The sequence below is a fragment of the Oncorhynchus mykiss genome, chromosome 15 (assembly GCF_013265735.2).
Source record: "Oncorhynchus mykiss isolate Arlee chromosome 15, USDA_OmykA_1.1, whole genome shotgun sequence".
NCBI classification, from domain to species: domain Eukaryota; kingdom Metazoa; phylum Chordata; class Actinopteri; order Salmoniformes; family Salmonidae; genus Oncorhynchus; species Oncorhynchus mykiss.
This window is the reverse complement of record NC_048579.1, coordinates 11520573-11582565: the sequence shown is the minus strand read 5'-3', so window position 1 is coordinate 11582565 and position 61993 is coordinate 11520573. Positions and strand designations below refer to the sequence as shown.

Here is a 61993-nt window from a genome sequence, read left to right as displayed (position 1 = left end):
CACAGACCTACCATGAAGCCTTTGATGGTACAGTAGTACACAGACCTACCATGAAGCCTTTGATGGTACAGTAGTACACAGACCTACCATGAAGCTGTTGATGGTGCGGTAGTACACAAACCTACCATGAAGCCTTTGATGGTACAGTAGTACACAGACCTACCATGAAGCCGTTGATGGTGCGGTAGTAGGGGTCCATGAGCAGAGCTCCCAGAGAGCAGACCTGGGCTGTCCGATCCCAGCCGTCTGAACAGTGGACCAACACACTGGCTCCTTCTACTGTTACTGCCTATGGAGGGAGGAGGGGAGAGAGAGGAGGAAAAGAGAGGTTTGTGACCTGTTACCACAAGAAAAGGGCAACCAGTGAAGAAGAAACACCACTGTAAATACAACACATATTAAGTTTATTTATTTTCCCTTTTGCACATTGTTACAACACTGTATACAGACATACTATGGAAGTGTGTTTAAATGCTAAATTGTAATTACTTCGCCACCATGGCCTATTTATTGCCTTTACCTCCCTTATCTTACCTCATTTGCACACACTGTATATAGATTTGTATGTTTTGTTTATTCCATGTGTAACTCTGTGTTGTTGGTTGTGTCGCACTGCTTTGCTTTATCTTGGCCAGGTCTCAATTGTAAATGAGAACTTGTTCTCAACTGGCCTACCTGGTTAAATAAAGGTGTTCTCAACTGGCCTACCTGGTTAAATAAAGGTGTTCTCAACTGGCCTACCTGGTTAAATAAAGGTGTTCTCAACTGGCCTACCTGGTTAAATAAAGGTGAAATAAATAAAAACATATTACATTTGGAATGTCTATTCCTTTAACTTTTGTGAGGGTAATAATTACTGTTATTTTTGTAATTATCTATTTCACTTGCTATGGCAATGTTAACATATGTTTCCCAGGCCTATAAAGCCCCTTGAACTGAATTGTGAGAGTGAAAGGTTAATCACTTCCCTTGTCATTATCAAAACATGGAACAGATGTTGGATGCAGTCCAGGGAAGACATTCCAACATCAGTGGGACTAACTAGAGCAGAAGGGGGCGGGACTAACTAGAGCAGAAGGGGCGGGACTAACTAGAGCAGAAGGGGGCGGGACTAACTAGAGCAGAAGGGGGCGGGACTAACTAGAGCAGAAGGGGGCAGGACTAACTACAGCCGAAGGGGGCGGGACTAACTAGAGCCGAAGGGGGCCTTACCTTGGTGAGGAAGATGGCTGCGTCTAACACAGCTTTGACGTGTCGTAGCCAACCAGAGCTCTCCAAGCCCAGCAGGTAGTCATTCACTGACAGAGAACGAGTTCCCACCACTAAGAGAGAGAGAGAGAGAGAGAAGTAGAGGGAGTCTGAGTGTGAGTGAGTGAGTGAGTGAGTGAGTGAGTGAGTGAGTGAGTGTGTGAGTGAGTGAGTGTCTGTCTCTGTGAGTGTCTGTCTGTGTGAGTGAGTGTCTGTGTGAGTGAGTGTCTGTGTGAGTGAGTGTCTGTGTGAGTGAGTGAGTGTCTGTGTGAGTGAGTGAGTGTCTGTGTGAGTGAGTGAGTGTCTGTGTGAGTGAGTGAGTGACTGTGTGAGTGTCTGTGTCTGTGTCAGTGTCTGTGTCTGTGTCAGTGTCTGTGTCTGTGTCTGTGTCTGTGTCTGTGTCTGTGTCTGTGTCTGTGTCTGTGTCAGTGTCAGTGTCAGTGTCTGTGTCAGTGTCAGTGTCAGTGTCTGTGTCAGTGTCTGTGTGAGTGTCTGTGTGAGTGTCTGTGTGAGTGTCTGTGTGAGTGTCTGTGTGAGTGTCTGTGTGTCTGTGTGTCTGTGTGTCTGTCTGTCTGTCTGTCTGTCTGTCTGTCTGTCTGTCTGTCTGTCTGTCTGTCTGTCTGTCTGTCTGTCTGTCTGTCTGTCTGTCTGTCTGTCTGTCTGTCTGTCTGTCTGTCTGAGTGAGTGAGTGAGTGAGTGAGTTTGAGCGTAACCAACCTTCCAGTAGTTTCTGTAGGCTGGTCCTCATCACGTGGATGTTCTCGATCCCCACAAACTGAAAGCGGATGTTGGAGTAGTTATCTTCATTCTCATAGCCTTTACCAGCTGCTCTGTTGGCCATGGCATTCAACTGCAGAGAGGGAGGAAGATTAACACACACAGAGGGACTGAGAATGTCCACATACTTCTGTGGGAGGAGATAGCTAGCCATGTCGAGATTGGGTACCTTGGGCCTGGTATCCATGACGTAGACAAATCGGCTGTTGTGATTGGCTTTGCTGATGGCCTGCAGCATGCTCTCATCCTCCAGGCATCGAGCGCTAAACCCAGAGAGAGGCTGGCTGCACCGACACACCGCTGCCTGCAGGGGGCAGAGACGAGCATGCAGAATAGGCCACACATACCTGATGATGTTTTAGGGATTATGTCACAGGAGGTTGGTGGCACCTTAATTGGGGAGGACAGGCTTGTGGTAATGACTGGAGCGGAATCAGTGGAATGATATTAAATGCATCAAACACATGGTCTCCAGAAGTTTGGTGCCATTCCATTTGCTCCGTTCTAGACATTATTATGAGCCGTCCTCCCATCAGCAGCCTCCACTGGGTTATATGTAGGTTTGGGATGTAGCTAAGATGTTAGGAGGACACTGGGTAAGGGTTAGGAGGACGCTGGGTAAGGGTTAGGAGGACGCTGGGTAAGGTAAGGGTTAGGAGGACGCTGGGTAAGGTAAGGGTTAGGAGGACGCTGGGTAAGGTAAGGGTTAGGAGGACGCTGGGTAAGGGTTAGGAGGACGCTGGGTAAGGTAAGGGTTAGGAGGACGCTGGGTAAGGGTTAGGAGGACGCTGGGTAAGGTAAGGGTTAGGAGGATGCTGGGTAAGGTAAGGGTTAGGAGGACGCTGGGTAAGGTAAGGGTTAGGAGGACGCTGGGTAAGGTAAGGGTTAGGAGGACGCTGGTTAAGGTAAGGGTTAGGAGGACGCTGGGTAAGGTAAGGGTTAGGAGGACGCTGGGTAAGGTAAGGGTTAGGAGGACGCTGGGTAAGGTAAGGGTTAGGAGGACGCTGGGTAAGGTAAGGGTTAGGAGGACGCTGGGTAAGGTAAGGGTTAGGAGGACGCTGGGTAAGGTAAGGGTTAGGAGGACGCTGGGTAAGGTAAGGGTTAGGAGGACGCTGGGTAAGGTAAGGGTTAGGAGGACGCTGAGTAAGGTAAGGGTTAGGAGGACGCTGAGTAAGGTAAGGGTTAGGAGGACGCTGAGTAAGGTAAGGGTTAGGAGGACGCTGAGTAAGGTAAGGGTTAGGAGGACGCTGGGTAAGGTAAGGGTTAGGAGGACGCTGGGTAAGGGTTAGGAGGACGCTGGGTAAGGTAAGGGTTAGGAGGACGCTGGGTAAGGTAAGGGTTAGGAGGACGCTGAGTAAGGTAAGGGTTAGGAGGACGCTGGGTAAGGGTTAGGAGGACGCTGGGTAAGGTAAGGGTTAGGAGGACGCTGGGTAAGGTAAGGGTTAGGAGGACGCTGGGTAAGGTAAGGGATAGGAGGACGCTGGGTAAGGGTTAGGAGGACGCTGGGTAAGGTAAGGGATAGGAGGACGCTGGGTAAGGGTTAGGAGGACGCTGGGTAAGGAGGACGCTGTGTAAGGAGGACGCTGGGTAAGGAGGACGCTGGGTAAGGGTTAGGAGGACGCTGGGTAAGGGTTAGGAGGACGCTGGGTAAGGGTTAGGAGGACGCTGGGTAAGGGTTAGGAGGACGCTGGGTAAGGTAAAGATTAGGAGGACGCTGGGTAAGGTAAGGGTTAGCAGGACGCTGGGTAAGGGTTAGGAGGACGCTGGGTAAGGTAAGGGTTAGGAGGACGCTGGGTAAGGTAAAGATTAGGAGGACGCTGGGTAAGGTAAGGGTTAGGAGGACGCTGGGTAAGGTAACGGTTAGGAGGACGCTGGGTAAGGTAAAGATTAGGAGGACGCTGGGTAAGGTAAGGGTTAGGAGGACGCTGGGTAAGGGTTAGGAGGACGCTGGGTAAGGTAAGGGTTAGCAGGACGCTGGGTAAGGGTTAGGAGGACGCTGGGTAAGGGTTAGGAGGACGCTGGGTAAGGGTTAGGAGGACGCTGGGTAAGGGTTAGGAGGACGCTGAGTAAGGAGGACGCTGGGTAAGGGTTAGGAGGACGCTGGGTAAGGTAAGGGTTAGCAGGACGCTGGGTAAGGTAAGAGTTAGGATGATGCTGGGTAAGGTAAGAGTTAGGAGGACGCTGGGTAAGGTAAGGGTTAGGAGGACGCTGGGTAAGGGTTAGGAGGACGCTGGGTAAGGTAAGGGTTAGGAGGACGCTGGGTAAGGTAAGGGTTAGGAGGACGCTGGGTAAGGTAAGGGATAGGAGGACGCTGGGTAAGGGTTAGGAGGACGCTGGGTAAGGTAAGGGATAGGAGGACGCTGGGTAAGGGTTAGGAGGACGCTGGGTAAGGAGGACGCTGTGTAAGGAGGACGCTGGGTAAGGAGGACGCTGGGTAAGGGTTAGGAGGACGCTGGGTAAGGGTTAGGAGGACGCTGGGTAAGGGTTAGGAGGACGCTGGGTAAGGTAAAGATTAGGAGGACGCTGGGTAAGGTAAGGGTTAGCAGGACGCTGGGTAAGGGTTAGGAGGACGCTGGGTAAGGTAAGGGTTAGGAGGACGCTGGGTAAGGTAAAGATTAGGAGGACGCTGGGTAAGGTAAGGGTTAGGAGGACGCTGGGTAAGGTAACGGTTAGGAGGACGCTGGGTAAGGTAAAGATTAGGAGGACGCTGGGTAAGGTAAGGGTTAGGAGGACGCTGGGTAAGGGTTAGGAGGACGCTGGGTAAGGTAAGGGTTAGCAGGACGCTGGGTAAGGGTTAGGAGGACGCTGGGTAAGGGTTAGGAGGACGCTGGGTAAGGGTTAGGAGGACGCTGGGTAAGGGTTAGGAGGACGCTGAGTAAGGAGGACGCTGGGTAAGGGTTAGGAGGACGCTGGGTAAGGTAAGGGTTAGCAGGACGCTGGGTAAGGTAAGAGTTAGGATGATGCTGGGTAAGGTAAGAGTTAGGAGGACGCTGGGTAAGGTAAGGGTTAGGAGGACGCTGGGTAAGGTAAGAGTTAGGATGACGCTGGGTAAGGGTTAGGAGGACGCTGGGTAAGGGTTAGGAGGACGCTGGGTAAGGTAAGGGTTGGGAGGACGCTGGGTAAGGTAAGGGTTGGGAGGACGCTGGGTAAGGGTTAGGAGGACGCTGGGTAAGGGTTAGGAGGACGCTGGGTAAGGGTTAGGAGGACGCTGGGTAAGGTAAGGGAGGACGCTGGGTAGGGTAAGGGAGGACGCTGGGTAAGGGTTAGGAGGACGCTGGGTAAGGGATAGGAGGACGCTGGGTAAGGGTTAGGAGGACGCTGGGTAAGGGATAGGAGGACGCTGGATAAGGTAAGGGTTAGGAGGATGCTGGATAAGGTAAGGGTTAGGAGGATGCTGGGTAAGGTAAGGGTTAGGAGGATGCTGGGTAAGGGTTAGGAAGAAGCTGGGTAAGGGTTAGGAGGATGCTGAGTAAGGTAAGGGTTAGGAGGACGCTGGGTAAGGTAAGGGTTAGGAGGACGCTGGGTAAGGGTTAGGAGGATGCTGGGTAAGGTAAGGGTTAGGAGGATGCTGGATAAGGTAAGAGTTAGGAGGATGCTGGGTAAGGTAAGGGTTAGGAGGATGCTGGGTAAGGGTTAGGAGGATGCTGAGTAAGGTAAGGGTTAGGAGGACGCTGGGTAAGGGTTAGGAGGACGCTGGGTAAGGTAAGGGTTAGGAGGACGCTGGGTAAGGTAAGGGTTAGGAGGACGCTGGGTAAGGTAAGGGTTAGGAGGACGCTGGGTAAGGTAAGGGTTAGGAGGACGCTGGGTAAGGTAAGGGTTAGGAGGACGCTGGGTAAGGTAAGGGTTAGGAGGACGCTGGGTAAGGTAAGGGTTAGGAGGACGCTGGGTAAGGTAAGGGTTAGGATGATGCTGGGTAAGGTAAGAGTTAGGAGGACGCTGGGTAAGGTAAGGGTTAGGAGGACGCTGGGTAAGGTAAGAGTTAGGATGACGCTGGGTAAGGGTTAGGAGGATGCTGGGTAAGGGTTAGGAGGACGCTGGGTAAGGTAAGGGTTGGGAGGACGCTGGGTAAGGGTTAGGAGGACGCTGGGTAAGGGTTAGGAGGACGCTGGGTAAGGGTTAGGAGGACGCTGGGTAAGGTAAGGGAGGACGCTGGGTAGGGTAAGGGAGGACGCTGGGTAAGGGTTAGGAGGACGCTGGGTAAGGGATAGGAGGACGCTGGGTAAGGGTTAGGAGGACGCTGGGTAAGGGATAGGAGGACGCTGGATAAGGTAAGGGTTAGGAGGATGCTGGATAAGGTAAGGGTTAGGAGGATGCTGGGTAAGGTAAGGGTTAGGAGGATGCTGGGTAAGGGTTAGGAAGAAGCTGGGTAAGGGTTAGGAGGATGCTGAGTAAGGTAAGGGTTAGGAGGACGCTGGGTAAGGTAAGGGTTAGGAGGACGCTGGGTAAGGGTTAGGAGGATGCTGGGTAAGGTAAGGGTTAGGAGGATGCTGGATAAGGTAAGAGTTAGGAGGATGCTGGGTAAGGTAAGGGTTAGGAGGATGCTGGGTAAGGGTTAGGAGGATGCTGAGTAAGGTAAGGGTTAGGAGGACGCTGGGTAAGGGTTAGGAGGACGCTGGGTAAGGTAAGGGTTAGGAGGACGCTGGGTAAGGTAAGGGTTAGGAGGACGCTGGGTAAGGTAAGGGTTAGGAGGACGCTGGGTAAGGTAAGGGTTAGGAGGACGCTGGGTAAGGTAAGGGTTAGGAGGACGCTGGGTAAGGTAAGGGTTAGGAGGACGCTGGGTAAGGTAAGGGTTAGGAGGACGCTGGGTAAGGTAAGGGTTAGGAGGACGCTGGGTAAGGTAAGGGTTAGGAGGACGCTGGGTAAGGTAAGGGTTAGGAGGATGCTGGGTAAGGTAAGGGTTAAGAGGATGCTGGGTAAGGGTTAAGAAGAAGCTGGGTAAGGGTCAGGAGGATGCTGGGTAAGGTAAGGGTTAGGAGGATGCTGGGTAAGGTAAGGGTTAGGAGGATGCTGGGTAAGGGTTAGGAGGATGCTGAGTAAGGTAAGGGTTAGGAGGACGCTGGGTAAGGGTTAGGAGGATGCTGAGTAAGGTAAGGGTTAGGAGGACGCTGGGTAAGGGTTAGGAGGACGCTGGGTAAGGTAAGGGATAGAAGGACACTGGGTAAGTGTTAGGAGGACGCTGGGTAAGGTAAGGGATAGAAGGACGCTGGGTAAGGGTTAGGTGTTACCTTCTTCTCCTGGTAGAAGTATGTGAGGACAGGGAAGCGTCCTTTGCTCCTGAACTTGGAGCTGCCGACGATGATGGGCTTACTGGCTGTGATGGGCACATACAGGTCCCTGGGATATGTCTCACATATCTACAACACAACGAGAGGGAATATTACATAGGACAGGTTGTAAAACATCCAATCAATACTATTCCATTAGATCTGCAGACACCAAAGGTTTGTTTCTGGACAGGGTCAACGCCTAACATTTACTATTGATAGACCCCCCCACCTTGTAGTTCCTGTTGACATCAGTGAGCTGCCATTGGTCGCAGGGGACGCCCATCCTCTCAAACTCTGCCCCCAGGTCAATGAGCTGCCAGCCCTCCTCTCTCTGCTGCTCGTTCTGCTTGGGGTTGTAGGAGAACGCATAGAGCTCCTCATAGGATACTAGGAAGGGAGAGAGAGTTGGAGAAGAGAGGAGGAGGCAGAGAGGAGAGATGGAGAAGGGGGAGGGGAGAGAGGAGGGAAGGAGGGTGGGAGAGAAGAGGGAAGAGGAAAGAGAGGGAGGGAGATGGAGAAAGGGGAGAGAAGAGGAGGAGAGAGGGAGGGAAGGAGAAGAGGGAGAGGAGAAGGGAAAGAGAGAGAAAATGTGAACATTCTTTTGAAACTTCACTTGACTCAAGCATCCTGCACACACTCAAAGACAGAGACCCAGACACACATTAGGTACCTGGTCGTAGCAGTCTGAGCAGTGAGCTGTAGATGTCGTGACAGTCTCTCTCTCTCTGGACCACAAAGTGGACCACTCTGAAGTTACGACACTGGATGACCAGGGGACAACCGCTGGTGGTCAACGACAGCTTCTCCACTGACCCGATGTGGTGGTGCAGGATCTGGAGGGGAACACAAAGCAGACATGACACCTGATAGACTGATCATGACACATGGCCTATATACTGGACATGTTCAGTCTGATGTCATTTATACAGGTGGTAAATACTTCATTTTATTCTCTCGCTCTACTGAACATTTCACACACACACAAACTCATCGCAATCAGCATAGATCATCATATATATATATCTTTCTGTATGCCAGCAGTGTGTGAATGCATATTAGATAACCCACAACTCTATTGGGACTTTAATCCTGGGAAGTTATTCAAACGTGCATTCATCAGCATAGTCAATCACTAGCAGAACATTCCAGCACAGACGGAGGTGTGTGTGAGACGAGTGAGTGAAAGTGGTGTTGGGGGGGAAAAACATACAACATTATAAAATTAATGTACACAAACCACAAATGTGCCGTTATTATGTGAAAAACAAAAACAGATTTCCTCAGTGCTGGGGGGGGGGGGGGGGGGGTTAACACTTAACTACGAATTGACAAGGGCACTAGAACAGTCTGCAGCACCCGGCCTCACCCTACTAGACTCCCCTCTCAGTAACATATCCAGACAGAACGTAAACGTTCCCCTCTCAGTAACATATCCAGACAGAACGTAAACGTTCCCCTCTCAGTAACATATCCAGACAGAACGTAAACGTTCCCCTCTCAGTAACATATCCAGACAGAACGTAAACGTTCCCCTCTCAGTAACATATCCAGACAGAACGTAAACGTTCCCCTCTCAGTAACATATCCAGACAGAACGTAAACGTTCCCCTCTCAGTAACATATCCAGACAGAACGTTATACGTTCCCCTCTCAGTAACATGAATAAGTATATTTCATATTTTCTGACAGAATACCTGACCATTGTGACTGACCCAAACTTAAGGAAAGCTTTGACTATGTACAGACTCAGTGAGCATAGCCTTGCTATTGAGAAAGGTCACCTTAGGCTGTCTTCTCTTCAGAGCCAGGTCTGCCTATGTGCACACTGCCCACAAAATGAGGTGGAAACTGAGCTGCACTTCCTAACCTCCTGCCCAATGTATGACCATATTAGAGACACATATTTCCCTCAGATTACACAGATCCACAAATAATTGTAAAACAAATCCAAGCTTGATAAACTCCCATATCTGTTAAGTGAAATACCACAGTGTGACATCACAGCAGCAAGATGTGTGACCTGTTGCCACAAGAAAAGGCCAACCAGTGAAGAACAAACACCACTGTAAATACAAAACTACATTAATCTGTTTATTTATTTTCCCTTTCATACTTCAACTATTTGCACATTTTTATAACACTGTAACCGATAATATAATATTTGAAATGTACATTATTTTAAAACTTGTGTGAATGTAATGTTTACTGTTCATTTCCGATTGTTTATTTCCCTTTGGTTTATCCATTTCACTTGCTTTGGCAATGTAAACATGTGTCCCATGCCAATAAAGCCCCATGGGGAGAGAGGAGAGACTTAAAATGCTGATAGCTAGCTACCAAATTAACTCCTACACACATACCTTCCCTGTGCTCAACAGTAGAAGAGGAAGGAATTGTGTAGGAACTTTGGCAGCAGTTTCTCTGCTGAAATCAGACTAACTTCATAGACCAGAGATGTGACTGAAAGCCCTGAAGTACCACAGGGTTTACCGACTTGTGTTCCAGGCTCCAGCCCAGCACCAACTAACACCTGATTCAGCTGCTCAACCTAGGCCATTCCTACTTCCTCTCCTTGATCTCTCCCTCCTTCCCTTTCCACCTAGCCCTGTCAACAGGTTACTAAGGCGACGGGAGACAAGGCTGGGCCGGCAGGTTATTGTAGCAACAGTTGTCACGTGAGGAAGGCTGAACCCGGTTCCCACGGTGTCTCAACAGTAATTCTCTTTCACCGCTAGACAGACAACAATACACCCCCACAATCAAACACCCATGTATCAAAGTACACTGTAGATGTGTGTGTCAAGCAGGAGTTAAAGGAAGTCCTACATTCTGAACTCAGAGCTCTGTGTGAGATAAGGTGTGTTCTGAATGCCGGTCCTTCTTACCCAGATCTCCTGGGCGGCGTCGGCATTGCTCTCCACGAAGATGAGGTGTGTAGCCGTCAGGTGCAGCGTCCCGCTGGCCGACTTGTTACTGAAACGGTCCAACAGACGCACCTGCTCCACCTGCACAAGTACACACACAGGTAAACAACGGTTAGAAGCCAGGTAAACAATGAACCCCACCCACACACAGGTAAACAATGACCCCTACCCACCCACACACACAGGTAAACAACAGTTAGAACCTAGGTAAACAATGACCCCTACCCAAACACACAGGTAAACAACAGTTAGAACCCAGGTAAACAACGACCCCCACCCAAACACACAGGTAAACAACAGTTAGAACCCAGGTAAACAATGACCCCCACCCAAACACAGGTAAACAACAGTTAGAACCCAGGTAAACAATGACCCCTACCCACACACACACACCCAGGTAAACAATGACCCCTACCCACACACCCACCCATGTAATCAATGACCCCTACCCACACACACACCCAGGTAAACAATGACCCCTACCCACACACACACCCAGGTAAACAATGACCCCTACCCACACACACACCCAGGTAAACAATGATCCCTACCCACACACACACCCAGGTAAACAATGACCCCTACCCACACACACACACAGGTAAACAATGACCCCTACCCACACACACACACAGAAATGAAATAGGATACGCAGCTGTCAATCTATATAGATGTGTCAGACACAGTACTTGTTGTCAGTTATACAACAAGCAGAGCATTAGCCACTTAGCCAGAAAGAAAGGCTGGCAATTATAATTACAGCTGTGTGTGTGTATGTATGTATGCATGCATGTATGCATGCATGCATGTATGTATGTATGTATGTATGTATGTATGTATGTATGTATGTATGTATGTATGTATGTATGTATGTATGTATGTATGTATGTATGTATGTATGTATGTATGTATGTATGTATGTATATATATAAGAGCTCTGGAGTGGCTGTGACTTGCATGTCATTTGTTACTGGAATTTCAATAAACTTCCCTCAGCTCATCTCAGCTCCCACACATGACCGCACTGTTAATCTCGACCTCTCCTCCTCTCCTCCTCTCGACCTCTCCTCCTCTCGACCTCTCCTCCTCTCGACCTCTCCTCCTCTCGACCTCTCCTCCTCTCGACCTCTCCTCCTCTCGACCTCTCTCCCTCAAACATATAGATCCAAGAAAAAAATAAAACTGTCCCTATTTTTCATTTATTTCACTAGGCAAGTCAATTAAGAACACATTCTTATTTACAATGACGGCAAAAGGGCCCCCCCTGTGGGGACGGGGAATGAGATAACGAAATAATAATGTTAAGTAAGACAAAACGGACAACACAGACCGAAGATACTGGCAACAGCACAAACACAACAGCAAACAGTGGCTGTGTGTGTGTGGTGTGTGTGTGTGGTGTGTGTGTGTCTGTGTGGTGTGTGTCTGTGCAGGCGTGTGTGTGTGGTGTGTGGTGTGTGTGTGGTGTGTGGTGTGTGTGGTGTGTGTGTGTGGTGTGTGGTGTGTGTGGTGTGTGTGTGTGGTGTGTGGTGTGTGTGGTGTGTGTGTATGTGGTGTGTGTGTGGTGTGTGTGTGGTGTGGTGTGTGGTGTGTGGTGTGTGGTGTGTGTGTGGTGTGTGTGGTGTGGTGTGGTGTGGTGTGTGTGTGTGTGTGGTGTGGTGTGTGTGTGGTGTGTGGTGTGTGTGGTGTGTGGTGTGTGTGGTGTGTGGTGTGTGTGTGGTGTGTGTGTGGTGTGTGTGTGGTGTGTGTGTGGTGTGTGTGTGTGGTGTGTGTGTGTGGTGTGTGGTGTGTGTGTGGTGTGTGGTGTGTGGTGTGTGGTGTGTGGTGTGTGGTGTGTGGTGTGTGTGGTGTGTGGTGTGTGGTGTGTGGTGTGTGTGTGGTGTGTGTGTGTGGTGTGTGTGTGTGATGTGTGTGTGTGGTGTGTGTGTGTGGTGTAAAACATGCTTCCTTACGTAAGACAACGCAAACTAGTGACATCAGGTGACAACTACATGTCTCAACAACCTGTTCCTCTATTGGTCCTTTGACCTCCTCCAGGGACACCAGGACCTGTAGGTTGGCTGGGAGGGAATTCCAGACCAGGGGGCTGAGTAATGAAAGGACCTGTAGTTGTAGGTTGGCTGGGAGGGAATTCCAGACCAGGGGGCTGAGTAATGAAAGGACCTGTAGTTGTAGGTTGGCTGGGAGGGAGGGAATTCCAGACCAGGGGGCTGGGTAATGAAAGGACCTGTAGTTGTAGGTTGGCTGGGAGGGAATTCCAGACCAGGGGGCTGAGTATTGAAAGGACCTGTAGTTGTAGGTTGGCTGGGAGGGAATTCCAGACCAGGGGGCCGAATAATGAAAGGACCTGTAGTTGTAGGTTGGCTGGGAGAGAATTCCAGACTGAGTAATGAAAGGACCTGTAGTTGTAGGTTGGCTGGGAGGGAATTCCAGACCAGGGGGCTGAGTAAGGAAAGGACCTGTAGTTGTAGGTTGGCTGGGAGGGAATTCCAGACCAGGGGGCTGAGTAATGAAAGGACCTGTAGTTGTAGGTTGGCTGGGAGGGAATTCCAGACTGAGTAATGAAAGGACCTGTAGTTGTAGGTTGGCTGGGAGGGAATTCCAGACTGAGTAATGAAAGGACCTGTAGTTGTAGGTTGGCTGGGAGGGAATTCCAGACTGAGTAATGAAAGGACCTGTCTCCATGCTCCGGTAACATTTTCGGGACAGTTAGCATGAGATCTGAGCTTGTATGGCTTTTCATTTCGAGCGAGAAGAGAGAATAGATACAATGGCAGTTTTAAAAAATAAGAATGTAGCAGTGTTTGAGCTTGCGTGATGCTAGTGATGTCCACCCGACAGTACTGCAGAGATCACAGCTGTGAGTTTGACGTCTGACTGGTGACAAACGAAGGGCTACACGATACACAGAGTCAAGAGCCTGCAGCGTAGAGCTGGAGACTTAAGACTATGGTGATACTATTCATGTACAACACAGAGAGAAAAGTACAACGAATCAACTCCTTTCAAGCAGTAAAGGGAAAAAACAAGGCTTGTGCTAGTAATAAAACCCAATACACAGCTTGTTCCTGACAAGGTTCACTACATGGCTGGTGAAGCTCAATTTCTCATCCGCCTAAACTCAGATTGTTGAATGGTTTTGACTTGCTCTATGGAATGTCCTTCCAATGTAGTAATTTCATGGTTTTAGTATTGGAAAATACCGCATTAGTATTGGAAAATACCTACTACCAGGTATTCAGTCACAGTACTACCGTCCTCGTTAACACTGCCACAGCTTTAACATCAGCAGAACACTGAGTCAGTGGGACCAGGGTAGAACACTGACAGCCTGGTTATTCATCTTGTAACCAGTCAAACTTAACTCTGTACCCTTTTCTCTTCACACCCTGTAGGTTATGTCTCACCTTAATGACATCATTTAGAACCCTTGACTGAATATAGACAAATAGCCTATTCTCTCTCTTTGAAAAGGTCTCTCTCTGTCTCCCAGCAACCAGCGTGGCGCTAGGCAACTCCACAGGATGGCAATCAGTCAACTCAGTCAAGGACTGGCAGAAAACAGAAGAACAGGAAGTGTGTGTGTGTGTGTGTGTGTATAGGCTAAAGGAGATGGAAAAAAGAGGATGAGGGAAGAAATGGCCTGAAGTCAAGCTGATGACTCGGTCTGTTCTGTATACCATTTATCCTAAGTGCATTGCCGTCCCAATGTAATACATTGTATTTCCTCGCTCCGGTCCGGATATTTGCATGATCTACTTTAGTGCAACCATGAACCAAATATCAGGGGTTGACTGTCTGTGTGCTTTAAGAGATCAAACAGGGTTCTGGGGGCAGAGTCCAAAATACCGCAGATGGGAAACACACCTGCAGGCAACCCCTCCCACCCTTTCACCTGAACAAAACAACCACACCCTAGGAGTGTCAGTTCTGACAGACATACTTTGTTTTGTTCAGGTGAAAGGGTGGGCGTGGTTGTTTTGTTCAGGTGAAAGGGTGGGCGTGGTTTCCTGCAGGTGTCCCCTGTCTGCAGTCTTTTGGCGACTGCCCCCAGGATCATGTTGTACAGAGTATTCCCTACAACACTTTTACTGCAGCACCCAGAATAGTTTTTGCTATTGAATCACATTGGGGACATAAATTTGACCTTGGAACATGTTTAAAAACCCAAATGTAATGCAAATGTCACTTAAATATGAATCACCTCCCTCTGGAAATGGATCATGGACTTCCTGAAGGGCCGCTCGCAGGTGGTAAGGGTAGGTAACAACATAGCCGCCAAGCTGATCCTCAACAAGGGGGCCCCTCAGTAGTCCGTGCTCAGTCCCCTCCTGTACTCCCTGTTCACTCATGACTGCAGGGCCAGGCACGACTTCAACACCATCATTAAGTTTGCTGATGACAACAGTGATCACCGACAACGATGAGACAGCCTATAGGGAGGTCAGATACCTGACCGTGTGGTGCAAGGACAACATCCTCTCCCTCAACGTGATCAAGACAAAGGAGATGATTGTGGACCACTGGAAAAAGAGGACCGAGCACGCCCCCATTCCCCATCAACGGGGCTGTAGTGGAGCAGGTTGAGAGCTTCAAGTTCCTTGGCGTCCACATCACCAACAAACTAACATGGTGCAAGCTAGAGGTCGATTATGATTTTTCAACGCCGATACCGATTATTGGAGGAACAAAAAAGCCGATACCGATTAATCGGGCGATTTTTTACATTTTTATTTGAAATAATGACAATTACAACAATACCGAATGAACACTTATTTTAACTTAATATAATACATCAATAAAATCCATTTAGCCTCAAATAAATAATGAAGCATGTTCAATTTGGTTTAAATAATGCAAAAACAAAGTGTTGGAGAAGAAAGTCAAAGTGCAATATATGCCATGTAAGAAAGCTAATGTTTAAGTTCCTTGCTCAGAACATGAGAACATATGAAAGCTGGTGGTTCCTTTTAACATGAGTCTTCAATATTCCCAGGTAAGAAGTTTTAGGTTGTAGTTATTATAGGACTCTCTCTCTATACCATTTGTATTTCATTGACTATTGGATGTTCTTACAGGCACTTTAGTATTGCCAGTGTAACAGTATAGCTTCTGTCCCTCTCCTTACCCCTACCTGGGCTCAAACCAGGAACACATCGACAGCAGCCACCCTCAAAGCATCGTTACTCATCGCTCCACAAAATCCACGGCCCTTGCAGAGCAAGGGGAACAACTACTCCAAGTCTCAGAGCGAGTGACGTTTGAAACGCTATTAGCGCGCACCCCACTAACTAGCTAGCCATTTCACATCGGTTACCCCAGCCTAATCTCGGGAGTTGATAGGCTTGAAGTCAGCGCAATGGAAGAGCTGCTGGTAAAACGCACTAAAGTGCTGTTTGAATGAATGCTTACGAGCCTGCTGGTGCCCACCATCACTCAGTCAGACTGCTCTATCAAATCATAAGACTTAATTATAACATAATAACACAGAAATACAAGCCTTAGGTCATTAATATGGTCGAATCCGGAAACTATCATCTCGAAAACAACATTTATTATTTCAGTGAAATACGGAACCGTTCCGTATGTTATCTAACAGGTGGCATCCCTAAGTCTAAATATTCCTGTTACATTGCACAACCTTCAATGTTATGTCATAATTACGTAAAATTCTGGCAAATTAGTTCCTAACGAGCCAGGCGGCCCAAACTGAAACTGTTACATATACCCTGACTCTGCGTGCAATGAACGCAAGACAAGTGACACAATTTCACCTGGTTAATATTGCCTGCTAACCTGGATTTCTTTTAGCTAAATATGCAGGTTTAAAAATATGTACTTCTGTGTATTGATTTTAAGAAAGGCATTGATGTTTATGGTTAGGTACAGTCGTGCAACGATTGTGCTTTTTTCACAAATGCGCTTTTGTTAAATCATCCCCTGATTGGCAAAGTTGGCTGTCTTTGTTAGGAAGAAATAATCTTCACACAGTTTGCAACGAGCCAGATGGCCCAAACTGCTGCATATAACGTTACCCTCTGTTGAAAGACAAGTGACACAATTTCCCTAGTTAAAAGAAATTCATGTTAGCAGGCAATATTAACTAAATATGCAGGTTTAAAAATATATACTTGTGTATTGATTTTAAGAAAGGCATCGATGTTTATGGTTAGGTACACGTTTGAGCAACGACAGTTATTTTTCGCAAATGCGCACCGCATCTATTATATGCAATGCAGGACACGCTAGATAAACTAGTAATATCATCAACCATGTGTAGTTAACTAGTGATTATGATTAATTGATTGATTGTTTTTTATAAGATAAGTGTAATGCTAGCTAGCAACTTACTGCATTCGCGTAACAGGCAGGCTCCTCGTGGAGTGCAATGTAAGGCAGGTGGTTAGAGTGTTGGACTAGTTAACCGTAAGGTTGCAAGATTGAATCCCCAAGCCATAAGACTCCTGAACAGTTTATCAAATGGCTTACGCAGACTATTTGCATTGTGCTCCCCCCTTCTACTCTCTGTCATTATCTATGCATAGTCACTTTAATAACTCTACCTTCATGTACATATTACCTCAGTTACCTTGACACCGGTGCCCCACCGGTGATCATGGTTGGAGATACGTGAACATGCAAGTTATAGCTAGCTAATAGAGAGCTACGTTAAGAAATATCCTGTAGTATTGCATTTTATTATTTTGTGCAAAACAATACATCATTGACAACAGATTACTATAATTTGTTTTCTTCCGCAAACATCCTTTATGAATTTAAAAGTAATCCTCTAGCTTTATAAAAGTATTTGTAATCCGATTACAATATCTTGCTGGTAACGTAACTGATTCGTTTATAAGAAAATGTAATCCCTTACATGTACCGGATTACATTACTCCCCAACCCTGAACACACATTAGAAAGCTGGCTGGCTAACTAGCCACCCCTGCAATATTATCCTATATCTATTTGGACACCACTGTCAACGCACCATTCGTTATTGCATAGCAAGTCATTATTGTTAGCTTGCTAACTACATAGCATGCATTTTAAATGTTTTTGCTGGGTGGTAGAAAAATTGTTACGCAAGTTAGTTAACGTTAGCTTTCTTACCTTTGGCGTTCGGATATGCTCCATTTCGCTGACAGCTGTCAGTGCAAGCAACGATATAAACAGTTGACCGGCGATATGACTCGCACATCGACTATCAAGGTGCGGCAAGCTGATGTTATTTGATTGCTTTTTTTAAAACTTGCTACCGGCATTCGTTGAGCGTTCACGATTGTGTATGTTTTCAGTAGATGTTAGCTATCGGCTCTTCACAGCACTTCCTGCTTGGGCGTACTTCTCCGCTACGGACTACAAACACAGCAGGCATTATGGGACATAACGTTTCTAACCAGTAATTAGTAATGCCGATTTCAAAACAACTGAGAACTCGGAAAACTCCGACTTCAGACATCAGTAAATTCAAAAGGGCAACTCGGGAAAAAAAACTAGTTCCGACTTCCGGTCATCCAACACGTAATTCCAATTTTTTTTTCTTTTTTTTTTTTTCTTAACAACAAATCAAATACATAAAGCACATGAGTGACCACAAGCATACATAGATTACAAACAATGGACAATCGAGCTAGGGGCGGGGCTGGGGGCGGAGCTAGGGGGTACAATATCACATTACAATTACACAAGGACCTTAAGGGACATACATATACTTAGAATTCTAACAGCTTTTTTGTTAGTAGAGCATTTAACCGTCTTAAAATACAGTTCAATTTATTTTTGTAGGGTACGAAAATGTGGTTTTCTGTTTGTAAATGTACATTTGTGTATATGAAATTTGGCCAAAAGAAGAATGAAATGAATTACATAAAAAATTTTCAGCTTATTTCTATTGTATGTAAAGAATCCAAACAGTACATCTCTCCACAATAGTGTAAAATCTACATAAATGTGTTCAATTATAAACCTACCACAGTTTTCTTACATGCATACAATGCCAAAAAAGATGCAACACTGTTTCTGGGTGGTCATTACAAAAGGAGCAAATTTAGTTGATGTTTTCCTTAAACTTCTTCATATAGTGGTTGGCAGGATAATATTTATGAATCATTTTAAAGGAAACTTCCTTAATTTTGTTAACATGTAGGTATGTGTGTGGCAACATCCAAACTTTTTTCCAACAGATATTATCAATAAATCCATTCCAATAAGGCATAGATACAACATCCTGCTGAAACAAGGTTCGTATCGCTCTGTTGTTGAATGGACCAAAAGAGAAACAAATCTTTCCTACTGATGAGTCAACAGGGTCAACAGAAGGTAGGCTCTGAGGGTCAGGTCTTTCCTACTGATGAGTCAACAGGGTCAACAGAAGGTAGGCTCTGAGGGTCAGGTCTTGACACGTTCCTGAATAATAGAGCAACACCTGAGGGAATGGCATCTAAAACAATTGCAAAATCTTTAGGTGTTACAGGGACCTTGTAAAGTGATAATAATTCTTTATAACTGAGTAAAAGACCCTCTGCATTTGGCTCACCAATAGGATATTATTTTGGAACCAATATTCTAAAAACAAAGAAGTATTTTTATACAATATATCCTTATTATTCCATAAATAATATCTTTGTGGAGAAAAATTGTGTTTATAAATTAAGGACCATGACATGAAAACCTGACGATGAAAAGCAGAAAGTTTCACTGGAACTCAGTGTCAATATTATAATTGCAAAACAACATGAAGTTAAGGCCACCAAAAGTAAAGAAGACATGATGAGGAATAAAATTCCAGATAGAAGTGAGTCTTCTTAGGAATTGTTTCATCCAATTGATCTTAAACGTATTATTTAAAGTAGTAAAGTCCAGAAAATTCAGTCCACCATTCTCATAAGTGTTCATTACAACAGTTTTCCGAATGTAATGGGTATGGTTTTTCCACAGAAAGTTGAAAAGCATCTAGTCTATCTCCTTGCTTATTTTACTGTCAAGATATAAAGATATAGCGTCATATGTTAGTCTAGAGATACCTTCAGCCTTGGTTATTAGGACTCTACCTTTTAAAGATAAGTCCCTCTGTAGCCATTGATTTAGTTTCTTCTGGGTTTTTAATAAGAGGGTTAAAATTTAGTAAGCCTCTAGACTTCTGATCCTTGGTAATGGTTATGCCTAAATATATAAGTTCTTCTTTTACTGGAATACCATAATATGAAGGTGTCACATAATATTTGACAGCTATGAGTTCACATTTATTAATGTTAAGATATAGACCAGACACTTTGGAAAAGGATTGTATCACATTGATCGATATGGGAATTTGGTTAGCGTCTTTCAGAAAAAGTGTAGTATCGTCAGCCAGCTGGCTTATAATAATTTCTTTACCAGCTATGGAAATACCTTGTACAGGACTATTATTTAAAGAATTTGCAAGAAGTTGGGTGATTAATAAAAACAGGTAAGGAGAGATAGGACAACCATGCCTAATTCCTCTCTTTTACTCAAATCTAGGTGAGCTGCCATATTTCAATTTGATATACCATTTGCAGAGAGAGTCTTAATAGACTTACAGACAAAATTCCCAAAGCCAAGTCTCTCAAGGGAGTGGAAGAGGAACTGATGCTCTACTGTGTCAAATGCTTTATAAAAATCTAAAAATAATATGAAGCTATCCTCAGTTATTAGGTCTGAGTAGTCAAGTACGTCTAATACTAGTCTGACATTGTTAGAAATATGTCTGTTCCTCCTGAAGCCAGACTGTGTTTCATCAATGATTTAATCCAGGACTTCTTTAATTATTTTTGCAAGTAGTAAGGCTAATATCTTTTTTAGGCTTACAGGTATCAGTGTTATTAACACCTGACTCATTGTAGGAGGGAGAACATTGTTTTTAATACTCTAAAAAAATACTTAAAATAGGAAGGGAGCTACTTGTTCAGAAAATCATTTGTAAAATTCTGATGTAATTCCATCAACACCTGGTGATTTATTGTTCTTTAGATATTTGATAGACTCTAAAATCTATTCAACTTTGATGGGTTCATCACACTGTTTAGATGCTATATCACTGATAGAGTGAACATTATTCAGTGAGTTCAGTGAAAAAACATATCTGTGGATTCATGACAGTACGTAGAGCTATACAATTTTCTGTAAAAATTGCTACAGTATTTAGTGATTCATTTTTGGTCATCTGTAATAACACCGTCAATGTTTAACTTATGGATAGTGTTATTTTTAGAGTGAAATTTCTCAAGTCTAAAGAAATAGGATGAATTCTGTTCTCCCTCCTCAATCCATTTTTTCCTAGATCTAATAAAGGCTCCTTCTGTTTTTAATTTATATATATTATCCAGTTTATTTTGTAACTCAATTAGTTCCATCTTCTCCTTCCCCGAGAGGTCGGCTGGGGACCTCTGAGAAAGGGAAGTTATCTTAATGATTACCTTTTCTTCCTCAGCTCTTCTGGTCTTAGCAAGATTACTAGCATATTTTCTAAGGTATTTGGACACCTCAAATTTAAAGAGCTCCCAGTTCTTGCAATAAGATTTTTCTTCACAAGCCCTTTCCCAAAAGTGTGAGAGCAGATCTTTAACCTCAAACTTAACTATATCATTATTGAATAATGAGCTATTTAGCTTCCAGTAGGATGCTCTACCAAGGTTAGTATCTGTAAATATTTTGATATCAATGTAAATGGCCCTATGGTCTGTGAGGGGAGTAGTACAAATATTTGTAGTAACACACTCACCATCAATACATTTGGATATAAGCCAAAAATCTATTCTGGATTGTCTGGAACCTGTTTTGTTACTCCAAGTGAATGATCTGTCGGCCAGAAACCTCTCTCTCCATATATCAGTAAGATCAAACTTTTCTCTAAAAAGTATTAAACCCAAATGCTGATTGGTTGGCCTACCTGGGGGCCATCTATCAGTTGAATTATCTAACTCATCATTCTCATGTTTGGTGTTGTACCCGTAGAAGTTTACAGTAATGAGCGTAATGTCATTGTAACTCATCATTCTCATGTTTGGTGTTGTACCCGTAGAAGTTTACAGTAATGAGTGTAATGTCATTGTAACTGATCATTCTCATGTTTGGTGTTGTACCCGTAGAAGTTTACAGTAATGAGCGTAATGTCATTGTAACTGATCACAAGAAAAATATAGTGACCAAAGGGGTCACATTCTGAGTGTAGAATATTACCACCAAAGGCATTTTTCATTGTAGTGACACCAGCAGAGCGTTCAGATCCATGGGAAAGCCAAATATCGTTGCCCCACTGTGACCTCAAGAAGTTGGCATCAGCCGAAATTGAGTGAGACTCTTGAAAAAAAGCAAAAATCTGTTCGAAATTGTTTAGCAAATAAAAATAAGGCCTTGCCACTTCACATTGTTTCGTAACCCCCTAGCATTAAGAGAAACTATACACAAAGACAAAACAACAAAGATTATATAAAAGTATAAACTGTAGTAGGATGAGTCAAAGACGTAGGAGCAGTTAACGTAAACGATAAGGAACCGAAATCTGCACCATTTAAGTCAATTTAAAGTGAAAATAGCTTATTCCATAACCTTTGAGCTAGACGTTATCCGGCTTACTACAAGGGTTCTTGTAGTAAGAGAGACTAAAAACCCTCTGTAGTGCAATCAGGAACTATTCTGAGAAAAAAATGTAAAAAAAATGTTTTAAATAAAAGGGTACTTACTATTTTAAGTACATATAAAAACTGATCATAAAATAATAGAATAAAAAATGTTTTACATATAAACGTTCCTAAGACCTTTTTCACTTGGAAATAAGTATTAATAACTAAATAGAACAATAACCGTGTAAAGTCAGAGCAGACCTGTATGCCCTTTAAAACAGTATCTTAGTTACTGTATACATAATAAATAAATACAGCTTTCAATCTTCTTCGGAAGTTTGTAAACAAAATAGGTCTTCCGGTCATGCAAGAACAAACTAATAAATTGAAATACCTGAGTATTCCTGTAAAATAGTCACCTGATGCTTGTTAGGTAAACCACATAAGGAAAATGAGAATACCATGGCTGAAACCATCAGTCTGTTCCTTCTGGTGAGATTTTAGGGAGGAATATGGATTTCTGAACCGTTGATGAAACCTCGTCCTCCGACGACGAAGTAAGCAGCCTTCCCCTCATTTCGTGCTCTCTTGATCGTTGGCCACAACTTGTTCCTTCTTTCTATGTCCTCCGGGCTGAGATGCTCGGCGAAACGCATATCATGGCTCTGAAGGAAGACGTTCTTCCTAGCAGCTTTCCAGACAGCATCCCTGTAGAATCTGGTAGTGAATAGGATGATGATACCCCTGGGTCTTGAATCGTTTTGCTGTTGCTGTTGCTTCTTGCCGAGGCGATGCACAACGTCGATGGTATCACCAACTTTGTTCTTCTCTGCAGGCATAACTTCTTGGCAGATGCAGATAGCCACTCCTCACACATCTTCATTCTCCACCTCTGGCAAGCCGTAGAGTCTCAGGTTCCATTTCCTTGTGTATTGTTCCAGATCAGTGAGACGTCTATGGTAGACATTGTTATTCTTTTCCACCCTTTCCACCCTTTTTTCCAACTTTTGCCACTCTCGTTTTCACATCCTTGATTTCACCACATGCAAACTCCAGTCTTTATCTTTTTAAAAATTTTACCCCCGCTTTTTCTCCCCAATTTCGTAGTATCCAATTATTAGTAGTTACAATCTTGTCTCATCGCTACAACTCCTGTACGGGCTCGGGAGAGACGAAGGTCGAAAGTCATGCGTCCTCCGAAACACAACCCAACCAAGCCGCACTGCTTCTTAACACAGCGCGCATCCAACCCGGAAGCCAGCCGCACCAATGTGTCGGAGGAAACACCGTGCACCTGGCAACCTTGGTTAGCGTGCACTGCGCCCGGCCCACCACAGGAGTCGCTGGTGCGCCATGAGACAAGGATATCCCTACCGGCCAAACCCTCCCTAACCCGGACGACGCTAGGCCAATTTTGCGTCGCCCCACGGACCTCCCAGTCGCGGCCGGCTGCGACAGAAGCTGGGCGCGAACCCAGAGTCTCTGGTGGCAGAGCTAGCGCTGTCCAGTATTTTTCAAGCCTTCGATAACCATGGTGTTCGCGCCTACCATTTTCTCAGTGGCGTCACACCTGGAGTTGATGAGTAAGGAGAGGGTAGCCACGATGTCAGAGTTCATGTTGGGTTTTTTGGAGGGTGGAGGTTTGCACGGAGTAACCGGTGAAAAAGGGGAATTCGTCATCTTTAACAGCATTCGAAAGCATGATATTATCCATAGGCCAAGCGTAGTTATAGCAGTTGTCTATAAGCACGTTTCTCTCTTGTTGATTAGCAATAGAACGGCTAACTTCTTCCTTTCTTTTTTTGTCACGACTGGACTTGCTGAAATAAATGATCCAATTATTATTCCAGTCACAGGAAAGGTCTTATATCTTGAACAAATAAAAAGAGTAATGACTGTAAACTTGTTTTTTTTTCACAATCTTTCTGAAGTTTGGTACGGCGCTCGGTAAAAAAAAAAGCGTCTGTTCAAGTCGCCATCTTGGCACCTCCCACGGAATTCCAACTCGGACTCTGGCCTTTTTATTTTTTTAATTCAAAATACAGATCAACAATTTACATTCTTACATGATACAAAACAGAACGCAGGTATTAACGAGAAAATCCTGAAACAAACAATATATAATATTTTTTAAACAGTTCTAGTACAATTGTAGCCACTCTAAAAAAATCTTATTGTAATGATTGAGGAAAATGTTATTATTGTTATTGTTCACTAGGGTTAATGTTTTAATAAAATAGTTAAATTCATTTAAAAATGTGTAATTTTGGTAAAGAATTTTGGAATTTTTGTTTGTGTATGAAGTATTTGGCAACAAGAATAAAACAACAACAGTGGTCTTGTTATCATTGCAATAGTAACATATATCTTTCATGTCAAAAACATAGGCAGTGTTCATAATGGTAAATAAGTATTTTGCAAGGTTTTCCCAAAATTCTGACACAAATTTACATTCAAAGAACAAGTGAGACAGATTCTCACCTTTTTCACAGAAAACACAGATATCATCAATTGCCACACATGTGGATATCATAGAATTACATGGATATATCTTATGTAAAATTTTCAAGTCCACTTCCTTAACTTTGTTTGGTATACAATATTTGTAAGGCCTTTAACCATGCATTTTTCCAGACAATGTCAGGAATAAGCATGTTCCAGAAAAACTTTCCTCTCGGTGTAAGTTGGTTTTGTGAATTAAGAATTTGTCTTATATATTTATTACAAGATTTCTCAAGTATGCCCACACCTTCCAATCTGAGTTCTGGACAGTGATGCCAATTTAGCAATTTTGTTGCTAGATTTAGCAACTTTTCAGACTACCCTGCCAACTTGTTTTTCAAACAGCACCTAGCAACAAATGTAGCTATTTTAAAACATGTATTTGAAACTTTTAGCAAAGTTTGAAAAGTGACTCAAACGCTAAAATGCATGCATTTTCCCTCTAAATGACACAAAAACGAGGCAGCAGGCCAGCAGCAATTTCAGTAAATCATTGTTGTCTGACTGCAGCAGCAGTAGTATGGGTTGGACGAGCCAAACCCAATGAATATAGTTGCTCACGAATGTTTGATCTTGAACAGAACTTACAACATCAGTCAACATGTCTCAATCAAAATTGTACAGCCAGAAGTACAGTGGGAGTCTGTACCTGAACAAATGTCAAATCATATTTTTTTCCGAGATGGCCAGTCAATTTGAATAACGTTGTGTATTCTACGTAATGACGCAGTTTTACGTTATCACGCAATGACATCACAACGTAATTTAGCAACTTTTTGTGCTTCTAGCCACTTCCCCTGAAAATGAGTTGACAACACTGGTCCTGGATCAACTTTGTGATCATTACCAAAGCTAAGATGAGTTTTCATTAGTGTAGTTAGACCACTGGGAACGGCTTTGATCACATTAATAAACTCCGAAAGGTATTGGAAACTATTTTGTTCATATGTGAGAATATTACCCTTGTTGTCGAAAACATCAAGAACAAAGTCAATATTCCTATCATGCCAGCTGGAGCAGACCAATGACTTATTCTTTGTAAGACGCAGGTCTTTTTTTCTAAAGCTCCGACGTGAAGAGCACTGACCTCAAGTCAGAGTACGTTCTTTGCCATTTTACTGTAATATTTATTAACACAAACATAATTTAAAACCCGTTCTCAAATTAGCAAAGCACTTTTTTCCCCCAACATATTCACACACATGATGAGAAATGTACATTGTGGTCATTACCACTATCAAACGCTAGATGTCCTGACATGACCGTCCAATCTGCTATATCCTCCAGACACCACTGTCCTAGTAGCTCCACTCCGGGTGAAGCGCGGAACGGAAAACAGAACCGGTCGAGAAGGAACGTTAACATTGTAGTGCTGGTTTTGTGCATAAATGACTAAGTTTCCGATCTTTGTCAATTGTTATACGTTACTGAGCGTGTGAGTTGAAATAGCCGAATAGCGGTTATTATTTTAGTTTACCATGATGTCAGACTGGGCCTCCATGCGGGTGAGGGGTTTTTTATTATCCAAAAGCTAGTTGCTAACTAGTGAACAATCGGCTAACAAAAGTTATATCAAGATATTGGCCTGTTGTTATAAAAGAAGATGTCAGGCTTTAATTTCGGGTCTGGATCCACGAACACCGGCGGAGGGTTTTCGTTTGGAGGCACTGCCAGGTAAGAAGTGTTGGCCACGGCTCACGGAAATTAGCTGGTTTATCTCGATTTATTATGTTAATTAACTTACCCAGCATGGATTGTTACCAACTGGCTAACTAGGTAGTTAACTAACGTCAGCTATCCAGTAGTCATCGTAATAAACCCCACTGTTAAAATGGTGACGTTAAGTAGTTCCCTAACTATATTAGATTAAAGAAGCATAACGTTACTACTTAGTCCAAGGACCTTCTTTAGCTACATGCTGTGTGTAAATGCCGAACTGTCTCTGGAGTGGAGGCCAAAACAGCCACATACTCCCAACTAAACGCGAGTCGATTCTCAATTGCGGTACGGTTCTAGAAACATAAATCCCGCTACTTTCACATCACAGCAATAATTTCACAAATGCAAAATACACTGTTTTAACTGTTGCAGCGACAGTTTTTTTTTCAGTGACAACATAATTATGGCACCTGTCTTCCGTTTTACACAGACGTTCAGAAACTCAGATAGCTAATTAGTACAGGTAGTCCAGAGTCTTCCTCATTCACACAGGTCGTCTGTCTTCCGTATGTTTACCGTAAACAAGCGCAGTAACATGGAAATGTGACCATGTGGGAATCCTAACCCTATAAAGATTGTATCACTTTAACCTTTTTTGTTTTTAGAAAAGTATTTCAAGCTGATATGAAAGATAAGGACCTCATGCTTCCAAAACCATGACTCGTATGTATAATATGGAACTGAGAGTCATGATCAACTGCTAACTACCACATGTGCTATGGATGCATCAACTACTTGTGTTTCTCTTCTGAATGTGTGTGTTTGCTAGAGAGAGAGAGGCTGTGTGATTGTTTGTAATCAGTGTGAGTTTTAGACTTGGGGCTTTGCTGTCATCTTTACTGTACCCATTCAACATCAAAACCGATATACATTGTTTGTGACGGTGTCATAAAAACTGTAATATAACAGGTGAGGCATATTTGCATAGTAATGTTTTGTACTTCACACCTCCCTCTCATTCTCACCCCCTCTCTCTAGTACCCCAGCTGCAGCAGTTATGGGTGGCTTTACTCTGGGGGGTACAGCCTCCACCACCACCACCTCTTCTCTGGGCCTGGGGGGGTCCCTGTTCGCTCAGAAACCTACTGGGGGGTTCTCCTTTAACACTCCTGCCTCAGGTAGGTACACACTAGAGGTCGATTATTTAGGGCCGGTTTCAAGTTTTCATAACGATCGGAAATCGGTATTTTTGGACACCGATTTGGCTGATTTAAAATAATAATATTTTTTAATTTACACCTTTATTTAATCTTTATTTAACTAGGCTAGTCAGGTAAGAACACATTCTTATTTTCAATGACGGCCTAGGAACAGTGGGTTAACTGCCTTGTTCAGGGGCAGAACGACAGATTTTTACCTTGTCAGCTCGGGGATTCAATCTTGCAACCTTACAGTTAACTAGTCCAACGCTCTAACCACCTGCCTCACGAGTAGCCCGCCTGTTACAGTAAGAAGCCAAGGTAAGTTGCTAGCTAGCATTAAACATATCTTATAAAAAACAATCAATCTTCACATAATCACTAGTTAACTACACATGGTTGATGATATTACTAGTTTATCTAGCGTGTCCTGCGTTGCATATAATAGATGTGGTGCGCATTCGCGAAAAAGGACTGTCGTTGCTCAAACGTGTACCTAACCATAAACATCGATGCCTTTCTTAAAATCAATACACAAGTATATATTTTTAAACCTGCATATTTAGTTAAATTGCCTGCTAACATGAATTTCTTTTAACTAGGTAAATTGTGTCACTTGTCTTTCAACAGAGGGTAACGTTATATGCAGCAGTTTGGTCCGTCTGGCTCGTTGCAAACTGTGTGAAGATTATTTCTTCCTAACAAAGACAGCCAACTTTGCCAATCGGGGGATGATTTAACAAAAGCGCATTTGCGAAAAAAGCACAATCGTTGCACGACTGTACCTAACCATAAACATCAATGCCTTTCTTAAAATCAATACACAGAAGTATATATTTTTAAACCTGCATATTTAGCTAAAATAAATGCATGTTAGCAGGCAATATTAACCAGGTGAAATTGTCACTTCTCTTGGGTTCATTGCACGCAGAGTCAGTGTATATGGAACAGTTTGGGCCGCCTGGCTCGTTGCAAACTAATTTGCCAGAATTGTACGTAATTATGACATAACATTGAAGGTTGTGCAATGTAACAGCAATATTTAGACTTAGGGATGCCACCCGTTAGATAACATACGGAACGGTTCCGTATTTCATTGAAATAATAAATGTTGTGTTTTCGAAATTATAGTTTCCGGATTAGACCATATTAATGACCTAAGGCTCGCATTTCTGTGTGTTATTATGTTATAATTAAGTCTGATTTGATATTTGATAGAGCAGTCTGACTGAGCGATGGTAGGTAGCAGCAGGCTCGTAAGCATTCATTCAAACAGCACTTTCGTGTGTTTTGCCAGCAGCTCTTCGCAATGCTTCAAGCATTGAGCTGTTTATGACTTCAAGCCTATCAACTCCCGAGAGATTAGGCTGGTGTAACCAATGTGAAATGGTTAGCTAGTTATTGGGGTGTGCGCTAATAGCGTAACAAACGTCACTCGCTCTGAGACTTGGAGTAGTTGTTCCCCTTGCCCTGCAAGGGCCGCGGATTTTGTGGAGCGATGGGTAACGCTGTTTCGAGTTTGGCTGTTGTCGATGTGTTCCTGGTTCGAGCCCAGGTAGGGGCAAGGAGAGGGACGGAAGCTATACTGTTACACTGGCAATACTAAAGTGCCTATAAGAACATCCAATAGCCAAAGGTATATGAAATACAAATGGTATAGAGAGAAATAGTACTATAAATACTATATTAACTACAACCTAAAATCTCTTACCTTGGAATATTGAAGACTCGTTAAAATGAACCACCAGCTTTCATATGTTCTGAGCAAGGAACTTAAACGTTAGCTTTCTTACATGGCATATATTGCACTTTGACTTTCTTCTCCAACACTTTGTTTTTGCATTATTTAAACCAAATTGAACATGTTTCATTATTTATTTGAGGCTAATGCATTATATTAAGTTAAAATAAGTGTTCATTCAGTATTGTTGTAATTGTCATTATTACAAATACATATTTTTTTTAAATCGTCCGATTTAATCGGTATCAGCTTTTTTTTTGGTCCTCCAATAATCGGTACCGGCGTTGAAAAATCATAATCGGTCGACCTCTAGTACACACCACACACACACGTTTTTACGACTGTCTGTCTGTCTGTCTCCCTCTGCAGACCTGCCTCATTGCTTGTTTCTTTCACCCACGCACAAAGAAATGCACAGACATCACATAGGTGATTATTGTAGTTATGGAGTTGTGTTCTTGTTTCACTGCAGGTGTTGCTGCACCCTCTAAAGACCGTACGTTAGGCAAATGTTCTGTCACCGTAGCGACACATCGGTCATGACGTCCTCGTCTACCATTGGCTGATCCCAATTTGAGCCTTAGCTTGACAAACCAATAGTAGCAGTCTCTGCAGATGAATTTGTTCTCGTTGATGTCATACGGTTGAATCTACCTTTTAACCCAGCTCTTTCCTGGTCTCTCCCAGGTGCCCCAGCAGCCTCTACCACGGGCTTTAGTATGGCCTTCAATAAACCATCTGCCTCGGCCCAACCCTTCTCCCTCACTGCTGCCTCCTCGGCCCCCTCAGGGGCAGGACTGACGCTAGGCTCCGTCCTCACCTCCACCGCTCCACAACAAGGAGCCACAGGATTTGCTCTCAACCTAGGGGGTGTGGCCCCATCCACAGGTCTATCGTTGGGTTCCAGTATGTTCTCTAACATGACTTCTACTGGTTAGTTGGTTAGTTAACTACATCTGTCTGTTCTCTAACATGACTCCTACTGGTTAGTTAACTACATCTGTCTGTTCTCTAACATGACTCCTACTGGTTAGTTGGTTAGTTAACTACATCAATCTCTTATCTCTCCTTATTTAGAGGTAGTGTATGATCTGTCAGTTGTTTTCTTTTTGTGTCACCTTTCTGGTGATGTAATAGTCTTAGGTCTGTGTCAGTCCAGTCTGGGAGGACTGGGGTCAGCATTACGCTTGTATGAGACTAACACATGTGCGAGCTTGATTCTGTATGTGTGTTTGTGTCATCGGGTTTATTTGTGTTAACTCTTGTGTGTGTTTCCAGGTTTGGCCCAGACCACTCTTGGTTCAGGGGGTTTGACGTTAGGTTCCCTAGTCTCTACTTCGACGGCGATCTCAACAGCCCCCAGCCTTGGACTTGGCGGAGTTGACTTCAGCACTTCCTCAGAGAAAAAGAGTGACAAATCATTAGGGGCCAGCCCACAGTAAGTACTACTGACTGACACCTGTCTGGACCAGTAATATTCCGCAGTGTGACCAATGACGGATTGCAGTTGCCCCTTATGGTTGTCATAATGAGTTTCTCGCTCTCTCTTTCAGGGACAGTAAAGCGTTGAAAGATGAAAACTTGCCTCCAGTCATCTGTCAGGATGTAGACCATTTCCAGTAAGTGAGGAAGTCGTGCATCGTCATGTGCCTGTGTCTACGCACATCTCTAACACGGTGGTCATGAATATCCATTGTGTTGACGTGTGAGTTTCTACCGTCCTGTAGGAAGTTTGTGAAGGAGCAGAAGCAGGTTCACGAGGAGATCAGCAGGATGTCATCTAAAGCCATGCTGAAGGTTCAGGACGACATCAGGAGTCTCAAACAGCTGCTGTCTGTCAGCGCCTCGGGACTACAGAGAAACGCCCTGGCTATAGGTCACCTGAAGATGGAGGCTGCGCTGGTACACACACTGAAGTCACATTGTCCTTTGAGGAATTCAGGATCAAAACTAAATTGCCCTTAGTGTTGATGGGCTTGATAGTGGGGGTCTCCCTGTGTGTGTGTGTGTGTGTGTGTAGGAGTTGAAGAATGCAGACATAGCTCTACGGACTCAGAAGACACCCCCTGGACTCCAACATGAAAACACAGCTCCCTATGAGTAAGTAGTCCCATCATCTTCACACCCCCCTGAACTTACCTTATCACATTGTCCTTTAGAACCACACAGATTCATCTACTGCATTTTATCCCTAATAAGTTGAATCCTGTCTCTCTCTTCTGTCATTCTCTCTTTCTGTGTCTCTCTCTGTCTCTCTCTCTAGTTATTTCCGGTGTTTAGTGGATCAGTTTGAGGTCCAGCTGCAGCAGTACAGACAGCAGATAGAGGAGCTGGAGAATCACCTCTCTACACAGGGCAGTGGATCACACATCACACCACAGGGTGAGAATCACCTCTACACAGGGCAGTGGATCACACATCACACCACAGGGTGAGAATCACCTCTCTACACAGGGCAGTGGATCACACATCACACCACAGGGTGAGAATCACCTCTCTACACAGGGCAGTGGATCACACATCACACCACAGGGTGAGAATCACCTCTCTACACAGGGCAGTGGATCACACCACAGGGTGAGAATCACCTCTACACAGGGCAGTGGATCACACAACACACATCACACCACAGGGTGAGAATCACCTCTCTACACAGGGCAGTGGATCACACATCACACCACAGGACTCCTGACTTCACACTCTGTGTTTGTTGTGTTTCTCTCTTCATACTGCATGTGTAGATCTGTCTCTGGCCATGCAGAAGTTGTACCAGACGTTTGTTTGTCTGGCTGCGCAGCTCCAGTCAGTACACGAGAACGTCAAGGTAAGTCCTACAGACCGCTAACAACATCACCTTGACCAATCTCCAAGAGCTATAAATAAAGTATTTAGAATGAAGCGATTGAGGTTCTTCCTCTATGGTAGATCCTGAAGCAGCAGTACCTGGGATACCGCCGGGCCTTCCTGGAGGACTCCACTGATGTTTTCGAGTCCAAGCGGGCGGCCAGTAAGAAGTGGAAGAGCGCCCCACGCATCACAATCGGTCCCGCCCCGTTCGGCAGTGTCCCTAACGCGGCAGCGGTCGCCATGGCAGCCACGCTGAGCCAGCAGCAGCCCGGCCCAGGTGTGAACTCTGCCTTCAAGTTCTAGAACCCTGACCCTTCATATTTATTTTCTTTCTCTAGAAAGGGGGAGAGCTGGATGATTAGAGGAAGAAAACATGAAAGGATCATAGCCAGTGCCAAACCCTTTTTAGTCATTTCTTTCTGTGGTTTGGCGCTAAATGTGTCAGAAGTTACCAGAAGTGTCTGTAGCAGGCTGTTTGTTGAAACCGCCTTTCCATAAACCTAGCAACCATTTATTCATCGGGTAGTCTAGTGGTTAGAGCGTTGGGCCTGTAACTGAAAGGTCGCTAGTTGGAATCTGACCCTACTTGATAATGGCATTCCCTGGCTGTGATTTTACTCTGAGGGTGTCTCAGGGAGAGTTGGGATATGCAAAAAAAAAGACATGTCCAATTCTTTGTATGTGTGAAATAGAACAAACCTAAGCATCCACCAAATGATTATTATATTCAGATGGCTATGCTTTTCTTCTCTGTCTCTCTCTCTCTATCGATCTATATCTAAAATAGAAGCACTTAACATGATCTCAGTAAGGCTCTTCCTCTACTGGAAACAAGGAGGGATGGGACCTAAAATGAAGGATGAATAAAGAAGTGTAGAGGGTTCAGATTACTGGACACACTGGGGTGTTCATTCACAGCTCTCAGATCTGTCCCAGACAGACTAGAATCCCTTCAATGACTGAACCTGGAGGCTGAATGTCTTTCGGTTCAGTCTCTATTTGAAGATAGTTTTAATGATGGTGCTTTGTGGTGAAGCTGAATTAGTCTGGTTTTATTGAGAGTAACATATCGCATAGTATGTGGTGCTGCCAAGTGAGTGTTCTGGCACCCTTTAGGAGTCAAATCGCTTTAGTTCCAAAACTGAGCCTCAACTTGTTTTTTGGGGGAGGTTGTACAAACTGGTTTAGATGAGGACCGTGTGTGCGTGTGTATGCCTTGATGCACACTTACAAGTTAGACCGACAGTGTACTGCACGTGTCAGTTTCATTCCACGGAGGGCCGAGTGTCTGCAGGTTTTCTGTTCTGCCTGATAGTTAATTGACCCGGTGTCCCAGGTCTAAATCAGTCCCTGATTAGAGGGCAACAATGAAACAAGGCAGTGGAACTGGCTTCAAGGTCCAGAGTGTAATTTGAGGGGTGGATAGCCTAGTGTTACAAACATAGTGTTACTCACTGCAGTGGACCCCTACTCCGTTCCTTCAGTACCCACCACAGTACGCTTGTGTTGTAGTCCTGGACACCAGATTCTACTGGTCAAGGGCTTGATGATTAGTTGACAGGTAGGATCTGGTGTGCTTTTCTGTCATGTCCCCAGACATATGTACTGTTGGGGTACCAGAGTGGGGGAACACTGACTTACTGTACAGGTCATGCAGAAGAGGTTGTTTTCTGTGTTCATTTCAGTTAAAGATTTGAAGTGTTAATGAAATGAATCCCCTTTTGTTACCATGGCAGCTTCTTAAAGTTACCATGGGAGTTGTCACGGCAATAATAGCAGGCTCTGGTTACCAAAGTGGCCAGGTGTATGTATGTGTCTGTATGACTTTATTTGCATTGTAGATAGAACATTGACTGACTGCCGTAGCTGGTAATGGTCATTGGGTATAACCAGAGTATCCCAACCAGGGTTTCCTAACCAGGGGTACTAGGACTATCCACAAGGGGTACTGGAGAAGACTCATGAGACCATAGGGCATGAGGGGGTACTTCAGGGGTACTAGGACTATCCACAGGGGGTACTGGAGAAGACTCATGAGACCATAGGGTTACTGGTCAAATGCATGAGGGGGTACTTCAGGGGTACTCCGGGCAGAACACAATTCAGTTGGTGGTGAAGTACCCCAAAAAGGTTGGGAACCACTATTCTAAAACACGTGTCAATATTAATTCCATGAAGGGCCGAGTGTCGGTGCTTTCACTCCTCCCTTGTACTTGACTGATGAATTAAGGTCCCTGATTAGTAAGGCACTCCTCTCACAAGGTTGTCTGGGTCTTCATTGAAAGGAAAAAACCAGACACTAGACCCTCCATGGAATGAGTTTGACACCCCTGGTCTAAATACACATTTCTACCTGACAGTCCATCCGACTTTGAATGTATCTCTGTGTGTTCTCCATTAACCTTTTTGATATAATGATTTATCAGTATTTCCTACACACACTCCTTAACACTGGCGGTTGGTCTACCATGCAGGCCTAGCTGGCTCCAGGAAATGGATAGCAGAGGGGCTGATGACCTTCTGTACAGACGGAACCTAGTTTTCTTTAGTTTCATTATCTATTCAATAGAAGGGCTTCAGTATTACATCACTCACTAGTTTATCAAGGGAGAGACCGTGATCTTGCTGCTCGTATCGACTGCTTCGAGAAAGCCAGTGGGAACATTGGTGCCAAGAATCAGTATTTTTCTGTATTCTGAGTGACAATTTGTGCTCTGAGATAATCAACTGCTGCTCTGACCTGTCTGTCCACCCTCTCACGCTAACCTTCCAGAACCACTCTGAAATATTCTAGAATGAGTAGATGTGTAATGAGTAATGTGGAACTGGAACTCTGAATGGTTCTGGAACTCATAGGGCTGCTGCAGATGGCAGACTCCTGTTAGTGTATAACAGTGATGGCTAAACGGACCATGATGAATCTTGGGCCTTTTTGAGGGCTTCAATGAGATCAGAAGACTGGTAGTGGTTGGACTGACTGGCTGAGACAGTCCCTCCACTCAGTGTACGGACTCAGGGCTAGCTACATAGAGCCAGGGAGCTGCTCTGGGGTGTAGTATGTACAACACTGATGTTATTGGCTGGAGAGGTGTAGTTTCCCTATTTGATTACTTTACTAACACAGATGGCCATACTGGGGCCTGTTCTGGATGGTTTGACATATTTTATATATACATACAGTGTAAGTCGGAAGTTTACATACACTTAGGTTGGAGTCATGAAAACTTGTTTTTCAACCACTCCACAAATTTCTTGTTAACAAACTATAGTTTTGGGAAGTCGGTTAGGACATCTACTTTGTGCATGTCACAAGTAATTTTTCCAACAATTGTTCAGACAGATTATTTCACTTATAATTCACTGTATCACAATTCCGGTGGGTCAGAAGTTTACATACACTAAGTTGACTGTGCCTTTAAACAGCTTGGAAAATTCCAGAAAATGATGTCATTGCTTTAGAATCTTCTGATAGGCTAATTGACATAATTTGAGTCTATTGGAGGTGTACCTGTGGATGTATTTCAAGGCCTACCTTCAAACTCAGTTCCTCTGCTTGACATCATGGGAAAATCAAAAGAAACCAGCCAAGACCTCAGAAAAAGAAATTGTAGACCTCCACAAGTCTGGTTCATCCTTGGGAGCAATTTCCAAACGCCTGAAGGTACCACGTTCATCTGTACAAACAATAGTACACAAGTATAAACACCATGGGACCATGCAGCTGTCATACCGCTGAGGAAGGAGACGTGTTCTGTCTCCTAGAGATTAACTTACTTTGTTGTGAAAAGTGCAACTCAATCCCAGAACAACAGCAAAGGACCTTGTGAAGATACTGGAGGAAACAGGTCCAAAAGTATCTAAACGAGTCGTATATCGACACAACCTGAAAGGCCACTGCTCCAAAACCGCCATAGAAATGCCAGACTACAGTTTTCAACTGCACATGGGGACAAAGATTGTACTTTTTGGAAAAATGTCCTCTGGTCTGATGAAACAAAAATACAACTGTTTGGCCACAATGACCATCATTATGTTTGGTGGGAAAAAGGGGGAGGCTTGCAAGCCGAAGAACACCATCCCAACTGTGAAGCACGGGGTGGCAGCATCATGTTGTGGGGGTGCTTTGCTGCAGGAGGGACTGGTGCACTTCACAAAATAGATGGCATCATGAGAGAGGAATATTGTGTGGATATATTGAAGCAACATCTCAAGACATCAGTCAGGAAGTTACAGCTTGGTCACAAATGGGTCTTCCAAATGGACAATGACCCCAAACATACTTCCAAAGTTGTGGTAAAATGGCTTAAGGGCAACAAAGTCAAGGTATTGGAGTGGCCATCACAAAAATTGTGGGCAGAACTGAGAAAGTGTGTGAGAAAGGAGGCCTACAAACCTGACTCAGTTACACCAGCCCTGTCAGGAGGAATGGGCCAAAATTCACCCAACTTATTGTGGGAAGTTTGTGGAAGGCTACTCGAAACGTTTGACCCAAGTTAAACTATTTAAAGGCAATGCTACCAAATACTAATTGAGTGTATGTAAACTTCTGACCCACTGGGAATGTGGTGAAAGAAATACAGGCTGAAATAAATCATTCTCTACTATTATTCTGACATTTCACATTCTTAAAATAAAGTGGTGATCCTAACTGACCTAAAACAGGGAATTTTTACTAGGATTAAATGTGAGGAATTGTGAAAAACTGAGTTTAAAAGTATTTGGCTAAGTTCTTTTGATACACTGCAGATTTTGCAGGTTTTCCTACTTACAAAGCATGTAGAGGTCTGTAATTTTTATCATAGGTACACTTCAACTGTGAGAGACGGAATCTAAAACTAAAATCCAGAAAATCACATTGTATGATTATTAAAATTAGCATTTTATTGCATGACATAAGTATTTGATCACCTTCCAACCAGTAAGAATTCCGGCTCTCACAGACGTGTTAGTTTTTCTTTAAGAAGCCCTCCTGTTCTCCACTCATTACCTGTATAAAAGACACCTGTCCACACACTCAATCAAACAGACCCCAACCTCTCCACAATGGCCAAGACCAGAGAGGGTGTAAGGACATCAGGGATAAAATTGTAGACCTGCACAAGGCTGGGATGGGCTACAGGACAATAGGCAAGCAGCTTGGTGAGAAGGCAACAACTGTTGGCGCAATTATTAGAAAATGGAAGAAGTTCAAGATGACGGTCAATCACCCTCGGTCTGGGGCTCCATGCAAGATCTCACCTCGTGGGGCATCAGTGATCATGAGGAAGGTGAGGGATCAGCCCAGAACTACACGGCAGGACCTGGTCAATGACCTGAAGAGAGCTGGGACCAAAGTCTCAAAGAAAACCATTAGTAACACACTACGCCGTCATGGATTAAAATCCTGCAGCGCACGCAAGGTCCCCCTGCTCAAGCCAGCGCATGTCCAGGCCCGTCTGAAGTTTGCCAATGACCATCTGGATGATCCAGAGGACGAATGGGAGAAGGTCATGTGGTCTGATGAGACAAAAATAGAGCTTTTTGGTCTAAACTCCACTCGCTGTGTTTGGAGGAAGAAGAGTACAACACCATCCCAACCGTGAAGCATGGAGGTGGAAACGACATTCTTCGGGGATGCTTTTCTGCAAAGTGGACAGGACGACTGCACCGTATTGAGGGGAGGCTGGATGGGGCCATGTATCGCGAGATCTTGACTAACAACGTCCTTCCCTCAGTAAGAGCATTGAAGATGGGTCGTGGCTGGGTCTTCCAGCATGACAACGACCCGAAACACACAGCCAGGGCAACTAAGGGGTGGCTCCGTAAGCAACATCTCAAGGTCCTGGAGTGGCCTAGCCAGTCTCCAGACCTGAACCCAATAGAAAATCTTTGGAGGTAGCTGAAAGTCCGTATTGCCCAGCGACAGCCCCGAAACCTGAAGGATCTGGAGGAGGTCTGTATGGAGGAGTGGGCCAAAATTCCTGCTGCAGTGTGTGCAAACCTGGTCAAGAACTACAGGAAACGTATGATCTCTGTAATTGCAAACAAAGGTTTCTGTACCAAATATTAAGTTCTGCTTTACTGATGTATCAAATACTTATGTCATGCAATAAAATGCAAATGAATTACTTAAAAATCATACAATGTGATTTTCTGGATTTTTGTTTTAGATTCCGTCTCTCACTGTTGAAGTGTACCTTTGATAAAAATTACAGACCTCTACATGCGTTGTAAGTAGGAAAACCTGCAAAATCGGCAGTGTATCAAATACTTGTTCTCCCCCCTGTATATATATGCGCATGCAATAAGGCCCGAGGGGGTGTGGTATATGGCCAATGTACTACGACTTAAACACGACGCAACCTGGAGTGCATGGACACAGCCCTTAGCCGTGGTATATTGGCCATGTACCACAAACCCCCGAGGTGCCTTATTGCTATTCTAAACTGGTTACCAATGTAATTAGAGCAGTGTTGTCATACCCGTGGTATATGGTCTGATTCACCACGGCTGTCAGCCAATCAGCATTCAATGCACGAACCACCCAGTTTATATTTATATATTAAACCAGTGCTTGTTGTTGTTGATGCATATATATATATGACACTAAATAATATTGTGTGCCTTTTGAAACTTGACATATGAATAATTGTTTGCGCTGCATTTTTCTCTGGCACATGCTAGTTCCTTCACTCGTGGAATCTTGAACCATTTTGGAGAACTTATCAAATACAACCATAGCAGCTAGGAATTAACAGTCGGTTGTGTCCTTGAACTGTTTGTCTCGTTTATGTAAGTGGAATTGCTTTCATTTGACAATAAATTAGTTTTTAAAGGAGCGACCTTGTCTTTGTTTCTTTTTGACTGGTAAATCATTTTAGAAATCCAATTGGATTTAAGAGAATTAACTAATACTATAGCGGAGCCTGAAACTCTAAAATCCAATTTGAGAACTGCTAAAAAGAAACAAGACTGGTGCCCTGAGATTGAGTGATGGTTCTAACTGCCATGTTTCTATCACATCTACTTTAAGGAAATTCCATTGTAAGGGTGATGCTGAGACTGATTTTTCCAAAATGGATGTCAAACAAAAACCAGTGATTGCAAAGTTAATCAAACCATACAACTCTATGCACAAGGACGACTTAACAACTTCCACCATCTACACTGTTCTTCAAGTACAGGGCATTCTGAAAGTTATCAGACCCCTTGACTTTTTCCACATTTTGTTACGTTACAGCCCTGTTCTAAAAATGTATTACATTGTTTTTCCCCCTCATTAATCTGTACACAATACCCCACAATGACAGAGAAAAAAACAGATTTAAATAAAAATGTTTGAAATTTTTATTTAAAAAAATACAAAACTGAAATATCACATTTACATAAGTATTCAGACCATTAACTCAGTACTTTTTACTTAGTATCTCCCATTCTTCTCTGCAGATCCTCTCAAGCTCTGTCGGGTTGGATGGGGAGCGTCGCTGCACAGCTATTTTCAGATCTCTCCAGAGATGTTCGATTGGGTTCAAGTCCGGCCTCTGTCTGGGCCACTCAAAGACATGTCCCGAAGCCACCCCTGCATTCTCTTGTCTGTGTGCTCAGGGTCATTGTCCTGTTGGAAGGTGAACCTTCACCCCAGTCATAGGTCTTGAGCGTTCTGGATAAGGTTTTCATCAAGGATCTCTCAGTACTTTTCTCCGTTCATCTTTGCCTCGATCCTGACTAGTCTCCCCGTCCCTGCCGCTGAAAAACATCCCCAAAGCATGATGCTGCCACCACCATGCTTCACCGTAGGGATGGTGCCAGGTTCTCCAGATTTGAAGGTTTGTATTTAGGCCAAAGAGTTCAATCTTGATTTTATCAGACCAGAGAATCTTGTTTCAAGTGGGCTGTCATGTGTCTTTTACTGAAGAGTGACTTCCCTCTGACCACTCTACCATACAGGCCTGATTGGTGGAGTGCTGCAGAGATGGTTGTCTTTCTGGAAGGTTCTCCCATCTCCACAGAGGAACTCTGGAGCTCTGTCAGAGTGACCATCGGGTTCTTGGTCACCTCCCTGACCAAGGCTCTTCTCCCACGATTGCTCAGTTTGGTTGGGCGGCCAGCTCTGGGAAGAGTCTTGGTGGTTCCAAACTTTTTCCATTTAAAAAAAAATTGAGGCCACTGTTTTCTTGGGGACCTTCAATGCTGCAGAAATGTTTGGTACCCTTCACCAGATCTGTGCCTCGACACAATCCTGTCTCGGAGCTCTTTAGACAATTCCTTTGACCTTGGCTTGGTTTTTGCTCAGACATGCACTGTCAACTGTGGGACCTTATATAGACAGGTATGTGTGCTTTTCCAAATCATTAAAAATCATCTCAGTTTTGAGCCTTGTAGCAAAGGGTCTGAATACTTATGTAAATAAGGTATTTATTTGTTTTTATTTGAATACATTTGCAAACATGTCTGAACCTGTTTTCACTTTGTCATTATGGGGTAATGTGTGTAGATTGAGGGTAGAAAAACATTATTGAATCCATTTTAGAATAAGGCTATAACAATATGGAAAAAGGGAAGGGGTCTGAATACTTTCCAAATGCACCGTCAATGCGTTTTTGTGAAATGTTTAGTGGAAGAAAAAAAAAAGTTGTCCTTGTGCGAAGAGTTGTATTGTTTTTAGTTTTGAAATCCATTTATAAAAATCTGAGTCTCAGCATCACTCCGTTTACCGGGGAATTGCCATTTACCACGTGATCTGTGAAAATCAACCCACAGTCTCATAGTTCCATTATCACTAATAAGCAGCCTATCAGTAGTCATTAGGTATATCAAGGGGAACAACTTAGATGTGGCCATAAGGTTAGTGTTGGGATGGGAGTCTGAGAAGACTACTGGAGTCTAATGTAATATAGAACCACTGATCCACAGGGCCCTGAGATGTTACTCTGTTCACACTCTTGGACTCACACACAGTCTATACCTCCACTGAACGATGCAGAGGAGAGGGGGGAACTTGACTTCAGTAACAGACTGTAGTACAGAGGAGTAAGCTATGTTCTCTCTGTCTGTCTCAGGGAGACAGGCGCCCCTGGGGTCTGGCTTGGGAAACCCCTTTGCCTCAGGAGTGGGCTCTAGCACGGGCTCTTCAGGCCTTGGAGGTAGTACCTGTCTTTTTACATTAGTCTGTCTCATCCCCATCCATCTACCTCTCTTCCTCCTACTTTTTACAATCCCCTCTTTCTCACTCTCTTGATCTCTTTATTTTTATCTCTAACTTCTTCTGTTCCTCATCCTCTCTTCCTCCCCCTCTTGTATAAGACAGGTGGCAGTATTAGGGAATGTATCTGAGTTTTTAAGCTCTTCACTATCTAGGGCTGAAACAACAGTCTGCCTGTAGCTGGGGTCTGATGTGGGTCTCTGCTTTACTCTCTTCATTGGATACCATCTGCTTTTTCCTCAATGGTCTACTCGTCAGTATATCCTGTTTGGATACCAGCTGCTCTTTCCTAATTGGTCTACTCTCAGTACACCCTGTTTGGATATCAGCTGCTCTTTCCTCATTGGTCTATTCGTCAGTATATCCTGTTTGGATACCAGCTGCTCTTTCCTCATTGGTCTACTCTTAGTATACCCTGTTTGGATTCCAGCTGCTCTTTACTCATTGGTCTACTCTTAGTATACCCTGTTTGGATACCAGCTGCTCTTTCCTCATTGGTCTACTCTTAGTATACCCTGTTTGGATATCAGCTGCTCTTTCCTCATTGGTCTACTCTCAGTATACCCTGTTTGGATACCAGCTGCTCTTTCCTCATTGGTCTACTCTCAGTATACCCTGTGTGTCAGTGAGCCATTACGGAGGCTTAACTCCCTCTTTTCCTCACACGCCCTTGCAGTTTGTGTGTGTGTGTCCGCCCGCACCCGCTCTTTCCGTCTTGTCATAGCAGCATAGTTAGTGTGTCTGTGTGTCCATGAAGCTAAGCTCTCTCTCTGTGTCTGTCTGTCTGTCTGTGTCTAGTATGCCACAGCAACACTCATGTCTGTCTGTCTGTGTCTAGTATGCCACATCAACACTCATGTCTGTCTCTCTGTCTGTGTCTAGTATGCCACAGCACCACTCATGTCTGTCTGTCTGTGTCTAGTATGCCACAGCACCACTCATGTCTGTCTGTCTGTGTCTAGTATGCCACAGCACCACTCATGTCTGTCTGTTTGTCTGTCTTTGTCCAGTGTGCCACAGCAACACTCATGTCTGTCTGTTTGTCTGTCTGTGTCTAGTATGCCACAGCAACACTCATGTCTGTCTGTCTGTGTCTAGTATGCCACAGCAACACTCATGTCCGTCTCTCTGTCTGTCTGTCTGTGTCTAGTATGCCACAGCAACACTCGTGTCTCTCTGTCTGTCTGTGTCTCAGCAACACTCATGTCTGTCTGTCTGTCTGTGTCTCAGCAACACTCATGTCGTAGCAGCATATAGTGTGTGTCCAGGAAGCTAAGCTCTCTCTCTCTCTCTCTCTCTGTCATGTCGAGGCAGTATAGTTAGTGAATGTCTTACTAAAGCTTGGCTCCCTCTTTCCCTCCTGCAGTATTTGGTGGGGGTCCAGGTTTCGGGGGGGTTGCGACGGGGGGCTCATTTGGTTTCTCCTCCGCCAGCAAGGCCTCGGGAGGGAGCCTGAGCGCAGGTACACACACACTCCTCACCTCATGTCTCAGCAGACACCTTGTGAGCATTCTAAATATTAATAACTCATGTTTTCTCTTTTCCTCCCCCCAGGTTTTGGTAGCAGCAGTAGTTCGGGGTTTAACTTCAGTAACCCCGGGCTCAACGCATCTGCCGGCCTGACGTTTGGAGTGTCCAACCCTACCGCCACGGGCTTCGGCACGGGAGGTCCCCTGCTACAGCTCAAGAAGCCCCCGGTGGGAAACAAGAGGGGCAAGAGATAGTCCACCGGTGCTCTGAGGAGCAAAGGGAACAGTGGGGTAACAGTTAGGATTTGGGGAGGGAAAGCTGATCCTAGCTCTATGACTTCCAGAACTGTCCATGTTTGTATAATAAATTGGTCGCAGTCCATCTTAGATGGATTTGGGGAGGGTAGGTTTATTCTAGATCTGTGCCTAAGGGTGACTTCTAGAGCAGTCTATGGGAGGTGGAGACGGGGGGTAACAGTCTGTCCCAGATCTCTATTTTTATATCTGTCAGGGAGCATGGGGGGGAGGAGCAGGATGTGGGGAGGGAGGTGGGTAGGAGCAGGATGGGGGGGAGCTGGAGGGAGGAGGGGGAGCAGGAGGGAGGAAGGGTAGTAGGAGCAGGAGGTAGAGAGGAGGTGGTGTAGGAGCAAGATGGAGGGAAGAGGTGGTGTAGGAGCAGGATGGAGGGAAGAGGTGGTGTAGGAGCAGGATGGAGGGAAGAGGTGGTGTAGGAGCAGGATGGAGGGAGGAGGGGGGGTAGGAGGAGGGGGTGTAGGAGGGAGGAAGGGAGGAGGGGGAGCAGGAGGATGGGTAGTAGGAGCAGGAGGGAGAGAGGAGGGGGAGCAGGAGGGAGAGAGGAGGGGGAGCAGGAGGATGGGTAGTAGGAGCAGGAGGGAGAGAGGAGGGGGAGCAGGAGGGAGAGAGGAGGGGGAGCAGGAGGGAGGGAGGATGGGTAGTAGGAGCAGGAGGTAGAGAGAAAGGGGTATAGGAGCAGGATGGAGGGAGGAGGTGGTGTAGGAGCAGGGAGGAGGGGGTGTAGGAGCAGGATGGAGGGAGAAAGGGGTATAGGAGCAGGATGGAGGGAGGAGGTGGTGTAGGAGCAGGGAGGAGGGGGTGTAGGAGCAGGATGGAGGGAGGAGTGGGGTAGGAGCAGGATGGAGGGAGGAGGGGGGGTAGGAGCAGGATGGAGGGGGGGTAGGAGCAGGATGGAGGGAGGGTAGGAGCAGGATGGAGGGGGGGTAGGAGCAGGATGGAGGGAGGAGGGGGGGTAGGAGCAGGATGGAGGGAGGATGGAGGGTAGGAGCAGGATGGAGGGTAGGAGCAGGATGGAGGGAGGAGGGGGGGTAGGAGCAGGATGGAGGGAGGAGGGGGGGTAGGAGCAGGATGGAGGGAGGGGGGGAGAGTAGGAGCAGGATGGAGGCATATCTAGCTAGTAACTAGTTTCAACAAACAGTTGAAACCGATCAGCACATTTGGAGAACTTTCATTACCTGTGTGTTACATTTAAAACCTTTTATTGTTTCATCGTGAATGCTGGGGGGGGGGTTTATACGCTGTGTGTGTGCGCATTTGAGAGAGCGAAGGAGTGTGTGTGTGTGCATTTGAGAGAGCGAAAGTGTGTGTGTGTGCATTTGAGAGAGCAAAAGAGTGTGTGTGCATTTGAGAGAGCAAAAGAGTGTGTGTGCATTTGAGAGAGCAAAAGAGTGTGTGTGCATTTGAGAGAGCGAAAGAGTGTGTGTGTGTGCATTTGAGAGAGCGAAAGAGTGTGTGTGTGTGCATTTGAGAGAGCGAAAGAGTGTGTGTGTGCGCGTGCAAGGGAGAGAACTCGGCCATGCTGAATGTCCCACACAGCCCTTCATACAAGTTAGAACCTGAAAGGGATCGATCATAACCATCATTGGAAATAACCTCTGTACCGGAACTGGTGTCAGTCAGTCAGTCAATAGATCATGGTCTTATTGTATGGTGGGTGGAGGGTGATCCTATTGCTGTCTGTTTTCCAGTTGTCTATTCTGATTCTCTGTCACCAAATAGTGATGCCATTAGCTTTTCTTTTCATCTGAGGTGATGAAGGTAAACTTGTATTTTCAAACAGCGGTTTAATAATAAAAGTTATGTTGATGATTCTTTGCCTTGGTATGACTGTTATTGTTGAAATGTTTCTCTTCTAAGCAGACAGGCTGTCCATGTATAAATGGAAAAGACTAAATGGGATTCTTGGTATGTCTAACTCTGACGTCAACCCATTGATGTTTAAATGTAAACTGTAAGAGTTAAGGCACAGATGGAACAAGAAGCTATGGTTAATTATGAACATATTAGTTATAAACAAGGATTTAGTTATAAATGTCTGGTTAGGGTTTAGGGTAGGGAAGTCACAAGGATGATGAGGCAGCCTATAGGAAGGTCAGACACTGCCAGGACAACAGCCTCTCCCTCAACGTCAGCAAGACCAAAGGAGCTGATAGTGGACAACAGGAAACGGAGGGGCGTGCACAACCCCATACACATCCATGGGGCTGTGGTGGAGCGTGTCGAGATCTTCAAGTTCCTTGGTGTCCACATCACTAAGGAATTAACAATGTTCACACACACACCAACACAGTTGTGAAGAGGGCACGACAGCGCCTCTTCCCCCTCAGAGGGCTGAAAAGATTTGGCAAGGGCCCTCAGAACCTCAGTTCTATTGCTGCACAATTTAAGAGCATCTTGACTGGCTGCATTACGGCTTGGTATGTCAACTGCAAGGCACCCAACCACAAGGCGCTACAGAGGGTGGTGAGTACGGCCCAATACATCCCTGGGGCCAAGCTCCCTTCCTTCCAGGCGGTGTCAGAAGAAGGCCCAAACAATTCCGACTCCAGCCACCTAAGCCATAGACTTCTCTTTGTATAGTCAAGAACTGAATATTGGAGAATTGAATAGTTATGTAAGAGTTGTTACCCTGTCTCTTTCTCTGTGATGTCATTCTAATGGGATCCATAAAGAACACAACCCTGTCTCTTTCTCTGTGATGTCATTCTAATGGGATCCATAAAGAACACAACCCTGTCTCTTTCTCTGTGATGTCATTCTAATGGGATCCATAAAGAACACAACCCTGTCTCTTTCTCTGATGTCATTCTAATGGGATCCATAAAGAACACAACCCTGTCTCTTTCTCTGTGATGTCATTCTAATGGGATCCATAAAGAACACAACCCTGTCTCTTTCTCTGTGATGTCATTCTAATGGGATCCATAAAGAACACAACCCTGTCTCTTTTTCTGTGATGTCATTCTAATGGGATCCAGAAATAACACAACCCTGTCTCTTTCTCTGTGATGTCATTCTAATGGGATCCATAAAGAACACAACCCTGTCTCTTTCTCTGTGATGTCATTCTAATGGGATCCATAAAGAACACAACCCTGTCTCTTTCTCTGTGATGTCATTCTAATGGGATCCATAAAGAACACAACCCTGTCTCTTTCTCTGATGTCATTCTAATGGGATCCATAAAGAACACAACCCTGTCTCTTTCTCTGTGATGTCATTCTAATGGGATCCATAAAGAACACAACCCTGTCTCTTTCTCTGTGATGTCATTCTAATGGGATCCATAAAGAACACAACCCTGTCTCTTTTTCTGTGATGTCATTCTAATGGGATCCAGAAATAACACAACCCTGTCTCTTTCTCTGTGATGTCATTCTAATGGGATCCAGAAATAACACAACCCTGTCTCTTTCTCTGTGATGTCATTCTAATGGGATCCATAAAGAACACAACCCTGTCTCTTTCTCTGTGATGTCATTCTAATGGGATCCAGAAAGAACACAACCCTGTCACTTTCTCTGTGATGTCATTCTAATGGGATCCATAAAGAACACAACCCTGTCTCTTTCTCTGTGATGTCATTCTAATGGGATCCAGAAAGAACACAACCCTGTCTCTTTCTCTGTGATGTCATTCTAATGGGATCCAGAAAGAACACAACCCTGTCTCTTTCTCTGTGATGTCATTCCAATGGGATCCATAAAGAACACAACCCTGTCTCTTTCTCTGTGATGTCATTCTAATGGGATCCATAAAGAACACAACCCTGTCACTTTCTCTGTGATGTCATTCTAATGGGATCCATAAAGAACACAACCCTGTCTCTTTCTCTGTGATGTCATTTTAATGGGATCCAGAAAGAACACAACCCTGTCTCTTTCTCTGTGATGTCATTCTAATGGAATCCATAAAGAACAAAACCCTGTCTCTTTCTCTGTGATGTCATTCTAATGGGATCCATAAAGAACACACCCCTGTCTCTTTCTCTGTGATGTCATTCTAATGGAATCCATAAAGAACAAAACCCTGTCTCTTTCTCTGTGATGTCATTCTAATGGGATCCATAAAGAACACAACCCTGTCTCTTTCTCTGTGATGTCATTCTAATGGGATCCATAAAGAACACAACCCTGTCTCTTTCTCTGTGATGTCATTCTAATGGGATCCATAAAGAACACAACCCTGTCTCTTTCTCTGTGATGTCATTCTAATTGGATCCATAAAGAACACAACCCTGTCTCTTTCTCTGTGATGTCATTCTAATGGGATCCATAAAGAACACAACCCTGTCTCTTTCTCTGTGATGTCATTCTAATGGGATCCATAAAGAACACAACCCTGTCTCTTTTTCTGTGATGTCATTCTAATGGGATCCAGAAATAACACAACCCTGTCTCTTTCTCTGTGATGTCATTCTAATGGGATCCATAAAGAACACAACCCTGTCTCTTTCTCTGTGATGTCATTCTAATGGGATCCAGAAAGAACACAACCCTGTCACTTTCTCTGTGATGTCATTCTAATGGGATCCAGAAAGAACACAACCCTGTCTCATTCTCTGTGATGTCATTCTAATGGGATCCATAAAGAACACAACCCTGTCTCTTTCTCTGTGATGTCATTCTAATGGGATCCAGAAAGAACACAACCCTGTCTCTTTCTCTGTGATGTCATTCTAATGGGATCCATAAAGAACACAACCCTGTCTCTTTCTCTGTGATGTCATTCTAATGGGATCCATAAAGAACACAACCCTGTCTCTTTCTCTGTGATGTCATTCTAATGGGATCCATAAAGAACACAACCCTGTCACTTTCTCTGTGATGTCATTCTAATGGGATCCATAAAGAACACAACCCTGTCTCTTTCTCTGTGATGTCATTTTAATGGGATCCAGAAAGAACACAACCCTGTCTCTTTCTCTGTGATGTCATTCTAATGGAATCCATAAAGAACAAAACCCTGTCTCTTTCTCTGTGATGTCATTCTAATGGGATCCATAAAGAACACAACCCTGTCTCTTTCTCTGTGATGTCATTCTAATGGGATCCAGAAAGAACACAACCCTGTCTCTTTCTCTGTGATGTCATTCTAATGGGATCCAGAAATAACACAACCCTGTCTCTTTCTCTGTGATGTCATTCTAATGGGATCCATAAAGAACACAACCCTGTCTCTTTCTCTGTGATGTCATTCTAATGGGATCCAGAAAGAACACAACCCTGTCACTTTCTCTGTGATGTCATTCTAATGGGATCCAGAAAGAACACAACCCTGTCTCATTCTCTGTGATGTCATTCTAATGGGATCCATAAAGAACACAACCCTGTCTCTTTCTCTGTGATGTCATTCTAATGGGATCCAGAAAGAACACAACCCTGTCTCTTTCTCTGTGATGTCATTCTAATGGGATCCATAAAGAACACAACCCTGTCTCTTTCTCTGTGATGTCATTCTAATGGGATCCATAAAGAACACAACCCTGTCTCTTTCTCTGTGATGTCATTCTAATGGGATCCATAAAGAACACAACCCTGTCACTTTCTCTGTGATGTCATTCTAATGGGATCCATAAAGAACACAACCCTGTCTCTTTCTCTGTGATGTCATTTTAATGGGATCCAGAAAGAACACAACCCTGTCTCTTTCTCTGTGATGTCATTCTAATGGAATCCATAAAGAACAAAACCCTGTCTCTTTCTCTGTGATGTCATTCTAATGGGATCCATAAAGAACACACCCCTGTCTCTTTCTCTGTGATGTCATTCTAATGGAATCCATAAAGAACAGAACCCTGTCTCTTTCTCTGTGATGTCATTCTAATGGGATCCATAAAGAACACAACCCTGTCTCTTTCTCTGTGATGTCATTCTAATGGGATCCATAAAGAACACAACCCTGTCTCTTTCTCTGTGATGTCATTCTAATGGGATCCATAAAGAACACAACCCTGTCTCTTTCTCTGTGATGTCATTCTAATGGGATCCATAAAGAACACAACCCTGTCTCTTTCTCTGTGATGTCATTCTAATGGGATCCATAAAGAACACAACCCTGTCTCTTTCTCTGTGATGTCATTCTAATGAGATCCATAAAGAACACAACCCTGTCTCTTTTTCTGTGATGTCATTCTAATGGGATCCAGAAATAACACAACCCTGTCTCTTTCTCTGTGATGTCATTCTAATGGGATCCATAAAGAACACAACCCTGTCTCTTTCTCTGTGATGTCATTCTAATGGGATCCAGAAAGAACACAACCCTGTCACTTTCTCTGTGATGTCATTCTAATGGGATCCAGAAAGAACACAACCCTGTCTCATTCTCTGTGATGTCATTCTAATGGGATCCATAAAGAACACAACCCTGTCTCTTTCTCTGTGATGTCATTCTAATGGGATCCAGAAAGAACACAACCCTGTCTCTTTCTCTGTGATGTCATTCTAATGGGATCCATAAAGAACACAACCCTGTCTCTTTCTCTGTGATGTCATTCTAATGGGATCCATAAAGAACACAACCCTGTCTCTTTCTCTGTGATGTCATTCTAATGGGATCCATAAAGAACACAACCCTGTCACTTTCTCTGTGATGTCATTCTAATGGGATCCATAAAGAACACAACCCTGTCTCTTTCTCTGTGATGTCATTTTAATGGGATCCAGAAAGAACACAACCCTGTCTCTTTCTCTGTGATGTCATTCTAATGGAATCCATAAAGAACAAAACCCTGTCTCTTTCTCTGTGATGTCATTCTAATGGGATCCATAAAGAACACACCCCTGTCTCTTTCTCTGTGATGTCATTCTAATGGAATCCATAAAGAACAAAACCCTGTCTCTTTCTCTGTGATGTCATTCTAATGGGATCCATAAAGAACACAACCCTGTCTCTTTCTCTGTGATGTCATTCTAATGGGATCCATAAAGAACACAACCCTGTCTCTTTCTCTGTGATGTCATTCTAATGGGATCCATAAAGAACACAACCCTGTCTCTTTCTCTGTTATGTCATTCTAATGGGATCCATAAAGAACACAACCCTGTCTCTTTCTCTGTGATGTCATTCTAATGGGATCCAGAAAGAACACAACCCTGTCTCTTTCTCTGTGATGTCATTCTAATGGAATCCATAAAGAACAAAACCCTGTCTCTTTCTCTGTGATGTCATTCTAATGGGATCCATAAAGAACACAACCCTGTCTCTTTCTCTGTGATGTCATTCTAATGGGATCCATAAAGAACACAACCCTGTCTCTTTCTCTGTGATGTCATTCTAATGGGATCCATAAAGAACACAACCCTGTCTCTTTCTCTGTGATGTCATTCTAATGGGATCCATAAAGAACACAACCCTGTCTCTTTCTCTGTGATGTCATTCTAATGGGATCCATAAAGAACACAACCCTGTCTCTTTCTCTGTGATGTCATTCTAATGGGATCCATAAAGAACACAACCCTGTCTCTTTCTCTGTGATGTCATTCTAATTGGATCCATAAAGAACACAACCCTGTCTCTTTTTCTGTGATGTCATTCTAATGGGATCCAGAAATAACACAACCCTGTCTCTTTCTCTGTGATGTCATTCTAATGGGATCCAGAAATAACACAACCCTGTCTCTTTCTCTGTGATGTCATTCTAATGGGATCCATAAAGAACACAACCGTGTCTCTTTCTCTGTGATGTCATTCTAATGGGATCCAGAAAGAACACAACCCTGTCACTTTCTCTGTGATGTCATTCTAATGGGATCCAGAAAGAACACAACCCTGTCTCTTTCTCTGTGATGTCATTCTAATGGGATCCATAAAGAACACAACCCTGTCTCTTTCTCTGTGATGTCATTCTAATGGGATCCAGAAAGAACACAACCCTGTCTCTTTCTCTGTGATGTCATTCTAATGGGATCCATAAAGAACACAACCCTGTCTCTTTCTCTGTGATGTCATTCTAATGGGATCCATAAAGAACACAACCCTGTCTCTTTCTCTGTGATGTCATTCTAATGGGATCCATAAAGAACACAACCCTGTCACTTTCTCTGTGATGTCATTCTAATGGGATCCATAAAGAACACAACCCTGTCTCATTCTCTGTGATGTCATTCTAATGGGATCCATAAAGAACACAACCCTGTCTCTTTCTCTGTGATGTCATTCTAATTGGATCCAGAAAGAACACAACCCTGTCTCTTTCTCTGTGATGTCATTCTAATGGGATCCATAAAGAACACAACCCTGTCTCTTTCTCTGTGATGTCATTCTAATGGGATCCATAAAGAACACAACCCTGTCTCTTTCTCTGTGATGTCATTCTAATGGGATCCATAAAGAACACAACCCTGTCACTTTCTCTGTGATGTCATTCTAATGGGATCCATAAAGAACACAACCCTGTCTCTTTCTCTGTGATGTCATTTTAATGGGATCCAGAAAGAACACAACCCTGTCTCTTTCTCTGTGATGTCATTCTAATGGAATCCATAAAGAACAAAACCCTGTCTCTTTCTCTGTGATGTCATTCTAATGGGATCCATAAAGAACACACCCCTGTCTCTTTCTCTGTGATGTCATTCTAATGGAATCCATAAAGAACAGAACCCTGTCTCTTTCTCTGTGATGTCATTCTAATGGGATCCATAAAGAACACAACCCTGTCTCTTTCTCTGTGATGTCATTCTAATGGGATCCATAAAGAACACAACCCTGTCTCTTTCTCTGTGATGTCATTCTAATGGGATCCATAAAGAACACAACCCTGTCTCTTTCTCTGTGATGTCATTCTAATGGGATCCATAAAGAACACAACCCTGTCTCTTTCTCTGTGATGTCATTCTAATGGGATCCATAAAGAACACAACCCTGTCTCTTTCTCTGTGATGTCATTCTAATGAGATCCATAAAGAACACAACCCTGTCTCTTTTTCTGTGATGTCATTCTAATGGGATCCAGAAATAACACAACCCTGTCTCTTTCTCTGTGATGTCATTCTAATGGGATCCATAAAGAACACAACCCTGTCTCTTTCTCTGTGATGTCATTCTAATGGGATCCAGAAAGAACACAACCCTGTCACTTTCTCTGTGATGTCATTCTAATGGGATCCAGAAAGAACACAACCCTGTCTCATTCTCTGTGATGTCATTCTAATGGGATCCATAAAGAACACAACCCTGTCTCTTTCTCTGTGATGTCATTCTAATGGGATCCAGAAAGAACACAACCCTGTCTCTTTCTCTGTGATGTCATTCTAATGGGATCCATAAAGAACACAACCCTGTCTCTTTCTCTGTGATGTCATTCTAATGGGATCCATAAAGAACACAACCCTGTCTCTTTCTCTGTGATGTCATTCTAATGGGATCCATAAAGAACACAACCCTGTCACTTTCTCTGTGATGTCATTCTAATGGGATCCATAAAGAACACAACCCTGTCTCTTTCTCTGTGATGTCATTTTAATGGGATCCAGAAAGAACACAACCCTGTCTCTTTCTCTGTGATGTCATTCTAATGGAATCCATAAAGAACAAAACCCTGTCTCTTTCTCTGTGATGTCATTCTAATGGGATCCATAAAGAACACACCCCTGTCTCTTTCTCTGTGATGTCATTCTAATGGAATCCATAAAGAACAAAACCCTGTCTCTTTCTCTGTGATGTCATTCTAATGGGATCCATAAAGAACACAACCCTGTCTCTTTCTCTGTGATGTCATTCTAATGGGATCCATAAAGAACACAACCCTGTCTCTTTCTCTGTGATGTCATTCTAATGGGATCCATAAAGAACACAACCCTGTCTCTTTCTCTGTTATGTCATTCTAATGGGATCCATAAAGAACACAACCCTGTCTCTTTCTCTGTGATGTCATTCTAATGGGATCCAGAAAGAACACAACCCTGTCTCTTTCTCTGTGATGTCATTCTAATGGAATCCATAAAGAACAAAACCCTGTCTCTTTCTCTGTGATGTCATTCTAATGGGATCCATAAAGAACACAACCCTGTCTCTTTCTCTGTGATGTCATTCTAATGGGATCCATAAAGAACACAACCCTGTCTCTTTCTCTGTGATGTCATTCTAATGGGATCCATAAAGAACACAACCCTGTCTCTTTCTCTGTGATGTCATTCTAATGGGATCCATAAAGAACACAACCCTGTCTCTTTCTCTGTGATGTCATTCTAATGGGATCCATAAAGAACACAACCCTGTCTCTTTCTCTGTGATGTCATTCTAATGGGATCCATAAAGAACACAACCCTGTCTCTTTCTCTGTGATGTCATTCTAATTGGATCCATAAAGAACACAACCCTGTCTCTTTTTCTGTGATGTCATTCTAATGGGATCCAGAAATAACACAACCCTGTCTCTTTCTCTGTGATGTCATTCTAATGGGATCCAGAAATAACACAACCCTGTCTCTTTCTCTGTGATGTCATTCTAATGGGATCCATAAAGAACACAACCGTGTCTCTTTCTCTGTGATGTCATTCTAATGGGATCCAGAAAGAACACAACCCTGTCACTTTCTCTGTGATGTCATTCTAATGGGATCCAGAAAGAACACAACCCTGTCTCTTTCTCTGTGATGTCATTCTAATGGGATCCATAAAGAACACAACCCTGTCTCTTTCTCTGTGATGTCATTCTAATGGGATCCAGAAAGAACACAACCCTGTCTCTTTCTCTGTGATGTCATTCTAATGGGATCCATAAAGAACACAACCCTGTCTCTTTCTCTGTGATGTCATTCTAATGGGATCCATAAAGAACACAACCCTGTCTCTTTCTCTGTGATGTCATTCTAATGGGATCCATAAAGAACACAACCCTGTCACTTTCTCTGTGATGTCATTCTAATGGGATCCATAAAGAACACAACCCTGTCTCTTTCTCTGTGATGTCATTTTAATGGGATCCAGAAAGAACACAACCCTGTCTCTTTCTCTGTGATGTCATTCTAATGGAATCCATAAAGAACAAAACCCTGTCTCTTTCTCTGTGATGTCATTCTAATGGGATCCATAAAGAACACACCCCTGTCTCTTTCTCTGTGATGTCATTCTAATGGGATCCATAAAGAACACAACCCTGTCTCTTTCTCTGTGATGTCATTCTAATGGGATCCATAAAGAACACAACCCTGTCTCTTTCTCTGTGATGTCATTCTAATGGGATCCATAAAGAACACAACCCTGTCTCTTTTTCTGTGATGTCATTCTAATGGGATCCAGAAATAACACAACCCTGTCTCTTTCTCTGTGATGTCATTCTAATGGGATCCATAAAGAACACAACCCTGTCTCTTTCTCTGTGATGTCATTCTAATGGGATCCATAAAGAACACAACCCTGTCTCTTTCTCTGTGATGTCATTCTAATGGGATCCATAAAGAACACAACCCTGTCTCTTTCTCTGTGATGTCATTCTAATGGGATCCATAAAGAACACAACCCTGTCTCTTTCTCTGTGATGTCATTCTAATGGGATCCATAAAGAACACAACCCTGTCTCTTTCTCTGTGATGTCATTCTAATGGGATCCAGAAAGAACACAACCCTGTCTCTTTCTCTGTGATGTCATTCTAATGGAATCCATAAAGAACAAAACCCTGTCTCTTTCTCTGTGATGTCATTCTAATGGGATCCATAAAGAACACAACCCTGTCTCTTTCTCTGTGATGTCATTCTAATGGGATCCATAAAGAACACAACCCTGTCTCTTTCTCTGTGATGTCATTCTAATGGGATCCATAAAGAACACAACCCTGTCTCTTTCTCTGTGATGTCATTCTAATGGGATCCATAAAGAACACAACCCTGTCTCTTTCTCTGTGATGTCATTCTAATGGGATCCAGAAAGAACACAACCCTGTCTCTTTCTCTGTGATGTGTTCTTTCTGGATCCCATTAGAATGACATCACAGAGAAAGAGACAGGGTTGTGTTCTTTCTGGATCCCATTAGAATGACAACCCTGTCCTCAAACATTTACATTATAAGGTGAAAAGTTATGGACAAAGACACAAAACATTCACATCAAATTAAATATTTGTCTTGATCAAATAACATGGAAAACAATTACAGTGCCTTGCGAAAGTATTCGGTCCCCCTTGAACTTTGCGACCTTTTGCCACATTTCAGGCTTCAAACATAAAGATATAAAACTGTATTTTTTTGTGAAGAATCAACAACAAGTTGGGACACAATCATGAAGTGGAACGACATTTATTGGATATTTCAAACTTTTTTAACAAATAAAAAAACTGAGCGTGCAAAATTATTCAGCCCCTTTACTTTCAGTGCAGCAAACTCTCTCCAGATGTTCAGTGAGGATCTCTGAATGATCCAATGTTGACCTAAATGACTAATGATGATAAATACAATCCAACTGTGTGTAATCAAGTCTCCGTATAAATGCACCTGCACTGTGATAGTCTCAGAGGTCCGTTAAAAGCGCAGAGAGCATCATGAAGAACAAGGAACACACCAGGCAGGTCCGAGATACTGTTGTGAAGAAGTTTAAAGCCGGATTTGGATACAAAAAGATTTCCCAAGCTTTAAACATCCCAAGGAGCACTGTGCAAGCGATAATATTGAAATGGAAGGAGTATCAGATCACTGCAAATCTACCAAGACCTGGCCGTCCCTCTAAACTTTCAGCTCATACAAGGAGAAGACTGATCAGAGATGCAGCCAAGAGGCCCATGATCACTCTGGATGAACTGCAGAGACCTACAGCTGAGGTGGGAGACTCTGTCCATAGGACAACAATCAGTTGTATATTGCACAAATCTGGCCTTTATGGAAGAGTGGCAAGAAGAAAGCTATTTCTTAAAGATATCCATAAAAAGTGTTGTTTAAAGTTTGCCACAAGCCACCTGGGAGACACACAAAACATGTGGAAGAAGGTGCTCTGGTCAGATGAAACCAAAATTGAACTTTTTGTCAACAATGCAAAACGTTATGTTTGGCGTAAAAGCAACACAGCTCATCACCCTGAACACACCATCCCCACTGTCAAACATGGTGGTGGCAGCATCATGGTTTGGGCCTTCTTTTCTTCAGCAGAGACAGGGAAGATGGTTAAAATTGATGGGAAGATGGATGGAGCCAAATACAGGACCATTCTTGAAGAAAACCTGATGGAGTCTGCAAAAGACCTGAGACTGGGACGGAGATTTGTCTTCCAACAAGACAATGATCCAAAACATAAAGCAAAATCTACAATGGAATGGTTCAAAAATAAACATATCCAGGTGTTAGAATGGCCAAGTCTAAGTCCAGACCTGAATCCAATCGAGAATCTGTGGAAAGAACTGAAAACTGCTGTTCACAAATGCTCTCCATCCAACCTCACTGAGCTCGAGCTGTTTTGCAAGGAGGAATGGGAAAAAATGTCAGTCTCTCGATGTGCAAAACTGATAGAGACATACCCCAAGCGACTTACAGCTGTAATCGCAGCAAAAGGTGGCGAAACAAAGTATTAACTTAAGGGGGCTGAATAATTTTGCACGCCCAATTTTTCAGTTTTTGATTTGTTAAAAAAGTTTGAAATATCCAATAAATGTCGTTCCACTTCATGATTGTGTCCCACTTGTTGTTGATTCTTCACAAAAAAATACAGTTTTATATCTTTATGTTTGAAGCCTGAAATGTGGCAAAAGGTCGCAAAGTTCAAGGGGGACCGAATACTTTCGCAAGGCACTGTATTTTTTGTGCAGTAATAATTCCAATTGACCATCCTTACAAACCACTCAATGTACGCTGGTCGTCTAGGTTCGTACCTGTAGATTTTCCATCACCACGAATTAAAAAATGGTGGTTTGTGATGATGTGGCTTAGTTGCCAGGGTTGCAGGTTGGATTCCCACTGGGGACCAGTATGACAATGTATGCACTCAGTACTGTAAGTTGCTCTGGATAAGAGTGTCTAATAAAATGGAAAAGGAATTCATAAACCATTTCAGTTTCCACAAAGTATTTCAAGAAACTGGAAAACATATCAAGCAAGAATTTTTATATTCCACAAGTATTATTAGATGAACTGTACTAGACCTTCACTAGTCCTGTATTAGTGGACCCGATAGACATCTTCAGGGCTGGCTATTTTTTTTCACGACCCCTCCCTGCGGCTAAGTGTATATATAAGACTGCTTAACATGATTACTAAATACCTGCATTGACTTTTTGGACTCTTCCCATAAATCGCACATAACGAAACCCTAACACACAAAATGCACAGACATGCATACTGACGTAAGTCACTTTCACGCTCACCACATACACTGCTGCTGCCATTGTCTTATCTTTCCTGTTGTGTAGTCACTTAACTCCGACCTTCGGTATATAGCCATGTTACTTTTACTCGTTATTCGTATATTTGTTCCTCGTGTCACTATTTATATTTTTTATTATATTTATCTTTAACTCTGCATTGTTTGGAAAAGGTCCCATAAGTAAGCGTTTGACAGTCTACACCTGTTTACGAAGCATGTGACAAATACTATTTGATTTGGCTATGGGTGCGTTCGTAAATTCACCCTGGCTATCTACTCCGATTTCAGAGCACTCTCGTCTGTGTGCCAGAGCGCATAATAACTGATGAATATGGCCGGTGTCAGTAAACGTCGGCAAAATAAAAAGCGTAATTAAATTGTTGCCAGCAGCACAGTCGCTCTAGATAACATGAAAACAGCTCTGCCAGGGGGAGTGAAATGGTCAGGGTGAGGTGTTCTTTCATTGGTGTTTGGAATTAGCTTGCAAGCTAGGCAACGTTAGCTTGGGTGTTGAGGTCAGAACGCGCCGATCAACCCTACTCGGCCAGAGCGTCCAGTTTCCTCTGACTTTAGGGACGTACAATCTAACAAAACTCTGATTTTAGGGACGGACAATCTGACAAAACTTTGATTTTAGGGACGGACAATCTGACAAAACTCTGATTTTAGGGACGGACAATCTGACAAAACTCTGATTTTAGGGACGGACAATCTGACAAAACGCTGATTTTACTGACGGACAAATCTGACAACTCTGACTTTACGGACGCTCTGAGCGCACTCCAGATTTACGAACAAGCACATATCAAGCATCTGTAACGACGCGGTGCTGTTTGCCTTTGTTCACATCGCCTTCCGGTGGCGGAACAAATATTTTGCGGGGAAGTCCTGACTTCTTTCTGGTCCAATCACCGATGGTTGCTGTTGCTATGTGACGTTGACTGCAAACGTTAAGTTGCTATGGATTGAAAATGAAGTTGGCCGATCTCTAAACCAACCACTTTTTATATAATTTTAGCAAATTAACTCTCTTACTTGTTTTGTTTTTTGTTGTTGATTTTTTTATCAACAAGAAAGATATTCGATTAGTATTCAGGTAAGAGTTTTTGTAGTAAGTAAATTGATTATACGACTTTGTCAGCCATCTTCTGTCTGCTGAAAGTTAAGGCTGTCATCTCATTCGTGTGGTTCAGATAGCTAACGTCTGTTACAATATAGTCTTCTGTAATGATAGGCACATTCATTGGCTATTGTTTATACTAATGTTAGATTGATTATCACATCTTGAAAACTATGAATAACATTTCAAATCCACTATATTTCCCAGCAATGCCTCCTCCAGATACTATGTACTGTGAACAGCAAATCAACATCCCCCCTGAACTACCAGACATTCTTAAACAGTTCACCAAAGCTGCAATCAGAACCCAACCCCATGACATACTACAGTGGTCTGCAGCGTAAGTACAGCCTAGCCTCCCTGGATGTGACTGTACAACTAAGAGAGCCCAGCTTTTATGGTTCAGATGGTAGGACAGTGGCCTTGTAACTACCCAGTTGCTGAGCATAGATAATGACCAGGGTAAAGTACAATTATTGTTTCGTTTAAATGTTTGTTGTTCTATCAGGTACTTCTCTGCCCTGTCCAAAGGAGACACTCTGCCAGCCAAAGATAGGCTGGAGATGCCCGTTGCCACACAGAAGACTGATACCGGATTGACTCCAGGCCTGCTGAAGGTCCTACACAAACAGGTACTCACTGACTGACTGACTGACTGACTCCAGGCCTGCTGAAGGTCCTACACAAACAGGTACTCACTGACTGACTGACTGACTGACTCCAGGCCTGCTGAAGGTCCTACACAAACAGGTACTCTCTGACTCACTGACTGACTGACTGACTCCAGGCCTGCTGAAGGTCCTACACAAACAGGTACTCTCTGACTCACTGACTGACTGACTGACTCCAGGCCTGCTGAAGGTCCTACACAAACAGGTACTCACTGACTGACACATTGATCTCAGGTGTGCTGAAAGTCCTTACCATCCTCTCCACCTCTATGCTAGGATGTTAAGGTACCTCTCTTTCTCTCCCTGTATGTCGCTGGCTTCTATTGTTGTAAAAAAAAAAGATGACCTCTCCTGCCTCTTTCTCCCTTTCCCTCCTCTCTGCCCCTGTGAATGTAGCTGGCCCCTAAGGAGACGATCAGTAAGGAGGAGCTGCAGCAGAAGTGGAAGGGTCTGTGTCTGCCCTCAGAGCAGCTGGACACTCTGCTGGCCCTGGGGAACTTCAACGACAACATCCACTGGATGCAGTTCTTCGCCCTGGGCTGCAGCGCTCTGGGAGGGGTGAGTCCCTGGCTCCGATATCTGTCTGTCAGTTTTCAGAGAAACTATGGTGTCGTGCTAGCAAATACCACATGATGGCAGTATTGCACTGTCTTGATGGCCCAGGCTTTTCTGAAGTATGTGCTCCCCTGTGTGTGCTCCCCTGTGTGTGCTCCCCTGTGTGTGCTCCCCTGTGTGTGCGTGTGTGTTCAGACCATCATCAGTGCCCTGAAGTATGCGTGTGAAATCCTGACGGAGAATGAGGAGGGTGGAGCGGCGAGGATCCCCTTTGATACATTTGTAGGGCTGTACACTTACCTGGCCCACCTGGACGGAGAGATCCCCCAGGACCAGATAGACAGCTTCCTAAGCAGCCTGCAGGAGTCTGTGTGAGTGGTACACAACCCTACACTCTCTCTATCTGCACACACTCATTTCCTGCAATTCTACACATTTTGCCATTAGGTGGAGAGAAAAGTTTACAATTCTAAAGCAAATTTCCTGCAAGTCTACACATTTTGCCATGACTTATTCCATGTTAATAGGATATCTTAGTGAGAATCACTAACTAAATCAATGGGGGCCCCCTGGAGGTCAGGGCCCCTGGGCATGTTACCTGACATGGGCTAATTGAGTGACTGTCTGTGACTGACATAACAATAGAAAAACTGCAGATCTACCTCTATACCTCTACCTCGCTCTACCTTTCTCTCTTCCTCTACCTCGCTCTACCTTTCTCTCTTCCTCTACCTCGCTCTACCTTTCTCTCTTCCTCTACCTCGCTCTACCTCGCTCTACCTTTCTCTCTTCCTCTACCTCGCTCTACCTTTCTCTCTTCCTCTACCTTTCTCTCTTCCTCTACCTCACTCTACCTTTGTCTCTGCCTCGCTCTACCTCGCTCTACCTTTCTCTCTTCCTCTACCTCACTCTACCTTTGTCTCTGCCTCGCTCTACCTCGCTCTACCTTTCTCTCTTCCTCTACCTCGCTCTACATTTCTCTCTTCCTCTACCTCACTACCTTTCTCTCTTCCTCTACCTCGCTCTACATTTCTCTCTTCCTCTACCTCACTACCTTTCTCTCTTCCTCTACCTCACTCTACCTTTGTCTCTACCTTTCTCTTTTCCTCTCTTCCTTTCTCTCTTCCTCTACCTCGCTCTTCCTTTCTCTCTTCCTCTACCTCACTCTACCTCGCTCTACCTTTCTCTCTTCCTCTACCTCACTCTACCTTTCTCTCTTCCTCTACCTCGCTCTACCTTTCTCTCTTCCTTTCTCTCTTCCTCTACCTCACTCTACCTCGCTCTTCCTTTCTCTCTTCCTCTACCTCACTCTACCTTGCTCTTCCTTTCTCTCTTCCTCTACCTCGCTCTTCCTTTCTCTCTTCCTCTACCTCACTCTACCTTTCTCTCTTCCCCTACCTCGCTCTACCTTTCTCTCTTCCTCTACCTTTCTCTACCTTTCTCTCTACCTCACTCCACCTTTCTCTCTTCCTCTACCTCACTCCACCTTTCTCTCTTCCTCTACCTCACTCTACCTTTCTCTCTACCTTTCTCTACCTCACTCTACCTCGCTTTACCTTTCTCTCTACCTCGCTCTACCTTTCTCTCTTCCTCTACCTCACTCTACCTTTCTCTCTTCCTCTACCTCGCTCTACCTTGCTCTACCTTTCTCTCTTCCTCTTCCTCACTCTACCTTGCTCTACCTTTCTCCTCTACCTCACTCTACCTCGCTCTACCTTTCTCTCTTCCCCTACCTCGCTCTACCTTTCTCTCTACCTCACTCTACCTCTACCTCACTCTACCTTTCTCTCTTCATCTACCTCTCTCTACCTTTTTCTCTACCTCTACCTCACTACCTTTCTCTCTACCTCGCTCTACCTTTCTCTCTACCTCGCTCTACCTTTCTCTCTTACTCTACCCTTCTCTCTTCCTCACTCTACCTCTCTCTCTTCCTCTACCTCTCTCTTCCCCTACCTCTCTCTCTCTACCTCTCCCTCTCTACCTTTACCTCTTACACATTATCTTTCTTTCTACCTCTATCTTTCTCTACCTCTACTTTTCTACACATTATCTCTCTACTTCTCTCATTCTACCTCTCTCTCTCTCTCTCTCTGTCTCTCTCTCTCTCTCTCTCTCTCTCTCTCTCTCTGTCTCTCTCTCTCTCTCTGTCTCTCTCTCTCTCTGTCTCTCTCTCTCTCTCTCTCTCTCTCTCTCTCTACCTCTCTCTGCTTTACTTTGTGTGTTTCTTGTTGTTTACAGCACCAAGCAGAATGGGATGATTCAGCTGGCCAACTTCTACAGCCGCAAAAAATGTAGATAATAGGAGAGATTGAGGGAGAGACGAAAAGGACAGGAAAGAACAGGAAGAAACGGAGAGTAGCAGGAAGGAATTGGCCTCTCTACTTATTCTACAAATAAATAGTATTCTCTAAATCCCCATGGAATCACGATCAGTTGATGTATTTCCTGTTAAAGCTCAGATCTGTACAGTAGTGATACCCTGTTGCTTGAATTATTTCCCAGGCAGTTGAGTTTGGTTCATATCTTATTGTTATATCGGACGGAGAGTTGCTGTGATATAACATGGAAGGTCTACTGTACTGCGTGTGAATGTAGGTCAGTGTCACTAGAACCAATGAGAACCACTCCTGCCCTGACTGGTTAGTCG

At 44.0% G+C, this 61993-nt stretch overlaps 3 protein-coding genes across 9 annotated transcripts in view; 2 read left to right on the top strand and 1 right to left on the bottom strand.

The window, feature by feature from the left end:
- The window catches only part of LOC110490907 (myotubularin-related protein 6), a 21771-nt gene extending 4095 nt beyond the window's left edge, over positions 1-17676 (bottom strand). Inside the window, exons 1-9 of one of the 2 annotated variants that reach the window (XM_036943707.1) lie at positions 17330-17673; positions 10178-10297; positions 7963-8125; positions 7522-7679; positions 7251-7379; positions 2195-2329; positions 1966-2098; positions 1213-1322; positions 164-289 (exon numbers count right to left, since the gene is read on the bottom strand). In XM_036943707.1, the coding sequence (XP_036799602.1) occupies positions 164-289; positions 1213-1322; positions 1966-2098; positions 2195-2329; positions 7251-7379; positions 7522-7679; positions 7963-8125; positions 10178-10297; positions 17330-17353 (1098 nt within the window). In that variant the 5' untranslated portion in view covers positions 17354-17673. Of the gene's footprint in view, positions 1-163; positions 290-1212; positions 1323-1965; positions 2330-7250; positions 7380-7521; positions 7680-7962; positions 8126-10177; positions 10298-17329 lie in introns of both variants that reach the window. The other variant, XM_036943706.1, reaches the window with a different exon arrangement.
- A 7418-nt stretch (positions 17677-25094) lies between these two features.
- On the top strand, positions 25095-42937 carry LOC110489583 (nucleoporin p58/p45). 5 transcript variants are annotated; one of them, XM_036943703.1, is made up of 13 exons: positions 25095-25226; positions 27001-27140; positions 29590-29835; positions 30181-30340; positions 30456-30521; positions 30630-30804; positions 30923-31002; positions 31166-31284; positions 31644-31726; positions 31828-32026; positions 40788-40871; positions 42297-42392; positions 42485-42937. In XM_036943703.1, exons 2-13 carry the CDS (start codon positions 27020-27022, stop codon positions 42652-42654), a joined length of 1599 nt encoding a protein of 532 aa, XP_036799598.1. In that variant the 5' UTR covers positions 25095-25226; positions 27001-27019; the 3' UTR covers positions 42655-42937. The 5 variants fall into 5 exon arrangements, with proteins under 5 accessions (XP_036799598.1, XP_036799596.1, XP_036799599.1 ...); XM_036943701.1 differs by lacking the exon at positions 25095-25226 and adding an exon at positions 25544-25977; XM_036943704.1 differs by lacking the exons at positions 25095-25226; positions 42297-42392 and adding an exon at positions 25544-25977.
- Positions 42938-56953: 14016 nt separating this feature from the next.
- Positions 56954-61993, top strand: part of ropn1l (rhophilin associated tail protein 1-like) — a 15987-nt gene continuing 10947 nt past the window's right edge. The window contains exons 1-5 of one of the 2 annotated variants that reach the window (XM_036943700.1): positions 56954-56980; positions 58328-58460; positions 58629-58752; positions 59188-59349; positions 59542-59717. In XM_036943700.1, coding sequence (XP_036799595.1) covers positions 58330-58460; positions 58629-58752; positions 59188-59349; positions 59542-59717 — 593 coding nt within the window. In that variant the 5' untranslated portion in view covers positions 56954-56980; positions 58328-58329. Of the gene's footprint in view, positions 56981-57261; positions 58097-58327; positions 58461-58628; positions 58753-59187; positions 59350-59541; positions 59718-61993 lie in introns of those variants that run through there. The other variant, XM_021562318.2, reaches the window with a different exon arrangement.

What these genes read in the sequence shown, in the direction of transcription:
- LOC110489583 (XM_036943701.1), top strand. Translation starts at nt 25,907, where the DNA reads ATGTCAGGCTTTAATTTCGGGTCTGGATCCACGAACACCGGCGGAGGG. An exon ending in CTCTAACATGACTTCTACTG is followed by an intron (nt 29,836 to 30,180) that starts GTTAGTTGGTTA and finishes GTGTGTTTCCAG; the next exon opens with GTTTGGCCCAGACCACTCTT. An exon ending in GGGCTCTTCAGGCCTTGGAG is followed by an intron (nt 40,872 to 42,296) that starts GTAGTACCTGTC and finishes TCCCTCCTGCAG; the next exon opens with TATTTGGTGGGGGTCCAGGT.